Raw genomic sequence first — 72,089 nt, forward strand, 5'->3', positions numbered from 1 at the left:
TCACGTGCATCTCAAAAGCCGCGCGTTGTCGCGCACTTCAAAATCATGCATCATTATGCATTTGCATTTCAAAAACAAAAACAAAACAAAAAAATATAGTTGCATTGTCATGCATCATCATAAATAGTTGCATTGTCATGCATCATTGCATATTTGTGGATATTGCATTGTAGTTTGCACGCATTCATTGCATCACCTCCGCCTATGGCTTGCGCCTTTCCATGTTGAGCTTGGTCCGGTATGCGCCCATACTTTTCACGTCGAAACATAGTTCAATGGACCGTTCTATGTTAGACGAGGCTTGTATGTGTACATGCCTTTCCTAGGCAAGATTTGGTTTGGCCCGCAGGCCATATCCATTATATTGCATTTCCATTCCATTGCATATTTGTAGACATTGCATTGTAGCTTTCATGCCTTCATTGCATCACCTCCGCCTATGGCTTGCGCCTTTCCATGTTGAGCATGGTCCGGTATGCGTCCATACTTTTCACGTCGAAACATCGTTCAGTGGACCGTTCTATGTTAGACGAGGCTTGTACGTGTACATGCCCTTCCTAGGCAAGATTTGGTTTGGCCCGCAGGCCATATCCATTATATTGCATTTCCATTCCATTGCATATTTGTAGACATTGCATTGTAGCTTGCATGCATTCATTGCATCACCTCCGCCTATGGCTTGCGCCTTTCCATGTTGAGCTTGGTCCGGTATGTGCCCATACTTCTAATGTCGAAGCATAGTTCAGTGGACCGTTCTATGTTAGACGTGGCTTGTATGCGTACATGCTTTGCTTAGGCAAGATTTGGTTTGGCCCGCGTGCCATATCCATTGCCATTTCCCCAGCATTTTCATTATATATTACATTATAGTGTAGTTGTTGCATCCAACATTAGGATCGTAGTCCTTTCCCCAGCGGGTCGTTTCCCCACTTATGTCATCCCCCCCCAATATTTGTTCTTGTGTCCGTCTACATTACTCATAGTTCAGTTGACCGTTCTATGGTAGACGGACTTGTTACCTCCATCAATCTATTTGACATAGGTGTGGTTTTGAACCGCTCATGATTGGATCATGATTCAATTGCTTTGAATGTAGTTTGCATTGTTTCAATTACATTGCATAGTCATTTGCATTGTTTATACATTGTTTTGTATATATTGGATATCATTTTGCATTCATTTTTGCATTGTCATGCATGTTGCTAATAACATCGTACCTGTTGAGTTGTTTTCTTTGCAGGCACGATATTGTATGTACGATTCATTTGAGGCTGGTGCAACCAGACGAGCCGCACAGGTATTGTATCCTCCGCGTGAGACGTATCGAGAATTGCATAATTCTCTTACATCCTTTCTGTATTATAGTGTAGTTTGGTGTATGCTAGCTTAAAATTGTCGCATGTATGCTTCATTATAGCTTTCTTTGCATGATCATAAGTTATGTCCGGCTCTGTGCATTGTCTTGCATTTTGCCCCTGCCTTTGGGCGCATATCCTGTTTGTCTTGCATGTTTGTTTGAGTCTTCAGCTTTGTCAAAAATAGGTCGCCTCGGGGCCTTGACATTCACTCCTGTCATTGTTATGACTTTCGAGTTCTGTCAAAGAGGGGCAACTGTAGAAACCCCATTTTTGACCGTCCTCAAGACTTGGACGTCACCATTGGAACACTTGGTGATTACCCGTGTTTGTGTTCGTCTTGAGTTCCCGGAGGTCTCGGTTGCGCGCCTTGCCTCAAGACCTCTTGACTCGACCGTGTTGTGTCGAGTTTTGCACCAAACACTTGTGTTTTGCCTTGGAAGGGCAGGGAATGCCTTGTGAGGCATCCCCACACATCACCGGCCATGGCTTGAGGCCACCGGCCAGTGATTTTGTGCCATTGACAATGTATATTGCCGGTCGGCACTTTTTGTTGCCGGTCGGCCATTTATTTTGCCAAAATGGCAATTTTGAATGGCCGATCACTGTTCATCTACTTTTGGTAGATATTTTGTGCCAACTGTGATAGCTGGCACCCACTCTGTTCTCCTCCATACACGTGTATGGAGGGATTTCTCTCTTGACAAGCTTATTTGACAAGCTTTACAAGAGAGAGCTCTATAAGAGAGAGTCTCCCCTCTTGGATTTAGAGGTAGACAACATTTTTAGAGAGCTTTGATATTAGGGTTAGGAATTTGTATCTATTCCATCTCTATATTTCCCTCTCTTGTTAGTGTGTGTGTTTTGTCTTACTTTTGCTCACAAGCACCCACCATTACACCATCCCTTGGAGCTGAGGCCTCTTGAGGGTTGTTTTGGAGGTTTTGAAGCTGGTTTCAACCTAAAGAAGCTGCTGGAGCTCCATTGTTGAAGAAGGTCTTCAAGGGTAAGAAGCTTGCTCCTTTTTTCCCCTTTCTTGCATTGTATTTTTGCCTACGTTGCAACTATTTTTGTGTTTAGTATATAACATAAAAAAGTTCTATTTTTAGGCCCTCTAAATAGTTTGTTTAGAGTGTTTTGTGGTTTGAGGTTGTTTGACCCCTCTTAAGCCTTGTAAGGCTCCATTTTGTGCCATTTTGTGTGAGCTCCGAGACCTTGGTGCTTGGGCCTCCTCACCACTGAAATCTTGAGGGATTTCAGAGGTGAGGATGGTACCTTGAGGTCCCAAGAAGGAGAGGGCCACCCCCTCTCCTTGTTGTCCTTGAAAAGGACCATTTTTGCCTCTTGAGGGAGCACCTAGCCTAAGTGTGTGTTGACCATGTCTTAGCTGATTTTTGTGCATATTATGTCATAATATGCCTCTGTTTTTAGTTGGGTTTGGTACACCATGCTTGCTTAGCATACATGCCTTGTAATGCCATGATTTGCCTCAACATGTGCCTAGCATTTAGACTACTATGCTCATGTGCTGTGGCCTAGCTTTGTGAAGCTTTTATGCTTGTTTTAGTATGCTAAGGGACTGTTTTTGGTCATTTGAGTCATCCATGCTTTGCTTTGTATAGCTACCATGCAAACTCTCTTGTGTACCTTGAGCATTGACCCCTCTCGCGTGCCATCCTTGCATCATTTTAGTGGGTTGGGATCATTTTCCATGTTATTTCAGTCCCTTTGATATGCTTGTATGCTTGCCTTGGACACCTCTTTAATGCTTTGAAAGCTTATGTTGTATGCTCCATGTTTTGGCCTTTGTGCATGCTTTTGAATTTGAGCCACTTAGATGCCATCTAGGGGGTCCCTTTGCATGGTCTATGTCTGCCTTGGACCTATTTTAAGCCTTCTTGGCCTTGTGAGGCTTGGTTGGCTTAGCCATGGTTTAAGTCCCCTTTGACTTGCTTTAAATGCTTGGACCATTTGCATGCTAATGTTTGTCTTGTTTAAGTTGGTTTGGCACCTCTTATAGCATGATTTTCAAGGCTTATAATGCATGCCATATGTCCATGATTATTCCCTTTTAAGTGTGCTTAAAAGTTGTCCTTTGATGCTTAAGCGTTAGGCCTTAACATGTGCATGTGCGTATGCGTGTTTGGTCCCATTTTCTTAAGCTTTTGGCCACTATTTTGGACCTAACTTAGAGCTGTCCAATTAGTGTGAGTCCATCCCTTGCTTGCCATTCAAGTGTTGTTACATCATCCCGTGTTTGCATGCTTTGGTCGCACATGCTACATGCTTGAAATCACTTGCATTCGCCTTGCATTCCAGTGGTCAAGTTGCTGGCATGTTGCGTGATTGGATTACATCTTGCACGCTCTAGTGGTTTGCATAATTGTGGCATGCTTGTTTGCTTTGTTGCTTAGTTTGTGTACCTAATGTGCATTGCATGTTTGTATGCTCTCTTTTATGCCATGTTGCATATTAGCTAACATGCTTAGGTTGCATCGCATTGAACATGCATGCCTTGCCTCTTGAAGTCAAGTGATAGAGGTTGGGCCATTATGTGCTCATTTGGTTTGCATTTCATTTGACATGAAAATACATAACTTGGTCTCTTGGGCCATCACGCATTGAAATGCGCGATTGATGGTCCGAGAACCAAGGACCATGTCCCTTTGAGTCATAAACATGATAAAGGATACGGTTGGTGCATACATTGCTTGAATTGCATTGCCATGCACAGCTCTGTCCTCTGCTGCTGTCAAACAGATTCTGCAGGAACTTTTTGCCGATCGACTCCACAGAGTGCCGACCGGCAATCCATCCTGGGCCGATAGCTTCATCAACAGCTGATGATCACATCTTGCTGCCCGTGGCCATTCTCCTCAGCCGGTGGTGTCTCCCAATGTCCAGGGAAGCAATTTTGGGACTTTGGAAGTTTTCAGAGGGGCAGAGCAGGGAAAACAGAGGCAGCTTGCGCATGGTAGTGGACTTCCGAGCAAGACCCGAGCATGCGCGCATCGAACCCTCTTCCCGAGGCCCCTTTTTATTGCTTTTCTTATGCTTAGTTAATTTGTTAATTAATTAGGTGATTTGTAATGATTAATTAGCTTGCGAGTTAGTTAATTTGTATTATTCTTTTGGTCCCTCCGAGCGAGGGCAAATTTGTAATAAGTGTGGGTGAGTGTGTGCATGTCTTCCAACCCCCACTTCTTTCTCTCTTTTTACTTACCTGCTTTGATGGTTAGTAATAGGACATGTTTAATTTAGCATACCTTATGCTATGCATGCGTGCATCATTCATCAGTATTGCATGCACCAGGCTCGGCACATCATGCTAACTGCATAGTATTTCAAATCTAACTTGAATACATGCTACTTGTGCATTTTCACATGTCATTCATAGAATAGCCGAGCCTACTCTAGTGACATTCCGTATGCGTTGCATTAGACATTTAAACATGGACTTGGATCATGCATTGATTGCTAACGAGTTCTTTGTTTTGGCACGGAGTACGATGTAAGCATTTATGCTTTGGCATCCTTGCATGTGTGTGGGTGTTGCCATGATAGCATGATTACCATGAGGCTAGCTGCTTATGTGATATAAACTGCTTGAATGCCTGTGGGTGAAGGTTGGATTGTCTGAGTTGGAATGGCTCATTGAAATCCGTGTTTTAGCCTACTTGCAAGTAGCAAATTCCAAAACATTTCTTCAAAACAAACAGATATGCAATGCTTATTCCCAAATTAGGCAATCTAGTCTATACTTTTATGCTGTGCGCATAACATAGTAATTCTACGCTAATAATTGGGATAAGAACACATAACGTTTTCAAAAACGGATATCATGGTTAGTAGAGGCCGATCTTCAGATCGGGCGAGAGGGGGTGCTCATAGCTGACCTTCCCCAATCGTACCCTAGCTCCCGAGCCGAGGCAACTTTGGTGATGACGGACACGTGGCCTTTGGCAACGAGTCAGGGTTTCCTAAATTCCCCCATAAAAAATATTTAGGTGGCGACTCTGTATCTGGCAAAGTAGTCCATGTTTGGCACTTCTTTTCAAAAATCTGTTTCTCAAAACGATTTGTCGAATTTGGACTCTTTGGTTCAGATTAAGAACCGTGACACAAATCGAGTCTGAACTGTAGCACGAGGGCCCCATGCGGGCGCGTTTACACACGTGTTCGTTTTGAGTTCCCAGAGGTCTCGGCCACGCGCCTTGCCTCAAGATCTCTCAACTTGACTGTTTTGTGCTTGGTTGTGGACCAAGCACTTGTGTTTTTGATTTTAAGGGAAGAGTGTGGCTTGTTGGCCATTTCCTCAACCCATCGGCCAAGGCATGAAGCCATTGGCCCCTTTATCTTGCCATCGGGCAAAGGTGCTGGCCGATCGGCACTGTTTTCGGTCGACCAGCCACCTTTGTTGGTCAATCGGTCATATTTTCTTGCCGACCCATTTCCATCTACTTTTGATAGATATTTTATGCCAGCTGTCATAGCTGGCATGCATATTTCATTCCCTCAATACACGTGTATGGAGGGATTTGCACCTTGTGTTAGCTTCTTCAAGAAGCCTTGGAATTGGATTCCTATAAGAAGGGAGCTCCTCCTCCCTTCTCAAGGGTTAGAAAAAATCTGAGGAGAAGTTATATATCTATCTATCTCTATATCTCCCTCTCTCTACATTTGTGTGTGCATTTGTGTTCTAAAGTGCATTTTGTCCATACTTTTGCACTAGAACACCTAAAGTTACACCATCCTTGTGTGCTGAGGTACTAGCAGGTTGGTTTTAAGGTTCTTGGGCTGGTTTTGATCAGAGAGAGTTGCTGGTCTTGTGTTCTTGAAGTTGTTCTTCAAAGGTGAGATTCTAAACTTTAGATACCCCATTCTTGCTTAAGCTTTTACACATACTTCTATATTGTTTCAAGCTTGACTCTAAACTACAAAAATGTCTAATTTTGAATGCTTGTTATGGTTGCTTAAGGTCACTTTTTAGTTGGGGGTTGTCTACCCCCTCTTAGGCCTTGTTTGGACTTATTTTGTGCCTTCACTTTTGAGCTTTGGGATCGTCTTATTTTGACCTTCCCATCACTGAAATCCAGAGGATTTTCAGTGGTGGAGAAGTGGTTTTGGAGTCTTGTATAAGAGGGGGACACCCCTCTCTCTCCTTATGTCTCATATGCTTGTGTTGTTGGCTTATAAGAGTAGCATGTTTACTTAGCATGTCTTGGTTCTATTTCAGCACTTTTTAGTGGCTTTTAGGACCTGCCTTAACTCTATTCCATGTTGGTTTGACGGCATCTTGCGTGCTTCACATACTTGTAGAGTAATCTTGCATGTTTGCATAACACGCATCTTGTGTTTGGACCATTATTCTTGCATGTTTTGGCTCGACTCCAATGAGCTTTCCCTCATGTTTTACCATGATTAAACTCTATTCGGTGTTGCCTTGGTCATGCATGCATTGTTTTGCATAGCCTTGGTTCATTCTAGCTTGTAAGCTTTGTGCCTTGATTTCATTAGCATGTGTTACTTGAAGTATTTTCATGATTTGGCATCATGTGCAATGTAATTTCAGTCCATGTTTCATGGTCACACACTTGCATTTATCACCTATTCCATGCTTTGGATAGTTTGTGTTTCATGCCTTAAGAATAGGTCATTGTGCATGCCATCATACTTAGGCCTTTGGGATGCCATCTAAGTGGGTTTTTGGGCTCATTCTAACATGCCATAACTCTAATTTTATTAGCCCAAGTCATGCCATGTTTGGTTGTAATAGGTGTAGTGCAATTGCCCATTTTGGCCTTGTATACGTCTTGTTTTGTGCTCACCTTTCTAGCATGTTTTGGCCTCATCCCATGGATGTTCTAGCCTTGTTTCGGACTGCCTTGGGACTGTTTTGGGTCACCTTGGTCCTTTGGGCCTTGGTTCAAGTGCCTTGGCTAGCTTTGAACTTGAAGTCCATTAGCATGCCATGCTTGTGTAATGTGTTTGATTTGGTATCACTCTTAACATAATTTCAGAGCTTATGGTGTCACCATACTACCATGATTGTCAACCCTCGCTCATGTTTGGGTGTTGTGACCTTATGCCTTAACTCTTGGACCATTGCATGTACATGCTCATTGTGCGTTTCATTCTATCACTTCATCATTTTGGCCACTGTTTTGGTGTGGCTGAGGCCTATCCATTTTCAGTGTAAGTCCATGGATCATGCGGTTTGTGTGTCGTTGCATGTTTATCGCATTACATGTTGTCGCATCCTTGTTGTTGGTATTGGTGTCGCATGCCTATTACATTGCATGTTTGTACGTTTAGGTTGCATTTTGCATGCTTGCTAGTTTGCATTTTGTCACATGCTTGAATATGTTGCATTGCATTTGCCATGCTCATGTTACATTGCCTTGCATTTCCATGTTGCATTGTACTTGGTTGCATGCATTGCATTGTGTTTGGCTTGGGGTGTCAAACCAAATACAGGGAACGAGGAACGTTCGTACTTAAAGTGACGAAACATGCCTTAATCCTCGGTCGCCGACGCTCTTGATCAAGCATGGTAGAGTTCTAGGCATTCATATGTTTTTTTTTTGTCGCATTCATCCCACATTGATTTGCACACTTGGCTTCTTTGGCCATCATGCATTGAAATGAGTGATTGATGGCCCGAGGGTCGAGAACCATACTCCCTTGAGTTCATGACATGATAGGGAGGGTGTTTGTGCACACATTGCCTTGAAGATGCATTGCCATGCTCTGTTTGTCCTCTGCTGCAGCAAACGGCATTCTGTAGGGAGAGATGGTCGGTCGGCCATCTTCAGTGCCGGCCGGCTACCAATTTATGGCCGAGGGCTCCATTATTGGTCGATGACTAGTTCCCCTTGGCCGATGGCCTTTCCACATGGTCGATGGCCTCTCAAAGCACCTAGAAGGTGATTCAGAAGCATCCTTGAGATTGCACAGTTTTCAGAGGTGTAGAGTAGTGTAAACAGAGGCAGCATGAGCATGGCGATAGATTTTCAAGCAAAGCCGAGCATGCATGCATTTGTCCCTCTTTCCGAGGCCTCTTTACCGCTTTAGTAGCTTAATTAATTTGTTTAATTAGTTAAGTGTTGTGTAATAATTAATTAGCTAGTCAGTTAGTTAATTAGTCAATTTGTATTATTCTTTCGGATCCTCCGTCGCGCGGGCGGATTTCGTAATAAGTGTGCGTGAGTGTGTGAATGTCTTCCAACCCCACGTCTTTCTCCCTTTTACTTACCTGCTTTTGATGGTTAGTTTAGGGTCATTTTCAATTAGCATCCTTATGCTATGCTTGTTTGCGTCATTCATCTGTCCTGCATGCACCGGGCTCGGCGCATCGTACAAACTGCATTGTATTTCAATACCAAGTTGAATACATGTATTAATTGTTGCATTTCACATGACATTTTAGAATAGTCGAGCCTACTTCTAGTTGCATTTTGTATGTGTTGCATTAGCCATCTTAACATGAACTAGGATCATGCATTGATTACTAACTAGTTTTTGTTTTGGCTCGGAATACTCGGTGAGTGTTTATGCTTTAGCATCCTTGCATTAGTGTGAGTGTTGCCATGATAGCATGCTTGCCATGAGGCTATTTGCTTATGTGATACAACTGCCTGAATGCCTGTGGGTGAAGGTTGGATTACTTGAATTGGAACAATTCATTGAAATGCGAGTTTTAAGCCCACTTAAGAGTGGCAAAATCATGTTTTCTAAGCCCACTTGAGGGTGGAAAATCCACGTTTTAGCCTACTTGCGAGTAGCACTTTCAATCCATTTTCAAATAAACCAACGTGAAATGTTTGGTTACAATTTAGGCAATTTAGTCTATACTTGTGTGTTGTGCGCATTACATAGTAAATTCTAGCTAATAAACCGGAATAAGAACGCATATGTTTTCAAAAACAAAATATCATGTTTAGTATAGTCCGATCTTTGATTGGGCGAGCGGGGGTGCTCAGAGATGACCTTCCCCTATCGTACCCAAGTTCTCGAGCCGAAGCAACTTTGGTAATGACGGACACGTGGCCTTAGGCACGAGTCACGGTTTCCTAAATTCCCCCCAAAATAAAATATTTAGGTGGCGACTCTGTATCTGGCAAAGCAGTCCATGTTTGGCACTTCTTTCTTAAAAATCAGTTTTCCAAAATGATTTCCCGGATTTGGACTCTTTGGTGATTTATCAGTCTCGCATTGCACTTTGCGGGATTAGATTCAAAACCGTGACATTTGAGTCCGAACTGTAGCATGAAGCCCTCGGGGTGCGTCTATAGTTTTTGGCGACTCTGCTGGGGATTTAGAGAACTTGATTCGAACTCATGATATCTTGTTTTGATTACACTTATGTGTCTCTATGCATTGCATTTGCATTGGTATGCCTAGGACACCGTGTTTGCCGTATGCTATTCCTAAACGGTTTGCCGGAGGCTTGCTTTGAGAAGCATGTCATAAGGCTGACCGGTTGCGGGCTTTGCCACGACGGGAACACAAACCTCGGTTTTTATCGGGGCACCCTTTTTGACCATTCGACCTAGTGCATATCAGAATCCGTAGTGACTATTCTAAGCTAGGACAGGTTGCTTACCCGATTATAGGTTGTTTGAAACCACTGTGTGCGTAGTGAAACCCTAGCTCCTGACAAAATAGGACAGGGAAACCCTACCCCAACATAGGGGTGTTTTGGCTCTCATTTGCTTGTTATGTGCTTTTAGAGTTGGCCTCTATAGGAATGCACGTATCAGTCTGCAAGTTTTGGTATCAGGCCTGCGGGCATCAGTACTTGGGAATCAATTATATCTGCGGGTATCAGATTCAGATTTGGGGCAGTGATTTGGGAACAGTGATCAGTGGTTGAGGATGGTTCATTTAGCTTGTGTTTACCAAACTGTGTGTTGTGTTAATTTAAGCCGTTATGCTATCCTTTTTTCTGTTCATTATTTTCTTATTATACTTTATTTATCTTTTTGCAAGGTAGTTTAGCACCATTGCATCTGACCAGGCAGATATCCCCCGAGCACTCTAGGTTAGAGGTCGTAGACTTAATCGATCTAGGGATTTGATAGACGGACAAGCAGTGCTCGTTTCCTTACCCCCGGTTACCAGACGGAGGTCAAAAGGGCGAAGTGTATCGGTATAGCGTTCGTCAGATCAGTGGTCTATCCCTTCAGTGGACAGTCAAGCTGAGGTCTTAGTTTCTATTGTAGGGACAAATATACCGGTTGTGCAGATAGATTAGCACGATATGGTAGGCATAGAGGAGATGATGCGTCAGCTCCAGGAAAGTATGAGAACTATGCAGTAGGACGCTGCCTGTCAAGCAGAATTTGCCAAGCAACAGGCCGAGGTCATAGCCCAACCGGCAGAATTAATCGCCAGGTTACAACAGCAAACCGGAGCATCTGCTTCACACCAAGTTCCTCCCCCACCAAGAGTTCGAATACCCGGGGAGACACTAAATGTCCAGGAAGATACGGACGTTCCGACAGGGCCGACTCCGTCCCCAATCCTACCCCAGCTATCCAAAACACCTACCAACCTACCGGATTCTCCCTTTGTGTTTGAGGTGGACCCCATAGCATTGAAAGTGAGCAAGCTTGAAAAGTTGTTCAAGAAGTCTCAGGGTGTGAAGTCCATTCTAGATATTGAGGACGGATACACCGACTCGGCCGTGACACTGCCAGATCAGTTTAAAATTCCGCACATCGACCGCTTTGACGGGTCTGGGGATCCTATGGTGCATTTACGGTTGTTTTCAGACATACTAAGGCCGATGGGCCTCTTTAGATTGCAGAAGCTTTCTTTGTTTGGCCGGACCCTGTCGGGTGTAGCGGCTATTTGGTACGCAAAACTGGAGGATGCTGTTAAGAGGAATTGGGATGAGATGGCTGAGGCCTTTGTAGCTCAATACTCCTACAATATGTAGATCGAGGTCATAACTCGTGATCTCGAAACCACTAGGCAAGAGGCGAAGGAGAGCTTCTCCGATTTTGTGGCCCACTAGGGGGCTAGGGCCTCAATGATGACCATCAGGCCAGTCGACAAGGACCAAATACAGATGGTTGTGCGCAACCTCCAGCCCAAGCTAATGCAGAAGAAGATCGTCCTCCCCGTTCCTACCTTTGCAGATTTACATGAGATAGGGGTGCAGATCAAGGATGCTATGAAGCAAGGCCTCATTGATCATGAGAGAGAATAGCCTAGGAGGGCATTCAACTGCAGTACGAATGCAGGCACAAGCAGTGCTGCAGCTGCCAGAGCATCAGATACGAGTATGGTTACCACTACCACCACCCCAAGAACCCTTTCAGCTACGCCATTAACCGGTGCATCCGGAAGTAGTTCACAAAAAACCAAGTTTCCACCCAGAGGCCAAAGAACCTTTACCCCACTATACATGCCTTTGTCTAAGGCTCTGGGGGTTTTGATCAGGAAAGGGCACTTGAAGCCCCTAGAGCCGCGGCCATTGCCAGGAAAACTTCCCCCCTTCCACAACCCAGCTAAATACTGCGCATTCACCAACAGCATGGTCATGACACCAACCAGTGTTATAGATTGCGTCACGAGATTCGGGATCTCGTTGACAATAGCGTGATCGTACCTCCGGAGAAATCGAATGTCACAACCAACCCTCTCCCACCACATAACCAAGCTCCACCTCCCAAACGCATCAATTTGATCCAAATAGGGGTTGTGTCATACGACCCTAGTATATATATCCCCCCTTCTCACCTACCCAAGCCGGAGGTGTTCATTCCTGACTGCAATGATTTGTGCGTGTTGGACATCTCTCAAACACAACCCGAAACAGTGGTGGTGACTATCGAAGATAGAATTGGGTCGACTATCGGGGCAGATGAGATTGATAATACAGAGCCTGAGGGGTCTGCGAGCTTCATGTACAACCTGAGCAGTTACATTATGTCAGTAGGCCAGGCTGGGCCGAATGTGAAATTGCCAGTTGGGGTAGAGATTTGTGTAGTACGAGAGGATGGACCTAATCAGGGGCTTGATGACCTGGCAGAACTGGAGGAGGACATCGCAAACCTTCAATTCTTCAACAAACAGGACTCGAGAGACGTGTCTTCGACAAACAGGACTCGAGAGACGTGGCTGTCGACTGGTTTGATTTGGATAGGGTAGCGGAGTCTACTGGGTGGCTTGACAACCAGCCGGATGTTGTTGAACAACCTTAGCTGGAGTAGGGTCCGTTAGGGACGGGGACATCAACTGTGGCTGGAAGGGCCGAGAATTTAGATGCATCGCCGGAGAGCGCTGGTGTTAAGAATTTCACTCGGGATCCGGACAATTTGAATATAGGAGGTATTGGACAGCAAGTTATGCTGAAGCAGTCTGAGCGAGAAAGGATCGAGGATTCTGAGAGGGCCAGAAAGGTCAAGGCCCCTGCGGGGACAGAACGTGTTGTATGCATAGGAACAGAGCGTACTGTGGGCACAGGAACGGAAAGTGTTGTGGGCACAAGAATAGTTGTAACGCAGCCGGACAGGTGCTTGTCGGCTACCGATGGCATGTGGTGGGAAGATGATGATCTATGTCTTGCCCACACAGATAAAGATTGGGGGGAGTAACCAGCCAGATGATACCTGGTACAGTGGCGAAGTTGATCACATGACTAGGAGCGGGCGGTATTTCAAGCCCCCGCACTTAGATCACCCAGAAGCGTTTGGAAATGACAGGGAGACAGACAAGCAGAAGGATAAATTGCTCGAAGAGGAGGCTGTGCTGAAACAACTGAAGAAGATACAGGCAGACATCTCCATCTGGGGACTGCTTATGGCTTCACGAGTCCATAGACAAGCTGTTCTTTCTGCTATGGACAAGGCCAAACTTTTAATAGATACCACGCCTGAGCTGCTGGTAGGATTGGTTTTTGCGGGAGGAGCTTCCCCGACGTTGACCTTTTCTGACAAGGAACTGCCATCTGAGGGCGCAGACCATAAGAAATCGCTCTACATCTCTGTGGAGTGTAGAGACAAGTGGGTACCGGTAGTTCTTGTCGACATGGGATCCGCCATTAACATGTGCCCGTCAAGGATGGCATATGCAATCGGGTTGAAGCCCGCAGACTTTGTGCCAACTGCCCAGGTGATAAGGGCTTATGACAATACTAGCAGAGAAGTGATGGGGACTGTGCAGATTCAGACCAAGTTTGGTCCAGGACATCACGAGATTGACTTTCATGTCTTGGACGTTCCCGCGACCATTAATCCACTCTTAGGGCGGTCGTGGCTGCACCAGGTAATGGCGGTTTCTTCCACCCTGCATCAGATATTGAAATACCCCCACGGGAAGGGGGTGGCTATAGTTTTTGGGAATTCGTCAATCCATCTACCGCCAGAGGTGTCTACACCGATTTTGGAAATCGAGAATGGCACGAGGGATGTGTTTCTATCAAGATTCACCCCAGCCGAGGCCCGAGTTATTCAAAATATCTTGGCTGTTGATGAGGGGTTATATGTCAGCCCACAGTCAGTGTACCTCATGAACAAGCTCCAGGATATCCCTGGGATGGGATTAGGAAAGAGTGGCCAGAAAGGCATTGCAGTATCGGCCGAAGTGCCGCACAACCCGCATACATTTGGTCTAGGTTACCTACCTGCCAAGGAGGACTGGGTGAGGAAAGACAAAGAAATGGTCGGAAGGGCCAGAGCTAAGCAGCCGGGGAAGCATTTTGAGTTGATGCACCGACCTGTTCAGGGTATCCTGAACGGATGCTTTGTCCAGAAGGGGGAAGACTTTCCATTCTGCGGCTTCCCAGAGCCATGGTTGAATGCCGAAAAGAGATGCCTGCTCGGTTTTGAGATCTTTTTCGATTTACAATTGTCTGGGGATGATGTTGCCGAGGAGCAGACAGACCCATCAGCTGAGGTTGAGGAGTGTAAGTGGATTCCGAGAGCACCGAGATTGAAATGGGGGTAGCACTGGCTTGGCTACTATCAGATCCTCCGATCATACATGAGTGCTTGGGGGATGACCTCTTAGTGTCCATGATTGGGAATGAAACAGCTGCGAGCCTATCTTCAAGCATTTTGGATGCATCCATCGCACCCTCCCTCGTCTGGCAATATGAGGAGGGATTCCTATCGAGTAGCAACGGGTCAGGTAGTGAGCCGAAATCTGTTTCCACCGAGTCTTGTGAGTCGGAATTAGGTTCTAGCTCGTCTGAGTCTGAGTCCGGTATTCCTGGGGGTGACAAGCCGAATGCCACAGTCCTGTCTTGGTCGTCTTCTTCTTTTTCCTTTGAGTCTGTTGTAACAGAGGAATTAGGTGACTTGGAAGTGATTAATGAGAATGGAATGGCTGTGGCCTTTGAGTATTTTTCTGTGCCTTTGATTTATTGCATTAATTCAGACTTTCAAAACTTTGATGGAAATGACGAGGAAGAAATTCCTCCAGTTTTGAAATATTTGCTAGATAAGGAGCAGGAGAGGTTTGTAAAATCATTGGTTGATGAAATCATCCATATTAATGTTGGTACTGAGAAGGACCCACGGCTGGTCCAGATCAGGTCCACGTTGTCTTCAGAGAAGCGCGAGCGCTTAGTCGCTTTATTAAAAGATTTCAAAGATGTTTTCGCGTGGTCCTACGAAGACATGCCTGGAATCGATCCTGAGATTGTACAGTAGCGGCTCCCTCTTGACCTAGAGGCCCGACCTGTTAAGCAGAAGCTCAGAAGGATCCGCCCGGACTGGGCTATCAAGATCAAAGAAGAGGTCACCAAGCAAATTAACGCAGGGTTCCTGCTGGTATATGAATACCCAACTTGGTTGGCCAACATCGTTCTAGTACCGAAGAAGGATGGCAGAATCCGGGTATGTGTGGATTTCAAAGATTTGAACAAAGCCAGTCCGAAGGACGACTTTCCTCTGCCGCATATCGATGAGTTAGTAGACTTCACAGCAAGGCATGCATTGCTCTCATTTATGGATGGCTTTTCAGGCTACAACCAGATTGTAATGGCACCCGAAGACTGGGATAAGACTACTTTTACTACCCCGTGGGGGACCTACTGTTATAGAGTGATGCCGTTTGGGCTGAAGAATGCTGGAGCTACATATCAACGGGTTGCGACCACAATATTGCACGACATGATCCACAAGGAGGTTGAGGTGTACGTGGATGACATGATTGTCAAGTCCAAAGAAAGAGAGGGCCACTACACTGCCTTGCAAAAGTTTTTCCTAAGTATCAGGGAATTTCGGTTGCGGCTGAATCCTCAAAAATGTACGTTTGGTGTTACGGCAGGAAAAATGCTGGGGTTCTTGATTACACAGAGAGGTATCGAAGTCGACCCTTCCAAAACCAAGGCCATCTTATAAATGCCACCACCGTGGACTGAAAAGGAGGTGCGAGGCTTTCTGGGTAAATTGCAATTCATAGGACGATTTATTTCTAAATTAACCTTGACTTGTGAACCACTCTTTGGCCTCCTGAAGAAAGGAAAGAAATTCCAATGGGACGGCCGATGCCAAGATGCTTTTGAACAGATCAAACAATATTTACAGAACCCACCCATGTTGTCACCGCCTGAGCCTGGGAAACCGTTGATTTTGTACCATTCAGTAACTGAAACTGCAATGGGCTGCATGCTTGCACAGGAGTCTGAGGGCAAGGTGGTGAAAGCTATCTACTACCCGAGCAAGAAGATGCTGGAATAGGAGACCCGCTACACTCAGCTGGAGAAGGCTTGTCTGGCCTTGGTATGGGCTACCAAGAAGCTGCGGTACTACTTGTTAGCTCACTCTGTAATGTTGGTTTCAAGATTAGATCCCATCAAATATTTTTTTGAGAAACCGGCACTTACAGGTAGGCTAGCTTGTTGGTTGCTTCAGCTTTCCGAATTCGATCTGAAGTATGTGACGCGCAAGTTAGTGAAGGGGAGAGCGGTAGCAGAATTCCTAGCCGATTACCCCGTTGAAGGGGATGAAGCAGTTGAGTATCTATTCCTAGACAAGGCCATCCTGCATGTCGAAGAAGAGTTTTGGATGATGTACTTTGACGGAGCGTCAAACCAATACAGGTATGGGATAAGGGTGTTGCTGATAGCGCCCGAAAATTCCTGTATACTTCTAGCATTCAAACTCCGGTTCAAAGTCTCGAACAATGAGGCAAAGTATGAGGCGTGTATTGCTGGACTAGAAGCAGCTCTAGAACTAGGGGCAAAACAGTTGGACGTCATCGAGGACTCGAACCTTGTTGTATCTCAAGCTAAAGGAGATTGGAAAGTCAAAGAAGAAAAGATGAGAATATACCACCAGACCTTGGACTTGTTGATTCCTCGGTTTGAGAAGTTGAACTTCGCTTATCTGTTAAGAGAGAACAACAGGTTCGCAGATTCACTAGCAACTCTATCTTCTATGATAGACATCCCTTTTGGAGTCCGGATGCGTCCGATTATCATTGAACAGAAATTTGTGCCGGCCTACGAGCTGATTGCTGCCATAGATGAGGTTCAAGATGAGAACCCCTGGTATTACAATGTCAGGAACTTCTTAGAGAAAGAGGCATACCCACTAGGGGAAAATGCCAAAGATAAGAGGGCAATCCAAAGAATGGCTGCTCAGTTCATCGTCTGCGGAGGGAAGCTATACAAGAGAGGTCATCTCGGGATGCATAAGTTGTGTGTTGATGCCGAAGAGTCCAAGCGCCTAATGGAGGCCATCCATGGAGGAGAGTGCGGAGCGCATATGAACGGGGTGATGCTAGCCCGGAAAATCCTTAGACAAGGTTACTGTTGGTCCACCATGGAGGAGATTTGTATTGGCTTTGTCCGGCGATGCCACAAATGCCAGATCCATGGAAACTGCATGAATATTCTGCCGTCGAAGCTGTACAACATGACTTCGCCATGGCCATTTTCTGTCTGGGGGATTGATGTGATCGGGGTTGTCACTCCAAAGGGATCCAATGGGCATGAGTTCATTCTGGTCGCGATAGGCTATTTCACAAAGTGGGTTGAGGCCCAATCTTATGCGGTATTGAAGGCTTCACATGTTGCGAAGTTCATCAGGAACAACATCATCTGTTGCTATGGGGTCCCGAACGAGATCATTTCAGATAATGGTTCCCACTTCAAGAAGGAAGTGATCGACTTGTTGGAAAAATATAATGTGGCTTTTCACAAGTCATCTACGTATCGGCCACAAACCAACGGAGCAGTCGAGGCCGCCAACAAGAACATCAAACACATTTTGCAGAAGATGGTGGAAACCTACCGGGATTGGCCAGATAAGCTGCCATTTGCTCTGTGGGGCTACCGGACGTCAATTAGAACTTCTACTGGAGCGACTCCGTATTCATTGGTTTATGGGATGGAGGTCGTTCTACCTATCGAAATTGAAGTTCCGTCATTACGAGTACTGGCTGAGTGTCAGATAGCTGAGGCAGATTGGCAGTAGAGCAGATTCCAGGAACTCATGCTCTTTGATAAGAGAAGGCTGAAAGCACTGTACCATGTTCAAGGTTATCAACGACGAATTGCCAGGGCTTTCAATAAGAAAGTTAAGTCTAGGAATTTGAAGGAAGGAGATTTGGTGCTCAAAGACAACCAAGCTCCCATCCACGATCCTAGGGGCAAGTTCAGATCCAATTGGACCAGCCCTTACAGCATCAAGTCTATCAGGTCGGGTGGAGCTGTCGTTCCGATGGACCTAGATGGCCTAGATTTCTCTCAACCGATCAACATGGACAAGTTGAAGAAATATTTTGCCTGAGAGGCTCGCTAGGCCGAAAACCCGAAAGGGCGACCTAGGCAAAAGTTAGAGCACAAAAAATTTGAAATTATAAAAACTGAGCTCGCAAGGTTGAAAACCCAGAAAGGGCGGCCTTGGCAAAAGTTAGAGTGTAAAAGGTGAGGGTTAATACACGAGTGAACCTCAGCCGAACTACGTAACGCTTGATTCCCATCTTTGGGATACGTAGGCAACTTCATCCTGAAGTTCAGCCATAAACACTTCTCCGATCAACTTTGTCCACGTGATCGCCTTGGTCATCTTTATCCATTCAGCATTCAAGAGCTCGGTCGTGATCTCCGGTGCAGTGCTATTTAGACTAGGGGCAACTTTCCAATTGCTGGGATCCGGGATTGTGTATCTCAGTGACAGATCTCAGGCGCGTCCAGTTCTGATCCATATCAAAAATGGTTTGAAAATTTTTAATAAAAGTTGATTTTGTTCAAATTAATCCTTTAACAACTTAGACCATTTTTGGACCGAACAGAAAATTTTCAGTAACCACAACCTTCAATTACCTTGATTTCAATACAGAGTCCTCATACTCTTGAATACAAATTGAAGTTGCTTTTCATTACATTCATAAAGAAAGCTTGAAAATTCTGATTAAAAGTAAATATATCCGGGGCATAATCAGGTGTTCCTGCGTCCCCTCCCAGAGTCAGTCGAAGCCTCTGATGCCAAGCTGGGCCCGATCCGTGCCTCTTTATTGAGCCAATCTAAGCACTCATCGGAGAGGGTGTAGCTAAAAGTAGGAGCGGGGGCTAGAAGTTCTCTCGTCCTCCAGGCTGCGGCATACCGAGCTAGCTGTGCGTCTCGGACTGGAAATGTAGCAGGGTACTCAATCCCCTCTTCTGGGCAAGTCTGATCATGTGACGCCCCGAATCTACACTATTGGTTGCAGTCAAGGGAGAGTCACTAATGAGCCCTATGGTAAATAACCAAGTAAGATCCTAGATCGCCAGAGGAGTCAAATTAGCCTCCCTTCTAAGTCCGACTTTCTTAGGCAGCGCACTACCCTTTTGACAGATCTTAAAAGGTATTGACACATGGTCTCATAAGCACAATAAGGTTCACCTACTAAGAGAAGGTTCTGTTGTGGCTTACCTACTAAGCTTTGCACAAGAAGGCTCTCTTCTTCCTCCCTCTTCTTCTCTAGACTTCTCTCTCTTACTCTCCTCCCTCTCTCTAGCCGAAAGTGTGTGTGAGTGTGTTATTTGTGCTTGCCAAGCTAGGGGGTGTTGGTATATATAGACAATTTTTGATGTAAAATGTCCTAAAAGCCCATTAGTTGGAAATGCATGGAAAGGTTAGGATTTGTTTAAAGTTTTAAAGGAATAGGGATGATTTGGGAGGCTTACCCATAGGTTTAGGCAACATTTAGTTGTAATGAAACTAGTTTTGGAATTAGCATCCTAGGTCTAGGGTACTAGGTTTGCGAGTTTCTAGATTTTCATGATGATAGACTTAGAAAATTGTATCCTCACTTCCTCCTAGAATGGCCGGCCCTAGGGAAGGGTGGAGGGGCTATTTTTTTTTTATCAATTTTAGGCTACAGGACACACTCCTCAAGGTGTATACATATATATATATCTCTCCTGATTGATGGTACTCATGGTACAAAGGTACAAGTACTAGTCTTAGAGGTAAATTTTGAATTTAAATAAAGAGTGAGGGCTTGGAGTTAAATACATGTGTTGGAACCTTACTCAAGTAGAATTAAATTAAATTAGGTTAGGGAACCTAATCTGGCTAGAAAAATTCCTGTTTTGCTAAAAAAAATAAAATAAAATGCTAACCGACAAGATCTGAAATAATTCAAATAACCGAGGGGCTTTAAGAAAATAATTCAAACACTAGGGTCTTTTAAAGTGAATACATATTTTAGGGGCTTCACAACCTATTCCCCTTAAAACAATTTCGTCCTCGAAATTCAACTACATACTGCCTTCGAAAAGCTCGGGGTAGTTTGCCTTCACCGAATCCTGGCGTTCCCATGTAAATTCCTCAATTCCCCGATGACGCCATAGCACTTTCACCAAGTGAACCGTCTTGCCTCTAAGGTTCTTCTCTCAACTGTCCTATATTGCTACCGGTCCTTCTTTAAATGTAACATCTTTGTCAAGACTGATGTCTTCCCATTTGAGGACGTGTGTCGGGTCAGCGATATATTTTCTCAACATAGATACATGGATGACATCGTGTATCCCTGCTAACTGCGGGGGTAGAGCTAGTCTATATGCTACTTCACCCACTATTTCCAATACCTCAAAAGGTCCAATATATCGTGGTGACAGCTTCCCCTTTCTCCCAAAACGTACGACTCCACGCCTGGGTTGCACCTTTAGAAACATGTGGCTACCTACTTCAAACATCAATGGTCTTCTCCTCCTGTCTGCATAATTCTTTTGATGGTCTTGGGTAGTCTTTAACCGTTGTCAGATCAATTTGACCTTCTCAGTAGTCTCTAGAACAAGTTCGGGTCCTATCAGATTTGCATCACCCACTACCGTCCAACAAATCGGCGATCTACAAGGTCGTCCATATAATGCTTCAAAGGGTGCCATACCGATGCTAGCTTGAAAGCTGTTGTTGTAGGCGAATTGAATTAGGGGTAGGTGTCATTCCTAACTTCCTTGAAAATCCATTGCGCAAGCTCTCAACATATCTTCAAGTGTCTGGATGGTGCGTTCAGATTGTCCATCTGTTTGCGGGTGAAAGGCGGTGCTAAAACATAACTCAGTACCAAGAGCTTCCTGCAGACTTCCCCAAAATCGAGAGGTGAACCGTGGATCACGATCTGACACAATAGATATCGGAATTCCATGTAGTCGAATGATCTCCCCAATGTAGAGCCTGCACATAGACTCTAAAGTGTTGGTCATCTTATAGGGTAACTTGGTGAGGCGATCCACTATTACCCATATAGCATCGCGCCTTCTAGGTGACTTAGGCAACCCTGCCACAAAGTCCATTGTCACATACTCCTACTTCCATTCGACTATTGGTAGAGGTTGCAATATTCCCCCTGGTTTCTGATGTTCCGCCTTCACTTGTTGGCATGTTAGACATTTTGATACAAATTTAGCCACTTCCTTCTTCATTCCATTCCACTAATACTGCCTCTTCAAATCTTGGTACATTTTAGTCCCTCCTGAATGTACTGCAAATGCAGAATGATGACATTCCTTAAGTACCTTTTCTCTAAGTAACTCATCACTTGGTACAAACAATCTACCTTGGTATCTTAAACTCTCATCGGGGTGAATTACCCAATCGGGCATGGGTTCTCCTGATTCCAGACGTCCCTTGATATAGGCTACCTCTTGATCATGCTTCTGGGACTCCATGACCTCATTCATCAACTTAGGCATCACCTTCTGCACACTAAGATATGCTCTTGTATCTTGAGATTCTACTTGGATCCTGAACTCATTGAGTATCTTAACCATATCCCATTCCTTGACGGAGATCTTAGCCATCATCCCTCTGCTCTTGCAACTTAGAGCATCTGCTACTACATTGGCTTTACTGGGGTGATATGAGAGAGTGAACTGGAAATCCTCAAGATACTCCATCCATCGTCTCTATCTCAAGTTAAGGTCCTTTTGTGTAAATAGATACTTCAAACTCTTGTGATCTGTGAAAATCTCAAATTGTTCCCCATATAGGTAATGTCGCCATTGCTTTAGGGAAAAAACTACAGCCGCTAACTCCAAGTGATGTGTAGGGTAGTTACGCTCATGAGGTTTCAACTGCCTGGACCCATACGCGACTACCTTTCCATTTTGCATGCGCACACTACCTAACCTTATCTAGATGCATTGCAATACACAGTGTACCCCACTTCTCGTTCTAGGATGGTCAAAATTGGTGCACTAGTTAGCCTCTTCTTTAGTTCTCGAAAGGATTTTTCGCAAGCTTCGTCCCACTCATACTTTACTCCTTTTTGCGTCAAACGAGTCATTGGTTTAGCTAGTTTGGAGAAATCTTGGATGAACCTCCGGTAATAACCAGCCAACCCTAAGAAACTGCGAATTTCTGATACAATTTTCGGTTGTCTCCAATCTAATACTGCCTCCACCTTGGTTGGATCCACCGCAATCCCATTCTCCAATACTACATGCCCTAAGAATTTTACTTCATTCAACCAGAACTCACGTTTACTTACCTTGGCATATAACCGATTATCCCTAAGAACTTGAAGGACAATCCTTAAATGTTGCTCATGCTCTTCTTCAGACCTTGAATATACCAAGATGTCATCAATGAACACCACTACAAACTGGTCAAGATATGGTCTAAAAATCTTATTCATTAGGCTCATGAATACTGCCGGCGCTTTGGTTAGTCCGAAGGGCAATACTACAAACTCATAGTGGCCATATCCACTACAAAAGGCAATTTTTGGTATATCCTCCTCCTTGACTCGTAGTTGATGGTAACCTGACCTAAAATCGATCTTTGAGTAGCACCTTGAGCCTCTAAGTTGGTCAAAAAGGTCATCAATCCTCGGGAGTGGGTATCGGTTCTTAATCGTGACTCGATTAAGTTGACGATAATCAATGCATAGCCTCAACGACCCATCCTTCTTTTTAGCAAACAACACGGGTGCTCCCCATGGCGAAGAACTTGGCCTAATGAATCCTCTCTCGAGCAATTCCTGTAGTTGTGTCCTCAATTCTTGTAGTTCTGTTGGTGCCATGTAATACGGGGCCATGGATGTTGGGGTACTCCCAGGTTGTAGCTCAATACTAAAGTCTACCTCCCAGGTTGGTGGCAATCCTGGTAATTCCATAGGAAATACATCTGCATATTCGCATACTACGCGTGGAAGTTTTAATTCTCCTTGGCCTTCCTCATTTAAAATCTGACTTGTTATCCTACCCGCGAGTTGATCGCGCCATTGCATCCTACATTTCGTTGAAGTCATGGAGTCTTGTCTATCCCCCTTAAACTGAAAACATGCTCCGTTGGATGGGTAAGTCATCTCATTCTTTTGGTAACTATCGATAATTGCTAAGGTACGAGTAACGAATCTATTTTTAAGATGAGGTCGGATTAGGGTATCTTCATGAAGTGGAGTTTCCTTTCCACAAGCTCCAAATCCTCTTGGATTCTACCTCCTTTCATTCTGAAGTCAATGTTATGCCGATTATTTCCACAAAGATGGTAAGACTCCTCCAAAATTTGATTCTTGATAGGGTTCGGGATTTTAGCCACGGTTACTAGTCCATTCTCAAGGTTTCAATTTCCTGGTACCGCATTTCTGTTGTCGCTTGCAAGCTCATGTTATTACTTATCTCGAAGTATGGTCCACTATTTGTTTTTCTTTGAATGGGGTGAGTCATAAGTCAAATTCTAACTGCAAAGGCACTTCCTTATGGGTAAGCAACTAATCTTGAGTTAGAGTTTAATTATCCTAGGGTGTTCACACAACACAACTTTATGTATACATAATAATAATTACAAGATTCTTAAAATTGGATTGAAGTGGAGACGAAGAATACGAAGCAGTTATGGTGATAACATCAGGATTAACTGAAATATGGATGAATGGTATGATGTTATGGTTTCAAACTTTCAATGTGATCAAGGTTATAGATGTAGTGACTAAACTAGATATTTAACTTGAAACTGCGTTGGCCATCCACGTTTCAAACTGAATATTCAAGATTCATCACCGAACAAAGAAAATGAAATTATTTACAAGAAGCCTTGGGCTAAATAAAATGATCAAGGGTCAAAGGAGGTCAAATTTAGAAATAGTGATATATAAAACAGGACTCGATGGACAAGACTTAATCTTGGAAAAGGATGACAATGAATAAAGGTTACGAATACAAGATGAGGATACAGCAATCAATAGAAGATGCGTAGAACTAATAGTACCCCCAATTGCGCGATGTGAGGCCGAACTCAAAGTTAAAACCATTTCACGATCTTAAAGTAGGTCCTCATGAGTTGATGTTGGTGTGCCCGAAATTCGAAGAAATTCCCTAAGATAGGTCAAGAAAGATTCTATTTTTGATGTCTTTTAGTTGATAGAATAGGCAGTGTAATAATATAACATAGTCGGGCGGGGTAGTCTCTAACCGCAGGCCAAAACGCGTGGGTAAGGGTCGAACGTAGGCTCTGATACCATATTGTGACACCCCGAATCTACACTATTGGTTGCAGTCAAGGGAGAGTCACTAATAAGTCCTACAATCAATAACCAAGTAAGATCCCAGATCGCCAGAGGAGTCAAATTAGCCACCCTTCTAAATCCGGCTTTCTTAGGCAGCGCACTACCATTTTGACAGATCTTAAAAGGTATTGACAAAAGGTCTCATAAGCACGATAAGGTTCATGCATATGAGTATTAGAATAAGTACATAACAATCACAAATATACTTAATTCAAAAGATGGTCCCATTACATTACATCCCAAAAGAAAGCTTAAGTCTTCACATGAGTCTTACAAAATATCCAAAAAGAAACTTCTAATTTTTCTAGGATAGCCAAACGTCTTCGAAGGTTTCAGGCTCGTCGTCTCCAACTATGAGTTCCTCTTCGTCACCTGGCCTGATACGCCATGAGCTTTGAATGCCCAGTAAACACACACACACCCCGTCCCTTTTTCTCAGTCCAAGACACAATCACAAATATAACATCAAGTAATAAAGCATGATACTCAACTAAATAAATAAAGGGTTACAAGTTAGATGTTAGTAAACTAGAAATCCCCCAAAGAGATTTCATTCTCCCAACCACAAGAATCGGACGCGGATTATTCGGTATGCCCCCTCTTTTACTGTTTTGTTGCAGAACTGACCTCGGATGCCTACCAACGGTTATATACCATGTAGCGCCAACCGCAGGGCCTCAAAAGAGATGGTAATAATGGGCCTTGCCCAAATCCCTGCTCACACCAAACCACCTAGGGTCCGAATACAACCGCTCCGTTGAAGGGTTTCGAAAACCACTTACGCAAAACTTTAACTTCCAAATAGGGAACGCATCCCAACAATCCATACATCACATATTCTCATCTTTTCATTACTCAAGTGCTCGAAAACCCAATACCCTCCCCATTAGGTTTCCCGTTGAGTTAAATGTTTTAAATCAAGATTAGTCCAACTTATAAGACAATCATATCCGTACAAGCATGTATTCTTAAGATGAGAAAGGTAAATAACATAACCACAACACATATAATATCATGCCAAGATATGATCATAAGCTAATAAGCAATCTCATGAACTCAAGGGTATAAAACATCCACACATAACATAATTTCCAGATTTAGTATCGCATAAAGATTAAAATGAATGGACTATTTTAGGTCTTCCACCGGACTCGGCCTTCCTATGGCTCGTAGAGAATTTGATCTAGTTTCTAGAACATATTTCGGAAATGGGATTGCTTTCCTAGATTTCAAGTTATTTAGAAAACATTCCAGCGTTGTCCAGATTCTGTCCAGGTCCGTCGACCGTTACGAAAATTTGATTTTCTTTTTTGCAAACCGCTTAATATTTTTCGATGAAACCAATTTTAGTTGAAAGGTAACTCCTTAAGGAAGATTTTCACATAAAACAGAGGTCTAGAATAATTTTATACATCTTTCTGAAATTTTTGGAAATGGGCTGCAAAAGGAGATTCTATGGTACCATGCCCAAAACAAGAAGTTTTATGAGAAAAGGGTTCCACCAAGGGAAAATTTTCATTTCTTTTGTGAAGAAAACATGCTAACTAACATATATTTAACTCAGAAAATCTACTTGAAAGAGTGCCCTTGGAAAGTTGAGAGATTGGTATAAAAAAAGATGGTTTTGTGCCAAAATGGGGAAAATACAAGAGAGATGGAATCAATATTCAACCCTTAGCATTTTTAACATAAGAACTCATTACTAACAGATCTGAAAACATTATTTAGGACCCTTAGAAACATGTATTGAAAAAAAGGAAAATGAAAGAGAAGGTTGTGTTGTGGCTTACCTACTAAGCTTTGCACAAGAAGGCTCTCTTCTTCCTCCCTCTTCTTCTCTAGACTTCTCTCTCTTGCTCTCCTCCCTCTCTCAAGCTGAAAGTGTGTGTGAGTGTGTTATTTGTGCTTACCAAGCTAGGGGATGTTGGTATATATAGACAATTTTTGATGTGAAATGTCCTAAAAGCCCATTAGTTGGAAATTGATGGAAAGGTTAGGATTTGTTTGAAGTTTTAAAGGAATAGGGATGATTTGGGAGGCTTACCCATAGGTTTAGGCAACATTTAGTTGCAATGAAACTAGTTTTGGAATTAGCATCCTAGGTTTAGGGTACTAGGTTTGTGAGTTTTTAGATTTTCATGATAGACTTAGAAAATTGTATCCTCACTTCCTCCTAGAATGGCTGGCCCTAGGGAAGGGTGAAGGGGCTATTTTTTTTTTTTATCAATTTTAGGCTCTAGGACACACTCCTCAAGGTGTATACATATATAAATATCTCTTGATTGATGGTACTCATGGTACAAAGGTACAAGTACTAGTCTTAGGGGTAAATTTTGAATTTAAATAAAGAGTGAGGGCTTGGAGTTAAATACATGTGTTGGAACCTTACTCATGTAGAATTAAATTAAATTAGGTTAGGGAACCTAATCTGGCCAGAAAAATTCCTGTTTTGCTAAAAAAAATAAAATAAAACGCTAACCGACAAGATATGAAATAATTCAAACAACCGAGGGGCTTTAAGAACATAATTCAAACACTTGGGTCTTTTAAAGTGAATACATATTTCAGGGGCTTCATGGATCATGTCCGAACTGGCGCCAGAACTAGAACGGGAAATAGAAGACGTAGTGTGTCAAGCCAATCAACTGGATCCCGGGCTGATAGGTCATGCTGTAACTCATTGCCAGCAGATTGATCTAAGGGCAGCGCCAAGCGATGTGGTCCACGAACAAATTGCATATCCAGCTGTACCACCATCCTTCATCCGGAGCATCGACTAGACGTTGTCGGGAGAAATAGCCGCGAGCTGAACATGCTGGACACGAGTCCACAACTCTCAACTTGTCCATCAACCATACCTGGGGAGGGATAAAAAATGAGAGAATGAAGAATAGAGAGATGTAAATTGAGAAAAAAGTTGAGCAAAGGGTTTTGAGAGAAAAATCGAGCCTGAGGGATGAGTGATGTGAGCAATATATGTGAGATGGGGTGGGAAACATTACTTGCAATAGTAGTGGACTCCCTGCAAACCTAGCCGTCTTCCGACGATGAAAAGCGTCTAAGCCCATCAATGTCTCGGCTAATGTCATGGCGATGCAGCTTTTGCCCTCTTTCAAGCCCTCGGCGACCTCAATTAAACGAATGCTAAACCCGCCAGAGCCTGGGGCTAGCAAGAAATGAGATAGCATGCATAAGCAGAACGCATGTCATCGGTAACCCTGCCAATGATGGTCGCCGCGGTTACAAGCATCAGAAAACCGACAAACCAAGCTCGGAATGTCCATCTCTCCGTTGTGAATCAACGATCGAGCGTCATGCACAGCAAGGCCGCACATCCATCCTAAGGCTTGGATGTGGCCAAACCGCAACTGAGGCAAGATTTCCTCGTCGCGCTTGGATTCCATTAAAGCTTGGAAATCCTTGAAAGTGGGACGCATCTCTTGACCGCCAAAACTAAAGACGTGTTTTATCGGATTTCAAAACCTTGCCGCAGCACGGAGGAATGGAAAACGCAGTGGGGTGCGGCCCAGTGTGAATAGTGCATTTATGCTGAAACTCCAGAAATTCAGCCTTTCCGAGCCATCAAAGTTGTGAGGTTTTGGGCAAGAAACTCTTACATTTTGATGCAAATCAGTGTTGAATTGAGGAAAACTACAAAGCTGAGGCTTTTGTAGAAGATAAGGTGGTGAGTGGAAGACAGTTGTCAACATTCTGGAGGTGTTTGCCATTTCTGGCCGATTGGCCAAAAATAGTGCCGACCGACCATCTCTTTTGGCCGATCAGCTAAAACTATTGGCCGATGGCCATTTCTTGTGGCCGATGGCTTTTCCCTTTGGCTGATGGCCTCCCTTCTTGTTCCCTATGCTGATTATGTATGGAACATGCTGAGAACTTGTAACTGGTTCCACTTCCAATGCCTTTCGGTGATGATTTTGCGAAGTCGCGCCTGTTACTGTTATTTGTTTATCGTGTTGTTGTATTCTTGCTTACCGAGTTGTATTTTACATTCTTTAAGTCCCTGCTTTGCTTATCGAGTTGTATTTACACTTGGTTAGCTTATCTAGTTCTCTGTTTTGATTATCGAGTTATTAATTTATCGTTACTCGGTTCACTACCTAATTATTACGATGCAAGTGCTTAATTTTCAAACAATAGTTCAAATCTCATTTACATTGTTATGTAATGCGATACGATGCGTAAAATGCATAAAATGTAACACTTTTTTGAACAAAACAGTTGTTTCATTTCATCATGTCTTTTGCAAAAAGTACATAATTTTGAGAAAGTAAAACCTGCCTGAGGCAGTACAATGTGCTCAAACTACCAGTAAAAAGAAAAATAAAGCAAAACAAAAAAGAGAACAAAAGCAACAAAGTGTTTGAACAGAGCAAAAAAGAAGAAAAGCAGTAGAAAGTCTAGATCAACATCAATGGTCTCAAGTGCAGGAGTCGGTCCTAGTCCTCTTCCTGGACGAGGGTCCAGGATCACCACCGCCGTCTCCATAGCCAGAGTCTAAGCCGTCTCCGGCCTAGCCCTGGGCCGACGCCACCTCCTCGTCAGAATCATCAGGGGAGGGCTCTTACGAATTGCTCTCAGCATGAGCGTGCCTATGTCTGCCCTGGCTATGGAATGGCATCCCCCGCCTGGCTCCTCCTCCTCCTCGAGCAGGAACAGATGGTCCATCTGGAGCACCTCCCGCAGCCGGAATCTGGAATGGGCCCTGAAAAGGACAAATAGCAAATGCATCAGTCATGTTACACAAAGCTGAGTATGAATACCGAATACAATGTATGAGTACATCATATAAATGCTATGAGCTGTGTATCAGTACAGAATGCAGTGTATAGGTCCAGTGTATGAATGTCATGAGCAACGCTGTGAGTAGTACGTGGGTTACAGGGTATCAGTGTCGTGAGTGCTGTGTTGATAGTGTGATGCATCAGATTATATATGAAACAGATTAGGCAGAGTTTGAGACTATGGTTGAAAGAACTTACCAAGATATTGTAAATGGTTAACAAGTCGATGCACCGCTGCAGCATCCCTACCGCTGAGGCTGTCAACTCCAGGGACTGGTGAGTGTACTCGACGGAAGCCTGCAATAGTGTTGAAGTCATTAGTATTCTATGGGATATCAAATGAATTGAAATGACTGTACAAAATGTAAAGTCTAGTAGTACATACTGGGGTCGAGCCATAGACTCCGGCAAGCTCAGAATTAGCAGGAGGAGGAGCGAAAGGGATCAGATAAGTCTCCCCACCCTGCCCTTGGCATGTGATCATCGTGCGCAGTGCTGGCCACTCAACACCCCGTCCCCTCCGAGATCCACTCCTACCACGGGCTGAGTCGCCCTCGGTGCTCTTACTCTTGTCGGCACCGCAGGCCTCTCTCTCTCAACTTGGCGAGCATCGGTCAGAGGCCGCATGAGATAAGCCTGAATGAACTCAGCGTAATTGCCCTCATCTCTAAAGTGCTCCGAGTCCCAGCCGATCGTATAATTCATCATCTCCTCAAAGGTATACCTCTCAGTATGCCTCATATGGGTGGTAGGCGGCCTCGAGACTACCTGCTCCGATAAGCCGAGGGTCTGCCGCAAGAAGCGCTCACCCAAGTACCACACCCGACAGACTAGACCCTCTAGCAAGACCCTAAACCGGGTAGTCTCTCGACCACCGGCACACCGCTCCCAAACTGCGTCAAGCAACGGGGCCGAAGGCTGCCAGGTGATCTGCAAATAATACATAGTTTGTTATCTACTATTATTGAAAGTACGATAGAAAGCGAAGCTTAAATAAACTGTAATGGTTGACATACCTCGGCTGCAGTGATGGTGTCAAAATAACGACGGAAAAACATGAAGGACTTCCGTGGCCTCCGCTTGCATCTCACATCGAAGCGGTGGGAAAATAGAACCATACGGGGTATCTCCTCATCCGGCACTGGGGCAAGCCTAGGAAAGTAGGCATACAACCACAACTATAGAATGCAACAAAGCAGATATGAGTATGCTTATCAGACAAAGCAGTATATAGATAAAGTAGAGTGCAGTATGTGTAGTGTATTGTGCAGTGTGTGCAGTGTATAACCAGTGTAAAGCAGATTTCGTGCGCGTAGTGTGTATGATGTACAGATGATGAAAAACAGAATTGAAAAGACAGAAAAGGGAACATGTACCTCCCAGGCTTGCCAGTAGCCTCCAAGCAACTGCCCGCTGAGGCGGGAGGATGAGCTCATAAATCCGTAAAGGGTGGCCAAGCCTGCGCCACCCCAGTCATAGCCTCAGATCCGCGTCACATCTATGAGTGCACTCAGTAGGTAAAGGGCGACAATGTTCGCCTGGTCGGCGAAGAGTGTGCTCCCCAGCAGGAACATGATGAAGCCACAGGCACACTACTCCTCCTTCTCCCGAGTAGTAGGCGCCTGGATCCGGAAGTGATCCTCGAACTATGAGTATCTCAAAAACCCTGACCGGGCAAGAGGTGGCTGAGTGCCGAGCAAGTATAGTTGAGCGGCATCCCACTCATCCATATCTATATCAAAGGGGATCAGATCATCCCCTACTCCGATGCCTGTGAGTGTGGAAAAGTCAAAGGGAGTCATCATCATCTCCCCGATGGCAGAAAGGTCGAAGGAGTCAGCGGTGTCCCACCACCTCTCCACCAAAGCAGCAAGAAGAGGCCTACTCGCAGTGAGGCGCGAGAGTCCCATGCAGAAGGCCCCAAAACCGGCCTAATCGACAATACGGCGAACCGCATTGGGTAGCTCCATATACCATCCTTGAACGACGATATTCCCATACCCTCTGAAGGCCTGGGAATCTCCCTGTGTTAAAAAATAAACAGATGCGAAGCAGTGTCACATGTACAGTGTTTGAATGCCTTCAGAATTAGGGAAAATACAGTGTGGGTATATATATATTCGAGTTTACACAGATATTCGGTTGGCTAAGCGTACGACGTAATAGTTTGCTTGGGTTATTTCAGTTGAAAATGCAGTGCGGATGCATATGTTCAGATTTAAACAGATATCGGACGTGGGTGTGCTCACAGTGACCTACAGCATGTGATGTATCAGTGTGTCTGAGTTAAGCAGTTAAAGAACAGAATCGACTATCGCAGTTATATGTTCAACATTGCAAAAAATGAAACAAAGGAAGAGTGTACCTCAAAAGCGTCGTAGGACAGATGTGACTCCGTCTCCCGCAGTAAAAGCTCCAGTGGCACAGCCCTCGCGTAGCTCCTGAAGTGGCGGATGCCGTCGGGAGGCAACACGTGTACCGCCGGCCTGTAAGTCGTCGGATCGAACGGCCGGATGTGAAGAGGTAGGAGCTCGACCTCGGGGTCCACGTCTATCCCTGGGGCAGTCCCACCATGTGGAATGTCGTCTGCCATCTCAAAAGGAGCGTGAAAATGGCCGAGAATGTGAAAAAGGGGCAAGAATACGAAAGGTCAACCCCAAAGTCAACCCTGAGAGGATGAAAAATGGTAGAAAAGGGTCAGAGTGCGGAAAATGCACAATAACCAAGTAAACTCGGGGGGAAACAAACCCCGAGTAGGGGAAACCAAGAAAGAAACACCAAAATCGAGTTTTGTTCGATTTAAAGTGTGCGAAACGGGCAGGGTTTCATGAATCGAACGACGAAAAAGGGTCAAAAATAAGAGAAAAACACGGATCGAAGGTCAGGAAATCACCTAGAAAGGAAGAGGAATGTTTTTCGAGCTTGGAGAAGTAAGGAAATGAGGTTTGGAACCCTATATTTAAAGACCTGCGGCCAAAGGACAAAACTGCTCCCGAAACTGCCATTTTTGGCCGGTCAGCCAAATTGTTAGCCGATCGGCTAAATATTTGACCGATGAGCTTATTTTGTGGCCGATTGATGGCTGGTGGCCTCCCCTTGTGTTCGGTGCACCTCCTACACCCTTGTTTTGGTCAGTTATGTGGTTTGGGACCTTTATTACTCAAGACAGTGCAAGAAAGTGCACTTTTGAAGCTTAACCGGCCTTCGTGTTGACCTCGAGCCGCATCTTCTGTGTGGGATGCTCAGTGTGCGCAAGGAGTATCCTTTCTCGTATCCTTTTCTATCTTGCGAGCTCCGCAAACCACTTTAAATATGTTCTATTACAATACTTTGTTATGATTGTAATAAGCATGCTCGTTATGCGTCTTGCATTGAACAATGCCTCGCCTTGTTTTGAAGTTGAATTTCAACATCGTGAGTGACGTGCCTTCACCATACTTATGCTAAACATGGGTCTTTCTTGTTACACACATTGTTATACGTTGACGTGTATGCTTTACTTACATGTGTTCATGCTTTTCTTGCTATACATATTGCTATACGTTGTCGCGTATGCTTTACTTACATGTGTTCATGCTTTTCCTGCTATACACGTTGCAATACGTTGTCGCGTATGCTTTACTTATATGTGTTCATGCTTTTCCTGCTATACACATTGCTATACGTTGTCGCGTATGCTTTGCTTACATGTGTTCACATTGTCGCGTATGCGTTACTTACATGTGTTCATGCTTTTCCTGCTATACACATTGCTACAAGTTGTCGCATATGCTTTACTTACATGTGTTCATGCTTTTCCTGCTATACACATTGCTATACGTTGTCGCGTATGCTTTACTTACACGTGTTCATGCTCTTTCTTGCAATACACATTGCTTGCGTCGCCGTGGATGCTTGTAGACACCCCATTTTTGACCGCCCTTAAGACTTGGGCACCACTGATGGTTTGCTCGGTGTTGAGAGATGTGCAGGGCAAAAAAATCAGTTTCTTCGGCTAGAAGAGAGGCAAATCTTTCAAAACACTTTGTTTAGGGTTTTGGAGTTGAAGAAAAGAGGAAAGGAGAGGAGAAAACTAGTTTGGGAGAAGTTCGGCATGAATCCGGGTAGAAGCGAGTCGAGCAGCCCTCGCTGAATCCGGCTTATCTATCTGTACACTTGGAGTTTAGCTATGGGACCACCACCATCGGAAAGCTTACTTCCGGGGCTTCATTTTTCACTCAAGAATCTCCTAGAGCCAAGTCCGGGTGGGAGAGATATGATCCGTTGAAGTCGGGCATCATCCCGGTTGGATCGAATCTGCGCGGCTTCACGGAAAAGGGCATAACTTTTTGTACAGAACGAATTTTAATGCAAGGTTTGCGCCATTGGAAAGCTAACTTCCGGGGCTTCAATTTGGAGACCCACCGGACATTTTTTGACATTGGAATAATCTATCGGCAATCTATTTTGCCGACCGGCAAAATGTTATGCCGACCGGCACTTTATTTTGGCCGACGACCAAATTTTCTGGCCGGTTTGCACCATTTGCACCCTCCAAGCATGGTGCATGCCAGCTGTGCCAGCTGGGATGCACAGACCCTACTCCACGTGCATATATGTGGCCATTTTGCACCCTTTGCACACCCTTTGGCCCCTTTTCTTGCACCCTTTGCTCAAGGCTTCTTGAGGAAGCCTTGACCCCTTGTCTTGGCTTCCTCAAGAAGCCTACCAGCTGTCCAAGCTTCTCCAATAAGCCTTGAACCCCTTTGACCCCTTTCCCTTGACTTAGCTTGTAAGTTAAGTGTTTTCCTTGCCTTATATAAGCACCTCTCCTCCTCCTTTGTTAGGGTTGGATTCTTGGAACAAAAAACCAGAGATATATAGATATATCTGATATATACATACATATATCCATATACCTCCCTCTATCTCTCCCATTCAACCATCAAACACCCTTGTTCTTGGGCTATTTCTTCATCAACTCATAGCACAAGGCATCCAACGCCTATTCCAGCAGCTTGAGGCTGTCCTCCAGAGGTTAAAAGCTCCCAAACTTGGTCCAAGAGGTGTTGGTTTGCTGGTCTTCAAGGGTGAGTCTTCATCTTCCCTTTTCTAGCATTTTCTTGCTTCATATCTAAGCCATAGTTGCTTGCACTTTTGGGCTCCGACCCAAACTTCAAATCATCATATTTTGAGGTCCTCTTCATGTTTGATTGAGGACCTCTTGCTGTTTGAGGATAGTAGCTAGCACTTCCTTCATTAGCCCTCTTTATGCCATAATTTTGCGTAATATTTTTGGCTTGCGTGTGATCTGTTTTAGAGGCTGATGTAAACTGAAAATAGGCTTATTTTGAGCCCCTCTTCAACATTGAAGAAGGGTTCAACACTGTTTGGGACTTCCATGTTATACTTGCCTTTATATTCTCTTTTTGGTCCCCATTTTTGCATGCCTTGGCAGCCCCTGATGTTGCTGTTTTTGGACTTTGGTCCGAACTAAAAACAGCCATATTTTGACCCCCTTGTCATGTTTTATTACGGTTCTTTGGCTGTTTGATGAATGTTTTGCATACTTGCTTCTTTGGCCACCTTTTGGCCCATTTCTTGCATAAGAGCTTAGCCCTACCCATGTTTGTTTTTGGGGCTTTTACAGTTCTGTAAATGTGCATATTTTGGGTCCCTCTTCAATGTTGTTGAAGGGCCCTAACCTATTTGGAGTTAGCAGCTGTGAGTTGCTTCATAATCGCATGTTTAGGGCCGTTTTTGTATGCCATTTTAGCCCCATCTTTGCTTGCTGTTTGGCCATGCCATAAACTGTAAAAAGGCTTATCTCAGGGCTGCCTTGCTTCTGTATTCATGCTCCATGTCCATATTATGCATGCTTTGTATAGCTGTAAGGCATTTCGGGTGCCAAAAGTCCATGTTTCGGGACTATTCCATGCATCGGGTGTGTTTTCGCCTCATTTCGGGGCTGTTTTCCCCCACATTTCAGTGCTAAAATCCCATTGGCATGTTTGCATATCATTTTTCATGCCATTGCATTGCATATGCCATTGCCTCGATTTGCGTGCCCGTGCGCACGCATTTCGAGGCACTTCATTTTCTTCCATTGGCCACTGTTTTGGGCCTAACTAGAGCTGCCTAATTCATGTTTAAGACCGTCCTTGGCTTATTTGCATGCATCATCTTGCATGTTTGCTTGTATCGGCATGTTGCATCCTTAGCTCGTATGCCTAAGTTGCATTGCATCTTGCATGCGTCACCTTGCCTCTTGAGATGAGTATGATAGAGGTTAGGCCTCCTTGTGTGTTTATTTTGCTTGCATGCATTTTGAAATTGAAGTGGCACACTTGATTCTTTGGGCCATCATGCATGGAAATGCGTGATTGGTGGTCCGAGAATCGGGGCACATCCTCCTTTGAGTCATTAACATGATAAGGAATGTGATTGGTGCATAAATTGTTTGAATTGCATTTCCATGCTTTGCTTTGCCCTCTGCTGCTGTGAGTTGCAGATTCTGCAGGAATTCATTGCCGGCCGGCAGTATTTAGTGCCGACCGGCAGTCAATCGATGGCCGGTGGATCTATTTTGTGCCGGTGACTAAATGATACTGCCGGTGGAAATTCTGCTCAGCCGATGATATCCCCCAGTGTCCTGAGAGGAATCCCTGAGACTTTGGCAGTTTTCAGAGGAGCAGAGCAGGGAAAACAGAGGCAAACTATGCATGGCAGTGCGATTCCGAGCCAATCCCGAGCATGCGTTGCATCTGGCCCTCGCCCCGAGGCGGTTTACTGTTTTTATTTAGTTTAGTTAATTTGTTAATTGATTAAGCAATTTGTAATATTTAATTAGCTTGCGTAGTTAATTAATTTGTATTATTATTTTGGTCCCTCCGAGTGAGGGCGTATTTGTAATAAGTGTGCGTGCGTGTGGTGTATGTCTTCCAACCCCCACTTCTTTCTCCCTTTTATTTACCTGCTTATGATGGTAGATTAGGGCACATTTATTTTAGCATACCTTATGCTATGCATGCGTGCATCCATACATTTGTACTGCATGCATTAGGCTCGGTACATCACGCTAACTGCATTCGTACTTCAATTCAAAAATTGACTATGTGATAGTTGATCGCATTTCATATGCCATGCTTAGGTTAGCCGAGCCCGCCTAGATTGCATTTTTGCATGTGATGCATTAGCCATTTTTTTAACATGAACTAGGATCATGCATATGATTACTGACTAGTTTCTGTTTTGGCTCGGAGTACTAGGTAAGCTTTTATGCTTTAGCATATCGCATGTGTGTGAGTGTTGCCATGACAGTATGATTACCATGAGGCTAGCTGCTTATGTGATATAACTGCTTGAATGCCTGTGGATGGAGGTTGAATTACCTAAATTGGAATAATGCATTAAAACTGCGAGTTTTAAGCCCACTAGATAGTGGCAAAATCATCTTTTCTAAAAGCCCACTTGAGGGTGGCAAAATCTGCATTTTAGCCTACTTGCGAGTAGCAAACCATTTTCAAAAACAAACATGAAATGTTTTGTTCCAATTTGGGCGATTGGGTCTATACTTGTTTGCTGCGCGCATAACATAGTAATTCTAGGCTAATAATCGGGATAAGAACACGTAAAGTTTTCAAAAACGGATATCACGGTTAGTAGAGGCCGGTCTTCGGACCGGGAGAAAGGGGGTGCTCATAGCTGACCTTCCCCGATCGTACCCAAGCTCCCGAGCCGAGACAACTCTGGTGATGACGGACATGTGGCCTTCGGCACCGAGTCAGGGTTTCCTAAATTCTCCCATAAAAAAATATTTAGGTGGCGACTCTGTATCTGGCAAAGCAGTCCATGTTTGGCACTACTTTTTCAAAAATCTGTTTCTCAAAACGATTTGCCAGATTTGGACTCTTTGGTTCAGATTAAGAACCGTGACACAAATCGAGTCCGAACTGTAGTAGCACGGGGCCCACGCGGGCGCGTCTACAGTTTCTGGCGACTCCACTGGGGAATTTAGAGAGCTTGACTTGAACTCGTGATATCCTGTTTTGATCTTATTTATGTGTTTCTTTGCATTGCATGTGCATTGGTGCGCCTAGGAACACAGTGTTTGCCATCTGCCATTCCTGAACGGTTTGCCGGAGGCTTGTCTTGTCAAGGCATGTCCATAAGGCTGACCGGCTATGGGCTCTGACAGTATGGGAACACAAACCCCGGTTTACCGGGGCACCCTTTTTGACCATTCAACCTAGTGCATATCGAAATCCATAGTGACCATTCCAAACTAGGACAGGTTGCTCACCCGATGTTAGGTTGCTTGAAACCGCTGTGTGCGTAGTGAAACCCTAGCTCCTGACAAAATAGGACAGGAAAACCCTACCCCAACATAGGGGTGTTTTGGCTCTCTTACTTGCTATGTGCTTTTAGAGTGTATCTCTACAGGAATGCATATACCAGTTTACAAGTCTGGACATCAGGCCTGTGGGCTTCAGCATCAGTATTTGGGGAATCAGTTTTACCCAAGGGTATCAGTTTACAGGCAGATATTTGGGAAACAGTGATCAGTATTGGGTACATTCATCCTAGTATGCTCAAATCTGTTCCAGTGAAATTAGGCTGAGATGCTCTCTGTTTTCCCTTTTGCAAGGTAGTCCTAGAACCATAGCTTCAGAAGGCTCCGATATCCCCCGAGGTTCATCAGACTTGTGCTGATAGACTTTGTCAGGTCAGAGATTCAGTTCAAGGTTAATCAGGGCTAGAGAAGGCTAGTCAGGCACAGACCACCAGTACAACAGCTACCAGATCAGTGATCTTTGAGCAGTCAGGCTGAGATTTCCGAACTTATTGCTGACACAGATATACCGGTTGCTTAGTTAGATTAAAACAGTATGTCAAGTCTGGAAGAGATGGTGCGCCAACTCCAGGATAGTATGAAAGCCATGCAGCAAGACGCTGTCCGTCAAGCGGAATTCGCCAAATAACAGGCCGTGGCCATAACCCAACAGGCAGAGACAATTGCCAGATTGGAGCAGCAAACTGGAGTATCTACTTCACACCAGGCTCCTCCCCCACCAAGAGTTCCCATACTCGGGGAGGCAACCCATGTCCAGAATGATACGGACATTCCAGTCGGGCCAGCTCCACCCCCGATTCTGCCTCAACTCTCCAAGGCACCCACTCTTATCAACCAATCAGATTCTCCCTTCGAGCCCGAGGTGGAGCCCGTGGCATTAAAAATGCACAAGCTTGAAAAGCTGTTCAAGAAATCTCAAGGTGTGAAGTCCATTCCGGACATTGGAGACGGATACACTGACGCAGCCGTGACGCTGCCAGATCGGTTTAAGATGCCACAAATTGATCGTTTTGACGGGTCTGGGGATCCCATGGTGCACCTACGACTATTTTCAGACGTCCTAAGGCCAATGGGCCTCACTAGACTGCAGAAGCTATCTTTATTTGGCCGGACCCTGTCGGGTGTAGCGGCCGCATGGTATGCCAAATTGGAGGATGACGTCAAGAGAAGTTGGGATGAGATGGCTGAGGCCTTCGTCGCACAATATTCATACAATACACAAATCGAGATTACGACCCGTGATCTTGAGACGACGAGGCAGGAGCCTAAGGAGAGCTTCTCAGAATTCGTGGCCCGCTGGAGAGCCAAGGCCTCAATGATGACCATTAGGCCAACAGATAAGGATCAAATACGGATGATTGTGCGCAATCTCCAGCTTAAGCTAATGCAGAGAATGATTGTAATCCCCTTTCCCACTTTCTCAGATTTACACGATATGGGGGTACAAATCGAAGATGCAATGAGGCAAGGTCTGTTTGACCAGGATAAGGAGCAGCCCAGGAGGGCATTTTCCCGCAATTCTAATACGACCACCAGTGGTGATGCAGTTTCAAGATCTTCTGAAGTAGACATGGTTACCACCACTGCATCAAAAACAGCCACCCCATTCACCGGTGCATCCGGAAGTAGCTCACAAAAAATGAAATATCCACCTCGAGTCAAGAGGGTCTTCACTCCACTTCATATGCGTTTGTCAAAGGCTCTAGAGGTCTTACTCTGGGAAGGACATCTGAAACCGTTGGAACAACGGCCCCTACCCGATCCTATCCCTGCAAAGCATGACCAGACTAAGTACTGCGCGTACCACCAACAAACCGGTCATGAGACCGATAGCTGCTTTCGTCTGCGCCATGATGTACAGGATTTGTTTGACAACAAGGTCATTGCCGCACCAGCTCAGTAAAGTCTATCACCACTGGATCAGTGAACTCGAGGGATAGTACGAATATGTGATCAAGGGATGAACCACCTGTGGGCGGCACTCAGTTTACTCTAGATGTGGCGTTTGGCACGCACTGTTTCGAGCATTTTGCGAATGCTAGTTTTTGTGTTTTCTGACTAGGGTATTGGGTCAGTCTTCTTAATTTGTATTTAGTCAGTCTTTTCATACTGAGTCAGTCGGGTCTGTCTTGTTGTATCGAGTCAGTCCTGTTTTGTTAAAGTCGGGTGATTCCGGGGGTGTTACTTCGGATATCACTATTTTGCTTTGTGTTTGTCCTTTTGAGTCTGTTTCTGCCAGGGAGCCAGTTGTGCCAACAGATTGGAATGAACAGCAGTGATTTTCACACTCTTGTGTTTGTTTCTGCCGTGTGCCAGTTGTGCCAGAAATTCTAAACGAGATGACAATATTTGACTAGAAGCTATGCCTTTTCTGTGCCTTGAAGTCATTGTAATGACCTAAGCTTTTCAAAACCTTTTTGAACACTGCGGTGATAAAAATGAAAAGGAAGGAATTCTTCAGATTTTGCAAAATTTGATCAAACTGAGGGAAAGAGAGGCATGCTAAGCCCTTAATGAGTGAGATCATGTTTGTTAATGTGAGTACTGAGAAGGATCCTGGCTTGATCCAGATTGGTCCCACACTGTCTTCGGCGCGAGCGATTTGTCGCTTTCTTAAAAACTTTCGAAAAATGTTTTGCGCAGTCCTGTGAAGACTTGTGTGGAATCGCTCTTGAGATTGTGCAGCCTAGGATCGCTCTCAGCCTCAAGATTCTGTCCATTTGTTTTCAAACCTCGGACTTAAATTCAGAATGTTCAATGGTCAACCGCCATATGAGGCCTGTGTGGCTAGATTCGAAGCAGCCCTCGGACAAGAGGCACCAAAGTCAGATCAAGAAGATTAGACCTCATCAGAAGAAGCTTGCAAAGCTAGAACAGAAGTACCCTTCAAACTAGGGGCAAAGATGTCAGACGTGCTCGAAGAGCCGAAGATGAGTCCTCTTGCAAATCAACAGCCACTCTCTTGGATACGGATGGCTTCAAAACCCTAAAACCATTTGGCATGGATTTGCGACACTTTTACCCTTTGAGAGGCTCGCTGGGCCGAAAACCCAGAAGGGCGACCCAGGCAAAAGTTAGAGCAAGAGAAAAATACAAAAAAGGAAAAAATGCAAAGAAAAGAACAAAAAAGAAAATCAAAAAAAAGGAAATGAAATGAAAAGAAATGAAAAGAATTGAAAAGAAAAGAAAAACAAAGCTCGCAAGGTCGAAAACCCGCATCGGGCGCCTTGACAAAAGTTAGAGCCTAAAAAGGAGAGGTTAAATACCCGAGTGTACCTTAACCCCGAACTACGTAAGGCTTGATTCCCATCTTTGGGATACGTAGGCAACTTCATCTTGAAGTCCAGCCCTAAAACACTTCAAATTCAACTGTGTCCATGTAATGGTTTTGATCATCTTTGCCTTCTCTGTATCCGAGAGTTCGGTTGTCATCGTTACTCTAAGGATTGATTGCAATGCGCTACGATGCCATCCAAACAAGGGACAACTTTCCGTTGCCATACAGTGTGCCGCGGTGCCATTCAAACAAGGGGCAACTTTCCGTTGCCATGCAGCTCTCTTCGAGCAAGAGGGCAATTTTTGTCCAAATCCGAGGTTGTGCGTCTCAAGAGTGGGTTCCGTGCTTGTTAAGCATTGGCCGTTTGCAAAAATAGTTTTCGAGAATTTTTACTGAAGCTGACTACTTTTCTCGAAAATTGTTCCATCATTTCCAAAAACTGGACCATTTCTTGGACCCAAAAAAGGAAAATTTTCAGTGCTCATAGTCTGACTTGCATGATTTTCAAATCAAAAATCGAACAAGCATGTTAATCTAACTTTCATGTTGGTCAAAATTGTTTTAAAACCAAAATAAAAAATGGTCAAAATAATGAACTAGGGGCACAGTTGAGTCAGGCTTCCTGTCTTTTCCCTGTTGTCAATGCATTTGCCAGAAAGGGCACCCGACCTGCCAAGAAGGGCACAACTGAAGTCAACAACAAAGGGCTAAAAGCTCTTCCATCCTCCAAGCAACGAGGAATCAAGCTAAGTGCGAAGCACGAACTGGAATGGGGCGAGATGTTCCACTCCCTCATCTGGGCAGATCTAACCGCGTCCAAACTTCCCAGCAGGGCATCATCAATCGATGTTAGCTGCAGATTTGCTACACACCCAGTTGTAGCACAACCCCTTTATGGGAGAAACTTACTGTTGTGAAAAAGAGTCTGGTAAAATACCAGGGGCAAGAGCCCACAATTTCCAGCTTATCCATCAACCACCTAGGGGAGGGATGGAAAATGAGAGATTAAAGAATAGAGAGATGTGCGCTGAGAGAAAAAGCGAGAAAAGGGTTTTGAGAGAAAAATCGAGCTTGAGAGCCGAGTGATGTGAGAATCACAAATAAGAAAGGGTGGGAATAATACCCGGTGAAACAGGCTCCCTGTGCACGTCTGTATGTCGTGTCTTTTGTTTTGTTTGTCTCGATTCTTGCTTTGAGTCGTTCCGAGCGTGTCTCGACGTGTTTAGGTTGTTTACCTTTTGTTTTCCGTTGTTGAGTCTTTCTCGCTGTGTTCAGTCGTAGGCTCAATACCTGGCCGAAAACTCATCTCTAAATTTCAAAAATAAATCGTTTTGTGCTCAGAGTGCTGTGCCATCCTTCACGTTTGTGCAAAACAAGATTCTTTTTTCCATAAAACTGTAGGGTCCACCCCCGATAAATGTGAACGGTGAAACCAGGACCTAGCTGAAGCTATGATGGTTCCAGACTGCAAAGCAAAGGCAAAAGAGCGAAAATCGAAGTATCTGAGTTTGTGTCAACTTCAGAAAATTCCGTGATTGTACTCCGGACGTACCTCTTCAGGGCCTTGTCAATGCTCCGAAATATGAGTGTACCTCTACCTCAGGCACAAGATCAATCCTGCTTCAAGGTTATGCACTCTTCCACTTACATTGTTATGCATCCACTTCACTTGCATTGTAATGCATTATACCTATCAAGTTTCTTCCTCAGTCATGCACGATATTGTATGCACGGTTCATTCGAAGAAGCTCCGTTTTAAGGTCATTCACTTTTGTGTATCAATCACACACACTCACTTTAGTGTATCAATCACACTTCATTCGCTTAGTGTATCAATCATGCTTCAGTTACGCTCTCATTCATATAGTGTATCTGTCACACTTCATTTGCCTTAGTGTATCAATCACACTTCATTTGCCTTAGTGTATCAATCATACTTCACTCGTTTTGTGTATCTATCACACACATTCTCGTTTTTTGTATCACACTTTTAGTGTATCAATCACACTTCATCGATTTAGTGTATCAATCACACTCTGTTCACTAAGTGCATCTATCACACTTCGTGTTCACTTTTAGTGTATCAATCACACTCTGTTCACATAGTGCATCTATCACACTTTGTGTTCACTTTTAGTGTATCAATCACACTCTATTCACATAGTGCATCTATCACACTTTGTGTTCCCTTTTAGTATATCTATCATACTTGTTCACACTGTGCATCTATCACACTTTGTGTTCACTTTTAGTGTATCAATCACACTCTGTTCACATAGTGCATCTATCACACTTTGTGTTCACTTTTAGTGTATCAATCACACTCTGTTCACATAGTGCATCTATCACACTTTGTGTTCATTTTCAGTATATCTATCATACTTGCTCACTAAGTGCATCTATCACACTTCGTGTTCGCTTTCAGTATATCTATCATACTTTGTTCACTTAGTGCATCTATCACACTTTGTGTTCACCTTTCAGTATATCTATCATACTTGTTCACTTAGTGCATCTATCACACTTTGTGTTCACACTTTGTGTATCTATCACACTATGCTCACCATACTCGCTTAGTGTATCTATCACACGCTCACACTTTGCTTCATATAGTGTATCCATCACACTCGCTTCACCTTTTATGTATCTATCACACTATGCTCACTTTGTGTATCTATCACACGTTCACTTTGTGTATCCATCACACGCTCCCTTTGTGCATCCACCACACACGGTTGCTTAGTGTATCTATCACATATTTGCTCAGTGTATCCATCACACTTGTTTCGCTTTGTGTATCTATCACACTACGCTTACCTAGTGTATCCATCACACTCTCTTCACTTTTGTGTATCTATCACGCATGTTTGTCCACTTAGTGTATCTATCACGCTTCGTTCACTTTTGTGTATCTAACGCACATGTTCGTGAGAATTGCATAATTCTCTTACATCCTTTCTGCATGAGATGTAGTTTGGTTCATGTCTACTTGCTGGCATAGCATTTGCTTAAAATGTTGCATTTATTTTGCATAATTGCTTCATCACAGCTACATTCGCGCTATTTTGCGTATCGCACTGTTTTGTGCAGTTTACATTCGCGCTATTTTGCGCACCTCACTTGTACTTGTTAGTACATTGCATTGTTTTGAACTTTCAAAACCGGCTTCGCGTAGCGTATAAGTCCAACTTTCAAAACTGGCTTCGCGTGACGTATAAGTCCAATTATCAAAGTCTTCCTGCATATCATTTGCATCCTGCCCCTGAACTACGCTGGTTTGATTCCTTGCAAAGGGATACGTAGGCAGCCTGTGGGCACAACCATTTATTTTTCGGTATTTTGTTTGTTTGTCCAAGTCTTCGGCCTTGTCAAAAATGGGTCATCTCTGGGCTTTGACATTCACTCCCGTCATTGTTATGACTTTCGAGTTCTGTCAAAGAGGGGCAACTGTAGACACCCCATTTTTGACCGCCCTTAAGACTTGGGCACCACTGATGGTTTGCTCGGTGTTGAGAGATGTGCAGGGCAAAAAAATTAGTTTCTTCGGCTAGAAGAGAGGCAAATCTTTCAAAACACTTTATTTAGGGTTTTGGAGTTGAAGAAAAGAGGAAAGGAGAGGAGAAAACTAGTTTGGGAGAAGTTCGACATGAATCCGGGTAGAAGCGAGTCGAGCAGCCCTCGCTGAATCGGGCTTATCTATCTGTACACTTGGATTTTAGCTATGGGGCCACCACCATCAGAAAGCTTACTTCCGGGGCTTCATTTTGCAGTCAAGAATCTCTTAGAGCGAAGTCCGGGTGGGGGAGATATGATCAGTTGAAGTCGGGCATCATCCCGGTTGGATCGAATCTGCGCGGCTTCACGGAAAAGGGCATAACTTTTTGCATAGAAAGCATTTTAATGCAAGGTTTGCGCCATTGGAAAGCTAACTTCCGGGGCTTCAATTTCGAGACCCACTGGCCATTTTTTGACATTGGAATCATCTATCGGCAATCTATTTTGCCGACCGGCAAAATGTTATGCCGACCGGCACTTTATTTTGGCCGACGACCAAATTTTCTGGCCGGTTTGCACCATTTGCACCCTCCAAGCATGGTGCATGCCAGCTGTGCCAGCTGGGATGCACAGACCCTACTCCACGTGCATATATGTGGCCATTTTGCACCCTTTGCACACCCTTTGGCCCCTTTTCTTGCACCCTTTGCTCAAGGCTTCTTGAGGAAGCCTTGACCCCTTGTCTTGGCTTCCTCAAGAAGCCTACCAGCTGTCCAAGCTTCTCCAATAAGCCTTGAACCCCTTTGACCCCTTTCCCTTGACTTAGCTTGTAAGTTAAGTGTTTTCCTTGCCTTATATAAGCACCTCTCCTCCTCCTTTGTTAGGGTTGGATTCTTGGAACAAAAAACCAGAGATATATAGATATATCTGATATATACATACATATATCCATATACCTCCCTCTATCTCTCCCATTCAACCATCAAACACCCTTGTTCTTGGGCTATTTCTTCATCAACTCATAGCACAAGGCATCCAACGCCTATTCCAGCAGCTTGAGGCTGTCCTCCAGAGGTTAAAAGCTCCCAAACTTGGTCCAAGAGGTGTTGGTTTGCTGGTCTTCAAGGGTGAGTCTTCATCTTCCCTTTTCTAGCCTTTTCTTGCTTCATATCTAAGCCATAGTTTCTTGCACTTTTGGGCTCCGACCCAAACTTCAAATCATCATATTTTGAGGTCCTCTTCATGTTTGATTGAGGACCTCTTGCTGTTTGAGGATAGTAGCTAGCACTTCCTTCATTAGCCCTCTTTATGCCATAATTTTGCGTAATATTTTTGGCTTGCGTGTGATCTGTTTTAGAGGCTGATGTAAACTGAAAATAGGCTTATTTTGAGCCCCTCTTCAACATTGAAGAAGGGTTCAACACTGTTTGGGACTTCCATGTTATACTTGCCTTTATATTCTCTTTTTGGTCCCCATTTTTGCATGCCTTGGCAGCCCCTGATGTTGCTGTTTTTGGACTTTGGTCCGAACTAAAAAAAGCCATATTTTGACCCCCTTGTCATGTTTTATTAAGGGTCTTTTGCTGTTTGATGAATGTTTTGCATACTTGCTTCTTTGGCCACCTTTTGGCCCATTTCTTGCATAAGAGCTTAGCCCTACCCATGTTTGTTTTTGGGGCTTTTACAGTTCTGTAAATGTGCATATTTTGGGTCCCTCTTCAATGTTGTTGAAGGGCCCTAACCTCTTTGGAGTTAGCAGCTGTGAGTTGCTTCATAATCGCATGTTTAGGGCCGTTTTTGTATGCCATTTTAGCCCCATCTTTGCTTGCTGTTTGGCCATGCCATAAACTGTAAAACGGCTTATCTCAGGGCTGCCTTGCTTCTTTCTTCATGCTCCATGTCCATATTATGCATGCTTTGTATAGCTGTAAGGCATTTCGGGTGCCAAAAGTCCATGTTTCGGGACTATTCCATGCATCGGGTGTGTTTTCGCCTCATTTCGGGGCTGTTTTCCCCCACATTTCAGTGCTAAAATCCCATTGGCATGTTTGCATATCATTTTTCATGCCATTGCATTGCATATGCCATTGCCTCGATTTGCGTGCCCGTGCGCACGCATTTCGAGGCGCTTCATTTTCTTCCATTGGCCACTATTTTGGGCCTAACTAGAGCTGCCTAATTCATGTTTAAGACCGTCCTTGGCTTATTTGCATGCATCATCTTGCATGTTTGCTTGTATCGGCATGTTGCATCCTTACCTCGTATGCCTAAGTTGCATTGCATCTTGCATGCATCACCTTGCCTCTTGAGATGAGTATGATAGAGGTTAGGCCTTCTTGTGTGTTTATTTGGCTTGCATGCATTTTGAAATTGAAGTTGCACACTTCATTCTTTGGGCCATCATGCATTTAAAATGCGTGATTGGTGGTCCGAGAATCGGGGCACATCCTCCTTTGAGTCATTAACATGATAAGGAATGTGATTGGTGCATAAATTGTTTGAATTGCATTTCCATGCTTTGCTTTGCCCTCTGCTGCTGTGAGTTGCAGGTTCTGCAGGAATTCATTGCCGGCCGGCAGTATTTAGTGCCGACCGGCAGTCAATCGATGGCCGGTGGATCTATTTTGTGCCGGTGACTAAATGATACTGCCGGTGGAAATTCTGCTCAGCCGATGATATCCCCCAGTGTCCTGAGAGGAATCCCTGAGACTTTGGCAGTTTTCAGAGGAGCAGAGCAGGGAAAACAGAGGCAAACTATGCATGGCAGTGCGATTCCGAGCCAATCCCGAGCATGCGTTGCATCTGGCCCTCGCCCCGAGGCGGTTTACTGTTTTTATTTAGTTTAGTTAATTTGTTAATTGATTAAGCAATTTGTAATATTTAATTAGCTTGCGTAGTTAATTAATTTGTATTATTATTTTGGTCCCTCCGAGTGAGGGCGTATTTGTAATAAGTGTGCGTGCGTGTGGTATATGTCTTCCAACCCCCACTTCTTTCTCCCTTTTATTTACCTGCTTATGATGGTAGATTAGGGCACATTTATTTTAGCATACCTTATGCTATGCATGCGTGCATCCATACATTTGTACTGCATGCATTAGGCTCGGTACATCACGCTAATTGCATTCGTACTTCAATTCAAAAATTGACTATGTGATAGTTGATCGCATTTCATATGCCATGCTTAGGTTAGCCGAGCCCGCCTAGATTGCATTTTTGCATGTGATGCATTAGCCATTTTTTTAACATGAACTAGGATCATGCATATGATTACTGACTAGTTTCTGTTTTGGCTCGGAGTACTAGGTAAGCTTTTATGCTTTAGCATATTGCATGCGTGTGAGTGTTGCCATGACAGTATGATTACCATGAGGCTAGCTGCTTATGTGATATAACTGCTTGAATGCCTGTGGATGGAGGTTGAATTACCTAAATTGGAATAATGCATTAAAACTGCGAGTTTTAAGCCAACTAGATAGTGGCAAAATCATCTTTTCTAAAAGCCCACTTGAGGGTGGTAAAATCTGCATTTTAGCCTACTTGCGAGTAGCAAACCATTTTCAAAAACAAACATGAAATGTTTTGTTCCAATTTGGGCGATTTGGTCTATACTTGTTTGCTGCGTGCATAACATAGTAATTCTAGGCTAATAATTGGGATAAGAACACGTAAAGTTTTCAAAAACGGATATCACGGTTAGTAGAGGCCGGTCTTCGGATCGGGCGAAAGGGGGTGCTCATAGCTGACCTTCCCCGATCGTACCTAAGCTCCCGAGCCGAGACAACTCCGGTGATGACGGACATGTGGCCTTCGGCACCGAGTCAGGGTTTCCTAAATTCTCCCATAAAAAAATATTTAGGTGGCGACTCTGTATCTGGCAAAGCAGTCCATGTTTGGCACTACTTTTTCAAAAATCTGTTTCTCAAAACGATTCGCCAGATTTGGACTCTTTGGTTCAGATTAAGAACCGTGACACAAATCGAGTCCGAATTGTAGTAGCACGGGGCCCACGCGGGCGCGTCTACAATGCTTTACTTACATGTGTTTATGCCTCAACAGCATTGTTATGCACTCCTTGCTTGCGTTGTCGCGCATGTTCTACAAGCATTGTTATGCCTGTTTCAGTTGCATTGTTTTGCATCCCTTCTGCATTGTTATGCGTCACACTTAGGTTGCATTGTTATGCACCCCTTGCTTGCATTGTCGCGCATGCCCTCCTTGCATTGTTGCTCTTGTTTCAAATTGCATTGTTTTGCATCCCTTCCGCATTGTTATGTGTCACACTTAGGTTGCATTGTCATGCACTCCTTCACTTGCGTTGTCACGCACTTTTCCTTGCATTGCTATGCATGTTTCTAACGATGTTGTACATGTTAAGTTTCTTTCTTTTGCAGGAACGATATTGTATGTACGGTTCATTTGAAGATGGAACGACCAGACGAGCCAGACAGTATTGTATGTACTCCGCGTGAGACGTAGCAGGATGTGTATAATTCTCCTACATCCTTTCTGCATGAAATGTGGTTTGATTCTTATTCGCTTGCTTAAACTGTTGTAGGTTATGCTTCATTACAGGTCTCTCTGCATGATCATAAGTTATGCTCGGCTTTGTGCATGTCCTTTGCATCTTGCCCCTTCCTGCGGGCGCATATCTTTGTTATCTTGTATGCTTGTCCAAGTCTTCAGCCTTGTCGAAATTGGGTGGTCTTTGGGCTCTGAAATTCACTCCCGTCATTGTTATGGCTTTCGAGTTCTGTCAAAGAGGGGCAACTGTAGACACCCCATTTTTGACCGTCCTCAAGACTTGGATGTCATCGTTTGAACACTCGATGATCATCTATGCTCGTGTTCGTTTTGAGTTCCCGGAGGTCTCGGCCACGCGTCTTGCCTCAAGATCTCTCAACTTGACTGTTTTGTGCTTGGTTATGGACCAAGCACTTGTGGTTTTGCTTTTAAGGGAAGAGGGTGGCTTGTTGGCCATTTCCTCAACCCATCGGCCAAGGCATGAAGCCATCGGCCCTTTTTTCATGCCATCGCCCAAAAGGTGCTGGCCGATTGGCACTGTTTTCGATTGACCGACCACCTTTGTTGGTCAATCGGCCATATTTTCCGGCCGACCACTTTCCATCTGCTTATGGCAGATATTTTATGCCAGCTATCACAGCTGGCATACACATTTCATTCCCTCCATACACGTGTATGGAGGGATTTGCACCTTGTGTTAGCTTCTTCAAGAAGCGTTGGAATTGGATTCCTATAAGAAGGGAGCTCTTCCTCCCTTCTCAAGGGTTAGAAAAAATCTGAGGAGAAGTTATATATCTATCTATCTCTATATCTCCCTCTCTCTACATTTGTCTGTGCATTTGTGTTCTAAAGTGCATTTTGTCCATACTTTTGCACTAGAACACCTAGAGTTACACCATCCTTGTGTGCTGAGGTACTAGGAGGTTGGTTTTAAGGTTCTTGAGCTAGTTTTGATCAGAGAGAGTTGCTGGTCTTGTGTTCTTGAAGTTGTTCTTCAAAGGTGAGATTCTAAACTTTAGATTCCCCATTCTTGCTTAAGCCTTTACACATACTTCTATATTGTTTCAAGCTTGACTCTAAACAACAAAACGTTCTGATTTTGTATGCTTGTTATGGTTTCTTAAGGTCACTTTTTCGTTGCGGGTTGTCTACCCCCTCTTAGGCCTTGTTTGGCCTTGTTTTGTGCCTTTACTTTTGAGCTTTGGGATCATCTTATTTTGACCTTCCCACCACTGAAATCCAGAGGATTTTTAGTGGTGGAGAAGTGGTTTTGGAGTCTTGTATAGGAGGGGGACACCCCTCTCTCCTTATGTCTCATATGCTTGTGTTGTTGGCTTATAAGAGTAGCATGTTTACTTAGCATGTCTTGGTTCTATTTCAGCACTTTTTAGTGACTTTTAGAACCTGCCGTAACTCTATTCCATGTTGGTTTGATGGCATCTTGCATGCTTCACATACTTGTAGAGTAATCTTGCATGTTTGCATAACACACATCTTGTGTTTGGAGCACTATTCTTGCATGTTTTGGCTCGATTCCAAGGAGCTTTCCCTCATGTTTTACCATGATTAAACTATGTTTGGTGTTGTCTTGGTCATGCACGCATTGTTTTGCATAGTCTTGGTTCATTCTAGCTTGTAAGTTTTGTGCCTTGAGTTCATTAGCATGTGTTACTTAAAGTATTTTCATGATTTGGCATCATGTGAAATGTAATTTTAGTCCATGTTTCATGGTCACACACTTGCATTTATCACCTATTCCATGTTTCGGATAGTTTGTGTTTCATGCCTTATGAATAGGTCATTGTGCATGCCATCATACTTAGGCCTTTGGGATGCCATCTAAGTGGGATTTTGGGCTCATTCTAACATGCCATAACTCTGATTTTATTGGCCTAAGTCATGCCATGTTTGGTTGTAATAGGTGTAGTGCAATTGCCCCTTTTGGCCCTGTATGCGTCTTGTTTTGTGCTCACCTTTCTAGCATGTTTTGGCCTCATCCCATGCATGTTCTAGCCTTGTTTTGGACTGACTTGGGACTGTTTTGGGTCACCTTGGTCCTTTGGGGCTTGGTTGATATGGCCATGGTTCAAGTACCTTGGCTAGCTTTGAACTTGAAGTCCATTAGCATGCCGTGCTTGTGTTATGTGTTTTATTTCGCATCACTCTTAACAAAATTTCAGAGCTTACGGTGTCACCATACTACCATGATTGTCACCCCTTGCTCATGTTTGGGTGTTGTGACCTTATCCCTTAACTCTTAGACCATTGCATGTACATGCTCATTGTGCATTTCATTCTATCACTTTATCATTTTGGCCACTGTTTTGGTGTGGCTGAGGCCTATCCATTTTCAGTGTAAGTCCATGGATCATGCGGTTTGTGTGTCGTTGCATACTTATCGCATTGCATGTTGTCGTATCCTTGTTGTTGGTATTGTTGTCGCATGCCCATTACCTGGCATGTTTGTACGTTCAGGTTGCATTTTGCATGCTTGCTAGTTTGCATTTTGTCACATGCTTGACTAGGTTGCATTGCATTGCATTTGCCATGCTCATGTTACATTGCCTTGCATTTCCATGTTGTATTGTACTTGGGTGCATGCATTGCATTGTGTTTGGTTTGGGGTATCAAACCAAATATGGGGAACGAGGAACGTTCATACTTGAAGTGACAAAACATGCCTCAATCCTCGGTCATCGACGCTCTTGATCAAGCATGATAGAGTTCTAGTCATTCATATGTTTTTTTTTGTCACATTCATTCCACATTGATTTGCACACTTGGCTCCTTTGGCCATCATGCATTGAAATGCATGATTGATGGCCCGAGGGTCGAGAACCATACTCCCTTGAGTTCATGACATGATAGGGAGGGTGTTTGTGCGCACATTGCCTTGAAAACGCATTGCCATGCTCTGTTTGTCCTCTGCTGCAGCAAACGGCATTCTGCAGGGAGAGATGGTTGGTCGGCCATCTTTAGTGCCGGCCGGCTACCAATTTATAGCTGAGGGCTCCATTAGTGGTCGATGACTAGTTCCCCTTGGCCGATGGCCTTTCCGCTTGGCTGATGGCCTCTCAAATCACCTAGAAGGTGATTCAGAAGCATCCTTGAGACTTGCACAGTTTTCAGAGGTGCAGAGTAGTGTAAACTGAGGCAGCATGAGCATGGCGATAGATTTCCGAGCGGAGCCGAGCATGCATGCATTTGTCCCTCTTTCCGAGGCCTCTTTACCGCTTTAGTAGCTTAATTAATTTGTTTAATTAGTTAAGTGTTGTGTAATAATTAATTAGCTAGTCAGTTAGTTAATTAGTCAATTTGTATTATTCTTTCGGGCCCTCCGTCGAGTGGGCGGATTTTGTAATAAGTGTGCGTGAGTGTGTGAATGTCTTCCAACCCCACGTTTTTCTCCCTTTTACTTACCTGTTTTTGATGGTTAGTTTAGGGTCATTTTCAATTAGCATCCTTATGCTATGCATGTTTGCATCATTCATCTGTCTTCTATGCACCGGGCTCGGCGCATCATACAATCTGCATTGTATTTCAATACCAAGTTGAATACATGTATCAATTGTTGCATTTCACATGACATTTTAGAATAGTCGAGCCTACTTCTAGTTGCATTTTGTATGTGTTCCATTATCCATCTTAACATGAACTAGGATCATGCATTGATTACTAACTAGTTTTTGTTTTGGCTCGGAATACTCGGTGAGTGTTTATGCTTTAGCATCCTTGCATGAGTGTGAGTGTTGCCATGGTAGCATGCTTGCCATGAGGCTATTTGCTTATGTGATATAACTGCCTGAATGCCTGTGGGTGAAGGTTGGATTACTTGAATTGTAACAATTCATTGAAATGCGAGTTTTAAGCCCACCTGAGAGTGGCAAAATCATGTTTTCTAAGCCCACTTGAGGGTGGCAAATCCACGTCTTAGCCTACTTGCGATTAGCACTTTCAAACCATTTTCAAATAAACCAACATGAAATGTTTTGTTCCAATTTAGGCGATCTAGTATATAGTTGTGTGTTGTGCACATCACAAAGTAAATTCTAGCTAATAAACCGGAATTAGAACGCATATGGTTTCGAAAACAAAATATGATGTTTAGTACAAGCCGATCTTTGATCGGGGGAGCGGGGGTGCTCATAGATGACCTTCCCCTACCGTACCCAAGTTCTCGAGCGGAGGCAACTTTGGTGATGACGGACACGTGGCCTTAGGCACGAGCCACAGTTTCCTAAATTCCCCCTAAAATAAAATATTTAGGTGGCGTCTCTGTATCTGGCAAAGCAGTCCATGTTTGACACTTCTTTCTTAAAAATCAGTTTTCCAAAATAATTTGCCGAATTTGGACTCTTTGGTGATTTATCGGTCTCGCATTGCACTTTGCAGGATTAGATTCAGAACCGTGACATTTTAGTCTGAACTGTAGCATGAAGCCCTCAAGGCACGTCTACAGTGGTCTACGACTAAAAAAAGTGGTCTACAGACCTCTCTCTCCCTCCAGGCAAGGTGAACAAGGCATGGTCTACAAACCAAGCCAAAACACCGAGAGTTCAGAGGCCCGGAGGCAAGGCACTCAACCGAAAACTCTGGAAACTAGAAATGAGCACAAACATACGCGATCATCGAGCGTTTAATCGATGATGTCTGAGTCTTAAGGTCAGTCAAAAATTAGGTGTCTACAGTTGCCCCTCTTTGACAGAACTCGAAAGTCAAGAAGTGAGGGGAGTAAATGTCAAAGATTAGAGACGACCCATTTTTGACAAGGCCGAAGACTTAGACAAACATGCAAGATAACAAACAGATGCGCCCGCAGGCAGGAGCAAAATGCAAATGACATGTACAATGCCGAACATAACAATGCAAATGATATACAATGCAATAAAATAATCAAACCATAAGCAGTGCAAAACCATACAAATATCATAAAGGGATGGTGATGCAAAATCAAACTACGTTTAACACAGAAAAGGTGCCGAAAACCTCAAACCACAACTCTCTTAGTGGGATAGGTGTGTGCATAGGCAGAACTATGTGTTTCGCAGAAAGAATATAAGTAATTGGGTGGCATGATACAAGTGAGGAATGATCTGCTAGGGAAAGACCGTGATCCTACATGCTGAATACAACAAACTATAATGCAATGGATGCAATGGATGGAGTGAATAAGGCACCTGGCCAAACCACATCTTGCCTAGAAAAGGCATAGACACAAAACAGACCACGTCTAACACGGAAAAGGTGCCGACACCCTCAGACCACAATTCTCTTAATGAAATAGGCACGTACACATAATCACAGAGCCATGCTTCAGCGAAGGAAATGGTATGGGCACATGCCGGACTAGGCTTAACATGGAAAGATACAGGTGATAAAATAGATAATGTTGTAAATGCATGCGATAAATGCTATGCACAATGCAATGTAATTAGCTAAAATGCAATGTAGCTGGGAAGTGAAAGTACCTTCTAGGGGCATTTGGCGATGACTCACCTCATGCTGCTGGGGATCTTTCGCTTCTGCATCTTGATTGAACCATAGGTACTACTTTTCTCCCTAGCTATGGTCGCAGCTTTCCCTATTCTCCAATAGAGGGATAGACTAAGTTGGTTCAGTCTCCAGAATCGAGGCGCATACCCGCTACCTCAACCTATGGGGCTTCCATACAGATTTCAAGTCGGGGATACACCCTGGGTATTTAAACCAGACTTTAGTCTCGGAAATCCCGAACCTTTGCATTCTAGGCATGAGCCATTTGAACTCTAGTTTCCACCGTCTCAGTTGATCTCTTAGGAACTTACCGCAAACACAGGCAGGTGGCTATACCAGACCACCAGAAGTCGTTCGGGCACGACAAACACCAAAGGAATTGTACCTTTAGAGGATTTAAGGTCTCCTAGACCAAAGAGTGCACAAGATAGTGCAAATGAAGATGAAATGCACTAGACGTGTGCGATGCACGAGACATCGTGAACAATTTGAAATGCACTTGACAGTGTGATGCAGAGTGAATGCACAAAATAGTGCGATGCAGGGTGTGCACAAGACAGTGCTATGACAAAGGGTGCGCAAGACAGCGTGAGCAATGCGATGCACTAACAAGTTGTAGACACCCCATTTTTGACCGTCCTTAAGACTTGGACGTCATCGTTTGAACACTCGATGATTACCGTTGTTTGTGTTCGTCTTGAGTTCTCGGAGGTTTCGACTATGCGCCTTACCTCAAGACCTCTTGACTTGTTTGTTTTGTGTTTGGTTTTGCACCAAACACTTGTGGTTTTGCTTCTGAGGGTGGGAAGTAGCTTGTAGGCCATCCCCACACCTCACCGACCATGGCTTGAGGCCACCGGCCTTGTTTCCTTGCCACCGGCCATTAGTGATGGCCGGTCGGCACTATTGATGGTCGGTCGACATTGTGTTTGGTCAGCCGGCCACTATTTCTGATCAATCGGCCACTTTTCCTGGCCGAGACCTTTTCTTGAGGGAGCTTGACCCTTTTGAACCTTTTTTAGCTTCTCCAAGAAGCTTGAACCTTTTAAGCTTCTCCAAGAAGCTTGACCCTTTTTTTTAGCTTCTCCAAGAAGCTTGATCCTTTTTTTTAGCTTCTTGAAGAAGCTTGAACCTCTTGACCCCTTTGCCTAGCTTCCCCAAGAAGCTTGGCCCTTTTGCTCCAAGCTTCTAAGAGAAGCTTGGCCTTTTTGCTCAAAGCTTCTAAGAGAAGCTTTGCCCCCTTGGTTTCTCTATAAAAAGAGGGCCTCTCCTCCCCTTTTAAGGGTTAGAAAAATTAGATATATATGATATATATATCACTCCCTCTCTATATCTCCCTCTCTCTCTACATTTGTGTGGGTTAGAGGGTCCAAAAGGGTCTTGTTCTTGGCCTATTGCACACCACTTCATAGCCACACACTTCCATCATCACTTGGAGGTTCTTGGAGCTTGTTTTCACAGGTTGAGGGTTGCATTTTTGGGTCTAAAGGCTGTTGGTTCTTGCTGGTCTTCAAAGGTAACCCCTTTTCCCTCTTTATTCCCCGTTTTTGTACACCCTTTTAGCCTGTCTTTTTTGAGGATTTTGGATTTGTGTATAACATAAAAAAGTTCTGCTTTTTTGTGTTTAAGATACTTCATTAACGTCACTTTTGTGTTTGGTGTCGTTTACCCCCTCTTAGGCCTTGCTTGGCCCCATTTTGTGCTATTTTTGGTGAGCTTCGGGACCACCTTGTTTGGGCCTCCTCACCACTGAAATCTTGAGGGATTTCAGTGGTGAGGATGGTGGTTTAAGGTCCTAAGAAGGAGAGGACCATCCCCTCTCGTTGTTGTCTTCAAAAAGTGCCATTTTAGCCTCATGTGTGAGCAACATTTGTAAGTTCATGTTGGCCATGTCTTAAGTGTTATTTGTACTTATTTTTCCATGATATAGCACTATTTTTACTTAGTTTAGACACACCATGCTTGCTTTGCATACTTGTCTTGTAATGCCATGAAATTGCCTTAACATGTGCCTAGCATTTAGACCACCATGCTTGCATGTTTTGGGTTAGCTTTGTGAAGCTTTTATGCATGTTTTAGTGTGCTTAAGGTCTATTTTTGGTCATTTGGTTCATCCATGCTTTGCTTTGTGTAGCTACAATGCAATCTCCCTTGTAGGCCTTGAGTGTTGACCCCCCTAGCATGCTTTACTTGCTTTGTTTCAGTGGTTTGGAACCACTTATCATGCCATTTCAGTCCTTATAGCATGCTTGTATGCTTGCATTTGATGTTCCTTTAATGCTTTAAGAGGTTGGTATCTTATGCTCCATGTTTGGCCCCTTTTGTATGTTTCAATGTATAGGCCATTTAGATGCCATCTAGGTGTGTCTTTAACCTTAATTTGGCATGATTTGGGACTGTTTTGATTCACTTTGATCATTTTCTTCATGTGTCATATGATCATAGTTTAAGTCCTTGGGCTTGGATGCATGCTTTGCTTGCATTGGTAGGTTGATTTGGCATCATCTTCGACATGTTTTTCAAAGCTTATCATGTATGCTATGTGCCAATGTTTGCCCCTTTTAAGTGTGCTTGAAAGTTGCTTCTATATGCTTAGGTATTCAACCATGTTTGCATGCAGGTTTGTATGCTTAGGTACTTAGCTCATGACATTTTGTTGCATGTTTAAATGGTGTTGCATTTGGCATGCATTTCTTGCTAAGTTTCCTAACATGTTACATGCCTTGCATGTGTGCATGGTTAAGATTACACTTTGCATGTTTGCTAACTTGCATACTTGTCCTCATGTTCATGTTGCATACTTAGCCTCCATGCCTCGGTTGCATTGCATAGAGCATGCATGCTTTGCCTCTTGAATCGTGTATGATAGAGGTTGGGCTTTATGTGTTTAATTAGTTTGCATGTCATTTGAAATCAAAATGCACAACTTGGTTTGTTGGGCCATCACGCATTGAAATGCGCGATTGGTGGTCCGAGGGCCAAGCACCATCCTCCTTTGAGTCATAAACATGATAAGGAGTGTAGTTGGTGCAAACGTTGCTTGAAATGCATTGCCATGCCATGTTTTGCCCTCTACTGCGGTCAAAACAGATTCTGCAGAAAGATTTGGCCGACCGGCCATATTCAGTGCCGACCGGCCATCCATCCGTGGCCGATATCTCAATCAGAGGCCGATGGTCATTCTCCATGGCCGGTGGGAAATCCCCTTAGCCGGTGATGTTCCGAAGCATTTAGAGAAGCAACCCTAGGACTTGTACAGTCTTCAGAGGACGATAACAGTCAAAGTGGAGGCAACTTGTGCATGGCTGTGACTTTCCGAGCGGAACCGCGCATTCATTGCATGGGGCCCTCTTCCCAAGGCTGTTTACTATTTTCCTAGATTAGTTAATTTGCTTAACTAGTTAACAGACTGTAATAATTAGTTAGCTCGTAGTTAATTAATTGTATTATTCTTTTGGTCCCTCCGAGCGAGGGCGAATTTGTAATAAGTGTGGGTGCGTGTGTGCATGTCTTCCAATCCCCACTTCTTTCTCCCTTTTACTTACCTGCTTTCGATGGTTAGTATTAGGGCATATTTAATTTAGCATACCTTATGCTATGCATGCGTGCATCCATACATTTTTCTTGCATGTATCGGGCTCGGCGCATCATACTAACTGTATTGTACTTCAATTCCAAGTTGAATACGTGTTAGTTGTATCATCATCATATGCCATCTTAGAATAGCCGAGCCTGTCTAGATTGCATCTTTGCATGTGTTGCACTAGCCATTTTAACATGAACTAGGATCATGCATGTGATTACTAACTAGTTTCTGTTTTGGCTTGGAGTACTCTGTAAGTTCTATGCTTTAGCATCCTTGCATGCGTGTGAGTGTTGCCATGACAGCATGATTACCATGAGGCTAGCTGCTTATGTGATATAACTGCTTGAGTGCCTGTGGGTGGAGGTCGAATTACCTAAATTGGAATAATGCATTAAAATTGTGAGTTTTAAGCCCACTAGATAGTGGCAAAACCATCTTTTCTAAAAGCCCACTCGAGGGTGGCAAAACTTACATTTTAGCCTACTTGCGAGTAGCAAACCATTTTCAAAACGAACATGTAATGTTTTGTTCCAATTTAGGCGATTTGGTCTATACTTGTTTGCTGCGCGCATAACATAGTAATTCTAGGCTAATAAATGGAATAAGAACACATAACATTTTCAAAAACGGATATCACGATTAGTAGAGGCCGATCTTCGGATCGGGCGAGAGGGGGTGCTCATAGCTGACCTTCCCCAATCGTACCCAAGTTCCCAAGCCGAGGCAACTTTGGTCATGACGGACACGTGGCCTTTGGCACCGAGTCAGGGTTTCCTAAATTCCCCCATAAAAAAAATATTTAGGTGGCGACTCTGTATCTGGCAAAGCAGTCCATGTTTGGCACTTCTTTCAAAAATCTGTTTTCTCAAAACGATTTGCCGGATTTGGGCTCTTTGGTTCAGATTAAGAACCGTGACAATTCGAGAGTCCGAACTGTAGTGAGCCCAAATGAACAGAACGGGACTCATCCTCCCAGGGCATTCAGGGACGTCTACACAAGTGCAGGTAAGATGCGGACGAAAGCAAGGACATTGCAATGCACTAACAAGTGCAGGTAAGGTGCGCACGAAAGTGCAAACAATGCGATGCACTAACAAGTGCAGGTAAGGTGCGCAAGAAAGCGCGAACAATGCCATGCACTAACAAGTGCAGGTAAGGTGCGCACGAAAGCGTGAACAAGTTCAATGCAAAAGATACAAGCATTTTCCATACAAGATGAAAGCATGTAATGAAATGCATAGGATAGTGCGATGCGCAAGAAAGCGCGAGTGTAAACTGCACAAAACGGTGCAATGCGCAAGAAAGTGCGAGTGTAAACTGCACAAAACGGTGCGATGCGCAAGAAAGCATGAGTGTAACTGCACAAAACGGTGCGATGCGCAAGAAAGCGCGAATGTAAACCGCACAAAACAGTGCAATGCGCAAAAAAGTGCGAGTGTAAATGCAGGATTTTAAGGTCTCCTAGACCAGAGATTGCACAAGACAATGCGAGTGAGACACAAAGTGTAAGTGCACAAAACAGTGCGAGTGAGATACAATGCACAAGAAAGTGCGAGGAAGGTACACAAAAGAAGTGCGATAAAATGCATCTTCTATGCAAGTAAGGTGCACAAAAAAGTGCGATAAAATGCATGTGTCTATGCCAATGAGGTGCATTTTCTATGCGAAAGATACGAGCATTTTCTATGCAAGTATGGAAGCGTGCATTTTCTATGCAAAAGATACGAGCATTTTCTATGCAAGTATGGGGGCATTTTCTATGCATGAAACAAGAACATATTCCATGCAATATTGAAAGCATATTCTATGCATGAGACATGCAAAGCATATTCTATGCAAAATTGATAGCAAGCATATTCTATGCAAGAGATAGGCATATTATATGCAACATTGAAAGCATATTCTATGAAATATTGAAAGCATATTCTATGCAGAAACGAAAGCAAGCATATTCTATGCATGAATCATAATGATGCGCGGCACGCATGCAACAAAAGTGTATGTGAAAGTGCACATTCTACCTAGTGCATATCGAAATCCATAGTGACCATTCCAAACTAGGGCAGGTTGCTTACCCGATATTAGGTTGTTTGAAACCGCTGTGTGCATAGTGAAACCCTAGCTCCTGACAAAATAGGACAGGGAAACCCTACCCCAACATAGGGGTGTCTTGGCTCTCATTTGTTTGCTATGTGCTTTTAGAGTGTATCTCTATAGGGAATGCGCATAACAGTTTGCAAGTCTGAGTATCAGGCTTGTGGGCATCAACATCAGTATTTGGGGAATCAGTTTTACCCGAGGGTATCAATTTTGGGACAAATATTTGGGGAACAGTTATTAGTATTGAGTACAGTCGTTCTGCTATCCGTTACAGTGAAATTAAGCTGAGATGCTGTCTGTTTTCTCTTTTGCAAGGTAGTCCTGGAACTATAGCTTCAGAAGGCTCCACTATTCCCCAAGTACAATGGACTTATGCTGATAGACTTTGTCGGGTCAGAGATTCAGTTCAAGGGCAATCAGTGTTCCTTTCCCGGAGGCAGGGTAAAAACGCCAGTCAGGCACAGATCATCAGTTCAACAGTCTTCGAATCAGCGGTCATTATCCATCTCACCTGTGTGCAGTTGGGTTGAGATATCAGTTTTTTACCTCAGGGAGATATACCGGTTGCTCAATTAGACCAGGACAATATGTCGAATCTGGAAGAGATGGTGCGCCAACTCTAGGATAGTATGAAAGCCATGCAGCAAGACGCTGCCCATCAAGCGAAATTTGCCAAACAACAGGCCGCGACTATAGCCCAGCAGGCAGAGACAATTGCCAGGTTAGAGCAGCAAACTGGAGTATCTACTTCACACCAAGCTCCTCCCACACCAAGAGTTCCCATACTCGGGGAGGCAACCCACGACCAGGATGATACGGACATTCCAGTCGGGCCAGCTCCGCCCCCGGTTCTACCCCAGCTTTCCAAAGCACGAACCAACCTATCGGATTCCCCTTTTACATTCAAGGTGGATCCCACAGCACTAAAGGTGAGTAAACTGGAAAAGCTATTCAAGAAGTCTCAAGGAGCTCAATCCATTCCGGACATAGAGGATGGTTATACCGACTCAGTGGTGACATTACCGGATCGGTTCAAGATGCCACATATCGATCGATTCGATGGATCTGGAGACCCAATGGTTCACCTCCAACTATTTTCTGATATCCTGAGACCAATGGGTTTGACCACAGCCCAGAAGCTGTCACTATTCGGCCGAACCATGTCTAGGATAGCCACAATCTGGTATGCGAAATTGGAGAACTCTGTGAAACAGAATTGGGAAGAGATGGCTGGGGCCTTCACTGCTCAATACTCCTACAACACACAGATTGAGGTCACAACTCGTGATCTTGAAGTCACCCGCCAAGAACCAAAGGAGGGTTTTTCAGAGTTTGTGGCAAGGTGGAGAGCAAAGGCCTCGATGATGGCTACAAGGCCTTCTGACAAAGACCAGATAAGGATGGTTGTGCGCAACCTCCAACACAAACTGATGCAGAAAATGATCGTGCTCCCCTTCCCTACCTTTTCAGATCTGCATAAGATGGGAGTACAGATCGAGGATGCTATGAAGCAGGGCCTCATTGACCAGGAGAAGGAGCAGCCCAGGAGGGCGTTTACCTGCAGTTCGAATGCAACCACCGGTGGTGACGCAGCTACTAGGACCTCAGACGTGGGCATGGTCGCCACCACTACACCAAGCGCAGCCACCCCCTTTGTTGGTGCATCCACTTCAAACCCCCGAACTTCAGACTATCTACCCCGAGGCAAGAGGGTTTTCACCCCACTTTTTATGCCTTTGTCTAAAGCTCTAGGGGTCCTACTCAGGAAAGGACATCTGAAACCGTTAGAACAACGGCTTCTACCTGATCCTCTCCCTGCAAAGCATGACCCAACTAAGTACTGTGCTTTTCATCAACAAACCAGTCATGACACCGACAGCTGCGTCCATCTCCGCCACGAGATACAAAATCTAATTGACAATGAGGTCATCGCCGCACCAAGCTCTGCAAAGTCTATCGGCACCTGATCAGTGAACTTGTGGGGGATAATGTGACTTTACGAGCAGGGGATGAACCACCTGCGGGCGGCACTCAGTTTACTCCAGATGTGGCGTTTGGCACGCACTGTTTTAAGCATTTGCGAATGCTAGTTTTGTACTTTCTGACTTGGGTATTGGGTCAGTCTTGTCATTTTGTTTTGAGTTAGTCTTTTCATACTGAGTCAGTCAGGTCTGTCTTGTTGTATTGAGTCTGTCCTGTTTTGTTAGAGTCGGGTGATTTCGGGGGTGTTACCTCGGACATCAGTTGCTTGTTTTGTGTTTTACTTTTTTCTTTCTTTTGAGTTTGTTTCTGCCAAGGAGCCAGTTATACCAACAGATTTGAATGAACAGTAGTGATTTTCACACTCTTGTGTTTGCTTCTGCCTTGCGCCAATTGTGCCAGAAGTTTTGAATGAAACGACAGTACTTTTCACCTGCTCTTTTGTGCCTTGAACTCATTGCATTGACCTAAGTTTTCTTAAAACCATTTGAAACATTGTGATAAAAACGAAGAGGAAAGAATTCCTCGGGTTTTGCAAAATTTGATCAATTGAGAGAAAGAGAGGCATGCTAAGCCCTTAATGAATGAAATCATGCTTGTCAGCGTGAGTACTGGGAAGGACACTGGCTTGATCCAGATCGGTTCCACACCATCTTCGGCCCGAGCGATTTGTCACTTTCTTAAAAACTTTCAAAAACAAATGTTTTGCGCGGCCTTGTGAAGACCTGTGTGGAATCGCTCTTGAGATTGTGCAGCCTAGGATCGCTCTCAGCCTCAAGATTCAACCCGTCCATTTTCGAACTTTGAACCCGTTCAGAAAGTTCAACGGTCAACCGCCATGTGAGGTCCGTGTGGCCAGATTAGAAGCAGCCCTCGAACAAGAGGCACCGAAGGCGAGTCAAAAAGATTAGATCTCACCAAAAGAAGCCCGTGGAGCAGCCATGATGGATTCTTCTGCAAATCATTGCAACAGCCGTTCTCCTAGATACAGAGAGGCTTCAACTTCAAAAACCATTTGGCGTGGACTTGTTACACTTTTACCCTTTGAGAGGCTCGTTGGGCCGAAAACCCGGAAGGGCGACCCAGGCAAAAGTTAGAGCAAGAGAAAAATACATAAAATACAAAAAAAGAGAAGAAATAAAATCAAAAAAAGAAAGAAAAAAGAGAATGAAAAGATACAAAAAATCAAGAACGAAAAGAAAAAAAAAAGAAGAAGAAAGAAAATGAAAAGAAGCTCGCAAGGTTGAAAACCCGCATCGGACACCTTGCAAAAGTTAGAGCCTGAAAAGTGAAGGTTAAAATACTCGAGTGTACCTTAACCCCGGAACTACGTAAGGCTTGATTCCCGTGTTTGGGATACGTTGGCAACTTCATCTTGAAGTCCAGCCACAAACACTTCGAATTCGATTATGTCCATGTGATGGTTCTGGTCATCTTTGTCTTCTCTGTATCCGAGAATTTGGTTTTCATCGTCACTCTGAGGACTGTTTATAAAATGTTGCGGCACTATCCAGACAAGGGGCAACTTTCCATTGCCATGAGTCGCCATTCAAACCAGGGGCAACTTTCCGTTGCCGTACAATGCTATCTAGACAAGGGGCAATTTTCCATTACCCCTGATCCGAGGTTGCGCATCTCGAGAGTAAGTTCTGCGCTCGTTGAGTATAGAGCGCTTGCAAAAATGGTTTTTGAAATTTTTTACTGAGGTTGACTATTTCCTCAAAAATTATTCCATTTTCCAAAACTGGACCATTTTCTTGGATCCAAAAAGGAAAACTTTTCAGTGCTCATACCCTGATTTGCATGATTTTCAAATCAAAAATCGAACAAGTATGTTAATCTAACTCTCATATTGGTCAAAATTGTTTTAGTAGAAAGCAAAAACAAAAAAAAATGGTCAAAATAATGAACTAGGGGCACAGTTGAGTCAGGCTTCCTGTCTTTCCCCCATTGTCAATGCATCTGCCAGAAAGGGCACTCTACCTGCCTGAAAGGGCACTCTACCTGCCAGAAAAGGGCACCACTAAAGCTGACCGCAAAAGGGTTGAAAGCTCTCTCAATCCTCCAAGCAACGAGGTATCAAGCCAAGTGCGAAGCATGAACCGGAATGGGACAACATATTCCACTCCCTTATCTGGACATATCTGATCACGTCCAAACTCCCCAGTAGGGCATCGTCAACCGATGTCAACTGCAGATTTGCTACACACCCAATTGTAGCGTAGCCCCTCTGTGGAAGAAACTCACTGTTGTGAACAAAAAGAAGACTCTAGCTGTTTATCCGTCAACCACCCAGGGGAGGGACAAAAAAAATAGGAGATTGAAGAATAGAGAGATGTGCGCTGAGAAAAAAAAATGAGAAAAAGGGCTTTTTCAGAAAAACAGAGCTTGAGGGCCGAGTGATGTGAGAATCACAAATAAGAAAGGGTGGGAAACAATACCCGAAGAAACAGGCTCCCTGTGCACGTCTGTATGTCGTGTCTTTTGTTTTGTTTGTCCCAAATCTTGTTTTGAGTCGTTCTGAGCGTGTCTCGTTGTGTTTAGGGTATTTTACCTTTGTTTTCCATTTTTGAGTCCTTTTGGCTATGGTCAGTTGTAGGCTCAATACCCAGTCGAGAACTCATTCTCAATTTCAAAAATGAATCGTTTTGTGATCAAAGTGCTGTGCCATTCTGCACATTTATGAAAAACAAGATTTGTTCTTTCATAAAAATCGTAGGGTTCAACCCAGGTCATGTCAGAACAGTAAAACAAGGACCTATTTGAAGCTATATGGGTTCCAGACTACAAAGCAAAAGAAAAGAGCGAAAACCTAAGCATCTGAGTGTGTTTCACCTTCAGTAAATTCCGTCATTGTACTCCGGATGTACCTCTTCAGTCCTTGTCAGTGCTCCGAAGAATGAGTGTGCCTCTACTCCAAGCTTAAGCCTGCTTCAAGTCAGAATGGCAATTAAAGCAGCAGCAGATGTTATCTCTCACCAATATAAACAGGGTGTACCCTTTTTCAAGCAGAGTGTGCGACAAACCCCTCCGAGAGGTAAATTGGAGGTCGCATTTGGATTTGGTCTCATTAAGGCTGGTATTTCCTTATTCGGCATTTTGTTTCAAACGCGCTTTTGAAGTTGCACATTCGTCGCATTGTTATGCACATCTATCTAGCATTGTTATGCACCATTACGCCTGCATTGTTATGCACATTATATTTGCATTGTCATGCACCTCTTCACTTGCGTAGTCACGTACATTCTACTTGCATTGTTATGTACAGTTCAATCGCATTGTTATGCACACTTTTTAGTTCCAAAACACCGGGATACGTCCCTACATTTTTCTCTGTTCTTGAAACACCGGGATACGTCCCTACGTTTCTCTCTTTCCGAAACACAGGGATACGTCTCTATGTTTCTTCTCCTTCTTTTCAAAACACCGGGATACGTCCCTACGTTTCGCTCTCTTTTCGAAACACCGAGATACGTCCCTAATTTTCTTCTTCATTCCGAAACACCGGGATACGTCCCTACATTTCGCTCTCTTTTCGAAACACCAGGATACGTCCCTAAGTTTCTTCTTCATTCCAAAACACTGGGATACGTCCCTATGTTTCTCTCTCTTTTCGAAACACTGGGATACGTCCCTAAGTTTCTTCTTCATTCCGAAACACTGGATATGTCCCTATGTTTCTTATTTCTTTCTGAAACACCGGGATACGTCCCTATGCTTCTCCTTCCTTTTCTGAAACACCGGGATACGTCCCTATGTTTCTCCTACGTCCCTAAACACCGGGATACGTCCCTATCTTTCTATCTTTCCGAGACATTGGGATACGTCCCTATGTTTCTCTCTCTTTCCGAAACACCGGGATACGTCCCTATGTTTCTCATTCCTTCCGAAACACCGGGATACGTCCCTATGTTTCTCATTCCTTTCTGAAACACCGAGATACGTCCCTATGTTTCTCTTTCCTTTTTCGAAACACTGGGATATGTCCCTATGTTTCTCATTCCTTTCTGAAACACCGCGATATGTCCCTATGTTTCTCATTCCTTCCGAAACACCGGGATAGGTCCCTATTTTTCTTTTCCTTTTTCGAAACACTGGGATGCGTCCCTATGTTTCCCCTTCTTTTTCTGAAACACCGGGATACGTCCCTATGTTTCTCCTCCCTTCCAAAACACCGGGATATGTCCCTATGTTTCTCTACCTCTCTGAAACACTGGGATACGTCCCTATGTTTCTCCTTCATTCCAAAACACCGGGATACGTCCCTATGTTTCTCCCTCTTTGGTTAAAAGCGTTTGGAATACGTTCCAATGCTCACACCATTCCGAAACACTGGGATACGTCCCTATGTTTCTCCCTCTTTGGTTAAGAGCATTTGGAATACGTTCCGGTGCTTGAACCACTCTGAAACACTGGGATACGTCCCTATGTTTCTTCTCCTTTTCAAAACACTGGGATATGTCCCTATGTTCCTCCTTCTTTGGTTAAAAGCATTTGGAATACGTTCCGGTGCTTGAACCACTCTGAAACACTGGGATATGTCCCTATGTTTCTTCTCCTTTTCGAAACACTGGGATATGTCCCTATGTTTCTCCTTCTTTGGTTAAAAGCATTTGGAATACATTCCGGTGCTTGAACCCCTCTGAAACACCGGGATACGTCCCTATTTTTCTTCTCCTTTTCTGAAACACCGGGATACGTCCCTATGTTTCTCCATCTTCGGTTAAAAGCATTTGGAATACGTTCCAATGCTCACACCATTCCGAAACACCGGGATATGTCCCTATGTTTCTCATTCAATCCGTAACAGCAGGATATGTCATAATGTTTCTCCTTCTTTGGTTACGAGCATTTAGAATACGTTCCAATGCTTATACCTTTTCGAAACACTGGGATATGTCCCTATGTTTCTCTCTCTTTGGTTAAGAGCACTTGGAATACATTCCAATGCTTATACATTTCCGAAACACCAGGATACGTCCCTATGTTTCTTGCATGATCATAAGTTATGCTCGGCTTTGTGCATTGTCTTGCATTTTTCCCCTGCCCTCGGGCGCATATCTTTGTCTGCTGCCTGTATGCTTTGTCTAAGTCTTCAGCCTTGTCAAAAATGGGTCGTCTCTGGGCTTTGGCATTCACTCCCGTCATTTTTTATGACTTTCGAGTTCTGTCAAAGAGGGGCAACTGTAGGCACCCCATTTTTGACCGTCCTTAAGACTTGGACGTCATTGTTTGAACACTAGATGATTACCCTTGTTTGTGTTCGTCTTGAGTTCTCGGAGGTTTCGGCTATGCGCCTTACCTCAAGACCTCTCGACTTGTTTGTTTTGTGTTTGGTTTTGCATCAAACACTTGTGGTTTTGCTTCTGAGGGTGGGAAGTAGCTTGTAGGCCATCCCCACACCTCACCGGCCATGGCTTGAGGCCACCGGCCTTGTTTCCTTGCCACCGGCCGTTGGTGATGGCCGGTCGGCACTATTAATGGTCGGTCGGCATTGTGTTTGGTCAGCCGGCCACTATTTCTGATCAATCGGCCACTTTTCTTGGCCGAGGCCTTTTCTTGAGGGAGCTTGACCCTTTTGAACCTTTTTTTAGCTTCTACAAGAAGCTTGAACCTTTTTAGCTTCTCCAAGAAGCTTGACCCTTTTTTTTAGCTTCTCCAAAAAGCTTGATCCTTTTTTTAGCTTCTTGAAGAAGCTTGAACCTCTTGACCCCTTTGCCTAGCTTCTCCAAGAAGCTTGGCCCTTTTGCTCCAAGCTTCTAAGAGAAACTTGGCCTTTTTGCTCAAAGCTTCTAAGAGAAGCTTTGCCCCCTTGGTTTCTTTATAAAAAAAAGACCTCTCCTCCCCTTTTAAGGGTTATAAAAATCAGATATATATGATATATATATCACTCCCGCTCTATATCTCCCTCTCTCTCTACATTTGTGTGGGTTAGAGGGTCCAAAAGGGTCTTGTTCTTGGCCTATTGCACACCACTTCATAGCCACACACTTCCATCATCACTTGGAGGTTCTTGGAGCTTGTTTTCAGAGGTTGAGGGTTTCATTTTTGGGTCTAAAGGCTGCTGGTTCTTGTTGGTCTTCAAAGGTAACCCATTTTCCCTCTTAACTCCTCGTTTTTGCACACCCTTTTAGCCTGTCTTTCTTGCGGATTTGGGATTGGTGTATAACATAAAAAAGTTCTGTTTTTTTGTGTTTAAGATACTTCATTAAGGTCACTTTTGTGTTTGGTGTCGTTTACCCCCTCTTAAGCCTTGTTTGGCCCCATTTTGTGCTATTTTTGGTGAGCTTCGGGACCACCTTGTTTGGGCCTCCTCACCACTGAAATCTTGAGGGATTTCAGTGATGAGGATGGTGGTTTAAGGTCCTAAGAAGGAGAGGACCGTCTCCTCTCCTTGTTGTCTTCAAAAAGTGCCATTTTAGCCTCATGTGTGAACACCATTTGTAAGTTCTTGTTGGCCATGTCTTAAGTGTTATTTGTGCTTATTTTGCCATGATATAGCACTATTTTTACTTGGTTTAGACACACCATGCTTGCTTTGCATACTTGTCTTGTAATGCCATGAAATTGCCTTAACATGTGCCTAGCATTTAGACCACCATGCTTGCATGTTTTAGTGTGCTTAAGGTCTGTTTTTGGTCATTTGGTTCATCCATGCTTTGCTTTGTATAGCTACCATGCAATCTCCCTTGTAGGCCTTCAGTGTTGATCCCCCTAGCATGCTTTACTTGCTTTGTTTCAGTGGTTTGGAACCACTTATCATGCCATTTCAGTCCTTATAGCATGCTTGTATGCTTGCATTTGATGCTCCTTTAATGCTTTAAGAGGTTGGTATCTTATGCTCCATGTTTGGCCCCTTTTGTATGCTTCCATGTATAGGCCATTTAGATGCCATCTAGGTGTGTCTTTGACCTTAATTTGGCATGATTTGGGACTGTTTTGATTCACTTTGATCATTTTCTTCATGTGTCATATGGTCATAGTTTAAGTCCTTGGGCTTGGATGCATGCTTTGCTTGCATTGGTAGGTTGATTTGGCATCATCTTCTACATGTTTTTCAAAGTTTATCATGTATGCTATGTGCCAATGTTTGCCCCTTTTAAGTGTGCTTGAAAGTTGCTTCTATATGCTTAGGTATTCAACCATGTTTGCATGCATGTTTGTATGCTTAGGTACTTAGCTCATGACATTTTGTTGCATGTTTAAATGGTGTTGCATTTGGCATGCATTTCTTGCTAAGTTTCCTAACATGTTACATGCCCTGCATGTGTGCATGGTTAAGATTACACTTTGCATGTTTGCTAACTTGCATACTTGTCCTCATGTTCATGTTGCATACTTAGCCTCCATGCCTAGGTTGCATTGCATAGAGCATGCATGCTTTGCCTCTTGAATCGAGTATGATAGAGGTTGGGCTTTATGTGCTTAATTGGTTTGCATGTCATTTGAAATCAAAATGCACAACTTGGTTTCTTGGGCCATCACGCATTGAAATGCACGATTGGTGGTCCGAGGGTCAAGCACCATCCTCCTTTGAGTCATAAACATGATAAGGAGTGTGGTTGGTGCAAACATTGCTTGAAATGCATTGCCATGCCATGTTTTGCCCTCTGCTGCTGTCAAAACAGATTCTGCAGGAAGATTTGGCCGACCGGCCATATTCAGTGCCGACCGGCCATCCATCTGTGGCCGATATCTCAATCAGAGGCCGGTGGTCATTCTCCATGGCCGGTGGCAAATCCCCTTAGCCAGTGATGTTTCGAAGCATTCAGAGAAGCAACCCTGGGACTTGTGTAGTCTTCAGAGGAGGATAACAGTCAAAGTGGAGGCAACTTGTGCATGGCTGTGACTTTCCGAACAGAACCGCGCATACATTGCATGGGGCCCTCTTCCCAAGGCTGTTTACTGTTTTCCTAGATTAGGTAATTTGCTTAACTAGTTAACAGACTGTAATAATTAGTTAGCTCGTAGTTAATTAATTGTATTATTCTTTTGGTCCCTCCGAGCGAGGGCGAATTTGTAATAAGTGTGGGTGCGTGTGTGCATGTCTTCCAATCCCCACTTCTTTCTCCTTTTTACTTACCTGCTTTCGATGGTTAGTATTAGGGCATATTTAATTTAGCATACCTTATGCTATGCATACGTGCATCCATACATTTGTCTTGCATGTATCGGGCTCGGCTCATCATACTAACTGCATTGTACTTCAATTCCAAGTTGAATACGTGTTAGTTGTATCATCATCATTTGCCATCTTAGAATAGCCGAGCCTGTCTAGATTGTATCTTTGCATGTGTTGCACTAGCCATTTTAACATGAACTAAGATCATGCATGTGATTACTAACTAGTTTCTGTTTTGGCTTGGAGTACTCTGTAAGTTCTATGCTTTAGCATCCTTGCATGCGTGTGAGTGTTGCCATGACAGCATGATTACCATGAGGCTAGCTGCTTATGTGATATAACTGCTTGAGTGCCTGTGGGTGGAGGTCGAAATACCTAAATTGGAATAATGCATTAAAATTGTGAGTTTTAAGCCCACTAGATAGTGGCAAAACCATCTTTTCTAAAAGCCCATTCGAGGGTGGCAAAACTTACATTTTAGCCTACTTGCGAGTAGCAAACCATTTTCAAAACGAACATGTAATGTTTTGTTCCAATTTAGGCAATTTGGTCTATACTTGTTTGCTGCGCGCATAACATAGTAATTCTAGGCTAATAAATGGAATAAGAACACATAAAGTTTTCAAAAACGGATATCACGGATAGTAGAGGCCGATCTTCGAATCGGGCGAGAGTGGCTGCTCATAGCTGACCTTCCCCAATCGTACCCAAGTTCCTGAGCCAAGGCAACTTTGCTGATGACGGACACGTGGCCTTTGGCATCAAGTCAGGGTTTCCTAAATTCCCCCATAAAAAAAATATTTAGGTGGCGACTATGTATCTGGCAAAGCAGTCCATGTTTGGCACTTCTTTCAAAAATCTGTTTTCTCAAAACGATTTGCCGGATTTGGACTCTTTGGTTCAGATTAAGAACCGTGACAATTCGAGAGTCCGAACTGTAGTGAGCCCAAATGAACAGAACGGGACTCAACCTCCCGGGGCATTCGGCGACGTCTACAGAAGTGCAGGTAAGATGCGGACGAAAGCACGGACATTGCAATGCACTAACAAGTGCAGGTAAGGTGCGCACCAAAGTGCAAACAATGCGATGCACTAACAAGTGCAGGTAAGGTGCGCAAGAAAGCGCGAACAATGCCATGCACTAACAAGTGCCGGTAAGGTGCGCACGAAAGCGTGAACAAGTTCAATGCAAAAGATACAAGCATTTTCTATACAGGATGAGAGCATATAATGAAATGCATAGGATAGTGCGATGCGCAAGAAAGCGCGAGTGTAAACTGCACAAAACGGTGCGATGCGCAAGAAAGCACGAGTGTAAGCTGCACAAAACGATGCGATGCGCAAGAAAGCGCGAATGTAAACTGCACAAAACAGTGCAATGCGCAAGAAAGTGCGAGTGTAAATGCAGGATTTTAAGGTCTCCTAGACCAGAGATTGCACAAGACAATGCGAGTGAGACACAAAGTGTAAGTGCACAAAACAGTGCGAGTGAGATACAATGCACAAGAAAGTGCGAGGAAGGTACACAAAAGAAGTACGATAAAATGCATCTTCTATTCAAGTAAGGTGCACAAAAAAGTGCGATGAAATGCATGTGTCTATGCCAATGAGGTGCATTTTCTATGCGAAAGATACGAGCATTTTCTATGCAAGTATGGGGGCATGTTCTATGCATGAAACAAGAGCATATTCCATGCAATATTGAAAGCATATTCTATGCATGAGACATGCAAAGCATATTCTATGCAAAATTGATAGCAAGCATATTCTATGCAAGAGACAGGCATATTATATGCAACATTGAAAGCATATTCTATGAAATATTGAAAGCATATTCTATGCAGAAACGAAAGCAAGCATATTCTATGCATGAATCATAACGATGCGCGGCATGCATGCAACAGAAGTGTATGTGAAAGTGCACATTCTATGCAGTAGAGGGGCATCAAACATGTACTCTGGTGCCTCCAATTTATCTCTTAGAGGGCTTTGCAACACACTCAACTCGAAAAGGGTACACCCTGTTTATATTGGTGAGGGGTAACATCTGCTGCTGCTTTAGTTGTC

The 72,089-nt window shown here is 44.0% G+C and overlaps 2 protein-coding genes across 2 annotated transcripts; both read right to left on the reverse strand.

Annotated features, from left to right (window-relative positions):
- Window positions 1-20,205: 20,205 nt before the first annotated feature.
- On the reverse strand, window positions 20,206-21,099 carry LOC145802948 (uncharacterized). The gene is made up of 2 exons (XM_082895909.1): window positions 20,871-21,099; window positions 20,206-20,519 (listed from the first exon to the last, which is right to left on the reverse strand). The coding sequence occupies exons 1-2, from the start codon at window positions 21,097-21,099 to the stop codon at window positions 20,206-20,208; spliced, it is 543 nt and encodes a 180-aa protein (XP_082752035.1).
- A 138-nt stretch (window positions 21,100-21,237) lies between these two features.
- On the reverse strand, window positions 21,238-21,702 carry LOC145802958 (uncharacterized). The gene has a single exon (XM_082895946.1). It carries the CDS (start codon window positions 21,700-21,702, stop codon window positions 21,238-21,240), a length of 465 nt encoding a protein of 154 aa, XP_082752072.1.
- Between the last annotated feature and the right edge of the window lie 50,387 nt (window positions 21,703-72,089).

Source organism: Camellia sinensis, chromosome 1 (genome assembly GCF_055761805.1).
Source record: "Camellia sinensis isolate YWXY chromosome 1, ASM5576180v1, whole genome shotgun sequence".
NCBI classification, from domain to species: Eukaryota; Viridiplantae; Streptophyta; class Magnoliopsida; order Ericales; family Theaceae; genus Camellia; species Camellia sinensis.

Excerpts from the sequence above, each read along its gene's own strand:
- LOC145802948 (XM_082895909.1), bottom strand. The coding sequence starts at position 21,099 with ATGGACTTTGTGGCAGGGTTGCCTAAGTCACCTAGAAGGCGCGATGCT. Across the intron at positions 20,520-20,870 it reads AAGTCTGCAGGAAGCTCTTG|ACAGGAGGAGAAGACCATTG; the intron begins GTACTGAGTTAT and ends AGAATTATGCAG.
- LOC145802958 (XM_082895946.1), bottom strand. The coding sequence starts at position 21,702 with ATGGAGTATCTTGAGGATTTCCAGTTCACTCTCTCATATCACCCCAGT.